Source organism: Giraffa tippelskirchi, chromosome 14, assembly GCF_054371585.1.
Source record: "Giraffa tippelskirchi isolate mGirTip1 chromosome 14, T2T-mGirTip1v1.2.pri, whole genome shotgun sequence".
Classification (NCBI taxonomy): domain Eukaryota; kingdom Metazoa; phylum Chordata; class Mammalia; order Artiodactyla; family Giraffidae; genus Giraffa; species Giraffa tippelskirchi.
This window is the reverse complement of record NC_137288.1, coordinates 28,139,162-28,211,250: the sequence shown is the minus strand read 5'-3', so window position 1 is coordinate 28,211,250 and position 72,089 is coordinate 28,139,162. Positions and strand designations below refer to the sequence as shown.

The 72,089-nt window shown below is 39.7% G+C and overlaps 1 long non-coding RNA gene across 1 annotated transcript; it reads right to left on the bottom strand.

The window, feature by feature from the left end:
• Positions 1 to 21,147: 21,147 nt before the first annotated feature.
• Positions 21,148 to 34,908, bottom strand: LOC145534231 (uncharacterized). The gene is made up of 6 exons (XR_014074365.1): positions 34,667 to 34,908; positions 34,355 to 34,416; positions 30,318 to 30,588; positions 24,229 to 24,356; positions 23,341 to 23,518; positions 21,148 to 21,237 (listed from the first exon to the last, which is right to left on the bottom strand). It is a non-coding gene; the product is annotated as an uncharacterized LOC145534231 (long non-coding RNA).
• Positions 34,909 to 72,089: the final 37,181 nt, after the last annotated feature.

The following is a 72,089-nucleotide window of genomic DNA, read 5'->3' as shown; positions in this document are numbered from 1 at the left end:
ACAAAGAGTCAGACACAACAGAGCGACTAAGCATACACATCCTAAATAATGGTCTTTTAGTCTTGAATTATCCACTCTGTGACTCTGGTTTGATCAGAAAAATTAAATACTCATCAAAAGATTTTGGGTAGTCACAAAACACTATTAATTGGATGGATTTAAATTTAAAGATATTGCAATATATTATAAGAGAACCTCTGATTAGGATGCCTTTTCAAAGCAACCCCAGTAATTATGATGCAGTTCCCTTTTGTAAATAGATCTTTAGGATCTGAGGTAACCATAATGTCCAAGTTCCATGGCTGGCTTCCTATCCATGCTTGGAATAGTTCCTGTTTTCATACTATGTCCATATGAAGTAGGCAAAACCACAACCATCTGTTCAAATCAACTAGCGACGGCTCATAGCAGCGAGTCTTAATGACCTGTCTTGATCAATTCATCACAAGTATTCACTGAGTTCTTGAGATGTTCAAGATAATTTTTATGAGTTGTGTGTAATACAAAAAAGAGTCCTGCCCTCCAAGAGCTTCCTATAGACTAGGAAACCAAGATATGCATACTTGAGAGATAATTAACTATAAGCAATGTAGGAAATAATAAAAGTCAAATGAATATACCCGAATATACCAGATATGGTAAAGTATGTTAAGAGGCCCACGTTGAGAGGAATCGCTCTTCTTTTCCTAAAGTCACCAGCATCTCTTCCACTTTCCCACACAGCAGTCAAAGGCCAGCTATAGATAGAAATCCATTTACTGGTCATCGCTCAAGTCTGCTCTCAGATTGTTTTTCCTTCTTTACTCTGGCTATGAGTATCTATTTCTGGTTCCTCAGTTTGGCAACTTGTTTAGTCTTCTCTCCAGTTTAATGGGGAGAAGGAAATGGCAACCCACTCCAGTGTTCTTGCCTGGAGAATCCCAGGGACAGAGGAGCCTGGTGGGCTGCTGTCCATGGGGTCACACAGCGTCGGACACGACTGAAGCAACTTAGAAGCAGCAGCAGCAGCTGGTTTAATGAACCTGGTTCCTTCTTGACTTTCCACTCTGCATCAACCCCTAAGTTCCACGTCCTTCATAGATACAGTTACAAACTATCATTTCCCAGCCTAATGGAGTCTAAAAGCCAGGTTAGCCCCCAGTCACTCCTGACAAATGAAAGAGTATCAGATAAAAGAGAAAAGGACAATTAATGCATGCGTCATGCATCAAGGCACACACAATCAAATTAAAACCAATGTCAAGCAGTTAAAAGTTCAGAACTAAAGATGGAAGGGTTGATGTTCCTCCCACTTGATCATTTTCTAAAAAATAGCTTGTAAAACATGTTTTGACCAGTGTCTTGAAATCCTCTTTTAAGCAATTTAATGTTGATCAATGAGTATATTCAGGGTTCCCTGGTGGCTCAGACAGTAGAGAATCTGCCTGCAATGCAGTAGACCTGGGTTCAATCCCTGGCTTGGGAAGATCCCCTGGAGGAGGCCGTGGCAACCCACTCCAGTATTCTTGCCTGGAGAATCCCCATGGATGGAGGAGCCTGGTGGGCTAGAGTCCATGGGGTTGCAAAGAGTCAGACACAACTGAGTGACTAAACACAACAGTGCTTAGAGTGGTCACTTGTCCACCCAACTCTCCTTCAATTTGTCCCACGGTCTGAGTTACAGACAGTGTGCCTGTGGTCATTAACCTATTGTATCTTCTTTTATGGTTTTGACTTAGAAGATTTACCGATTCCCATTAAGGACAGAAAGAATTGACTGCTGGAGCACAGATCAAGTTCTGAACCATCACAGATACTCTTCTCTTCTCAACTAGCTTCTAAGGAAAAGTACCATGCCTTTAGTTCAGTCTTGAGAAGGAAGAAAAAGTGAAACAACAATATTTACTCTTGTGCCTTTACAGTTACCATGCTCCTATGACCAAACTCCTTCATTCCACTCCCTCAGAGATTTGGAAGAACTGCTATGAGAAGTTCACAGAAGAAAGGAGTAGGTGGGGAAGGAAAGGAAGATTAGTGGGTTGTTGTAACTTACTTTCAGGAGAATGGAATCAATGCTTCCCCTGACTCTTTACATCTTAAGAAATTTTCGCAGCTCACTTTTGGGTGATGACTGAAGGACTCACTCTATGACTCTTTTATGACCACTCAGGATGTAACTCAGGTGCTCAAAGACCAATAAGACAGATGCTGTAAGCGATTCTGTTGTGTCTGGGGACAGCAGTGGTGGCCAAGCTGTCAGCAAGGTTGATGTGCTGACATGGTGCTTTAGAGTAACATCAACAGCCCCTGTCTCCTAAAAGCAAAACCTCTGCATCAGTCACTGGTTGTTATGCTATAACATACAGATTCTTAAGGGAAAATCAAATATATGAATCATTATCACTGATATCATTACCATTTCTATAGCTCCCAAAGAGTCCTTTGCAGATAGAAAATAAAAACAAAACAAACATGAACTCTAGAGCCAGCATACCTGAACTTGAATCTGTATGTGACCTTTGGAAAAAATGTAATCTCTCTATATTTAGATTTCCTCATATACAAAGTGGAGGTAATAATACTATGTACTTCACAAGATTGCTGTAAGGACTAAATGAGATGGTGCAGGCAAAATACTCAAAGCAGGGCCTGGAATGTAGTAAGTGCTATTTAGTGTTACCTATGAATATCATTGTTATTAAATCCTACTTATAGATAAATCCTATGAAATACTAGACTTAGAAAACTTCAAAAACCTTTCTAATGTCTTCTAGAAAAATTCCCAGTTCCTTAGATGAAAAGATCATCCAAGTCAGCAAACACTTAATGGAGTCTTTTTTGTTCAAGGAAGAGGGATTCAAGGAATTGGATACAAATTGCTCTGAACCTATTGCAGGCTAGGCAAGTTTCTAGAAGATTTCACAAAAGGCAAAATCCTGTCCACACTTGAAACCTATCAGCTTGAATGCCAACCTGTGAGTGACTCTTTTTACAAAAAGGCAAACATAAACACCTGCTCCCTTCATTTGCACACATGGACAGAGTAGATGGGCATCTGCTTGCAGGATTCAAGGCAGTTAGAACAGAGGACTCAGCAGAGAACCACAGAATCTCATGAACAATAAAAAATGCATTCTAATGCAAAGCATTTGAAGACCATGTCATGGAGGAGCCAAACCTCCTTAAGCCTTGCTTTGCCTGAGGCAACTTTGAGAATTCTTTCATATGCTGCAATTGATATTGTCTGCCTATGGGAAGGGCCCCAACATAAAGAAATGACACACAGTATAAACTGTGATGGGACAAAGACACAGAAAAGGATGAGCAGAATTTGAATATTAAAATATTATGACTGTATTTAAACAGAAAAAAATACCCTAATTGTAATAGACTGAAGTTTTTCCTAGAGAACTCCTTGCTAGAGAGGTAACTAGAAGTTAGTATCAGACCAGGATATAGTCCATGTAACACATTATGATATATTCTCTGCTTAACTGAAATGAATAGCATATTCAGAAAGTTCACATATCATGGGGTATGTTCTGTTAGCCTCAGCCTAACTTACATGCTTTTAGGAAGTTCCAAGTTAAAGAACCTTCCAAGAGGTGTTAAAGGAGTTATCTGAAACAGTGATCCTTTCTGACTAGAGCCAGGATCTTGGTGCATAAAACTGGATAAGGAACATTTACTACAAGAGGTTTCCTTAACAGTTTGAGAGGACTAATGGTGGACTCCCACTTGAAAGTGAAAGTCACTCAGTCGTGCTCTTTGCAACCCTGTATAGTCCATAGAATTCTCCAGGGAAGTTTTTCCCTTCTCCAGGGGATCTTCCCAAGCCAGGGATCAAACCCAGGTCTCCCCCATTGCAGGCAATTCTTTACCAGCTGAGCCACACGGGAAGCCCAAGAATACTGGAGTGGGTAGCCTATCCCTTCTCCAGTGGATCTTCCCAAACCAGGAATCGAACTGGGGTCTCCTGCATTGCAGGTAGATTCTTTACCAACTGAGCTATGAGAGAAGCCCACTTAAGCCTCTAGTTTTCTACTGCAGTATTATCTGCCTTCTACTTTCTGTATCATTCCTATAATAATAAGCTGGTTTCAAGATCTTCATCACTTACTGAAATTGTATGTCTCCATTATAATTCAGTTCCTACTTTTGCATAGCACCATCCAGTGATCATCCAGCATAATGGGCACTCCCTCCCCTGTTTTACATCTGTGGGCAAAGAGTAGTCACCCTGTTGGTTTATCTTTCCTCTTTCCCCCACTGAACCTTCCATACATGTGGATGTGGGTTGTGTGTGTGTTAGTCTCTCAGTTGTGTCTGACTCTTTGCAACCCCATGAACTATAGCCGGCTAGGCTCCTCTGTCCATGGAATTCTCCAGGCAAGAATATTGGAGTGGGTAGCCATTTCCTTCTCCAGGGGATATTCCTCACCCAGGGATCACACCCTGGTCTCCTGCATTGCAGGCAGACTCTTCAACACCTGAGCTACCAGGGAAGCTCCAACTTTCCATATAGTGTAGTAGTAGCAGTGAAGTCACTCAGTTGTGTCCCACTCTTTGCAACCCCATGAACTGTAGCCTTCCAGGCTCCTCCATCCATGGGATCTTCCAGGCAAGAGTACTGGAGTGGGTCACCAGGGCCTTCTCCAGGGGATCTTCCCGACCCAGGGATCGAACTCAGGTCTCCTGCATTATAGGCAGATGCTTTTACCATCTGAGCCACCAGGGAGGTCACTAACTTTTCATATAGTATTTGTTAAATGAATTTTAACATATATTAACACTACTACACTATGACTGCTTTATCCCATTTATGTTGCCTCTAGATATATGTACAGAAGACTGACTATGTTACAGCTCAGCTCAGTTGGCGAGAAGGTAGAGAAAATGGAAAAGGCATCAGGACCTTTGTGGAATGTAAAGGAGCTCTCACTCCCTAGCAGTCTTGACTTTGACTCCATGAAGTTCAGCAACAGCATGTGCTTTTATTCTTTTTCTAATTTTTTCTTTAAATGATGTTATTTTAATTAAATAAATGAGTTACAAAGTGGATCTTTCATGAATGGAATAAAAAAAAAAAACCTACTTCATTTTGGGAATGATTTTGTTTCATTTCTTATTTGATGTCTATATTAAGGTGGGCAAATTCTACCACCACACAGTAGAGGTTATGAGACAGGAGAGCTGGCCTTCACCAAGCTGCATTCACTCACCCCACAGAACTTATCTCATGGTTCCAAGGAACAAATGGCTTTTGCTGGGCTCTTCAATAATATGATTTGCATGCTTGAAATGAGATCGCCAAAGTAATTGTAGAATATTGCTTGCCATTACCGTCATTAAAAACAGGCAGATGTAGGAGCACTCCCAGGGAAAATCTTCCTGCTGGGTTTTCATGGAGATAAGTGCACAAAATCCACTTTTGAAAAGATGTTGAATGGAATGAATTCGCCATTCACTGGCTGTCTGATGATGATTTGCTTGTTAATTGGAAGTTTAGGCTTTAGAGAAGCCTTAACAAATTTGATTGCTAAATTCAGGAGGTTTACTCTCTCCTCACAAGCCATATTCAGAGGCATAAATCCTACTTTTTGCATATGTGTCTATGCACTCATTTAGAATCTCTGTGCAAAGAAACCAATCCCTAACGCTCTTGTCAGTGACACTTTCTGGAATGACTTTACTGGCAAACAAGGACGAAGCATTCTGTCCCTTCGTGTCTCTAGGGCCCCAAAATTTGCTAGGATGCGAGAGGACAATGCTATGAGATAAGCTGAGATAAAGAGCAGAAATTTTATCAAGTGATCTCAGTGCATATGTCTGTCAATTGTCTCCCACTGTGTGGCTAATAACTGGGAGGCTGGATCCCACTTGTGGCCACCATTTCATTTCATTCCAGATCAGCTCCGCTGCTGCTGATAAACTCAAGCAAAACTTAGGGAGAGAGAGCAAGCATTTGTTTGGAAATCCTGCTGTTTCTCTTCTCTGTTCACATACAGGCTGAGTGTCCTCTGATCTAAACAATGTCAACTATCTGGCAAGGTTAGCAGCCCCCTGAGAAGGGTCTGCTTTATTTTTAATGACCACAGTTGCACATCTACAAAATGACTTTATTCATTCCTGTCATTACCTACCCAGATTAGTTTCCTCTAAGTGATGATAGGTTTATTGCCAGCCCAGGAGAATGACAAATGCCATGTGGAGCTTACATGAGCACCATGTAAACAATGTAGACAAGAGCTCCTATGCAGTGTCAGGGAGTGATTCCCAGATCTAACAGTTGAAGCAAAGAGTGGTCAGACAGCCTTTTCTTCCTCATCATTCCCAGTGACTTAATAGTATGGATCACTTAATAAACCTGTGCTGGACATTATTTACACAGCGAAATGATATTGGCATCTAATTACAATATATCATTAATATACATTGGGATCAGTTCCAAGCAGAGACCTACATATAATATAAATATTTTATAAATTAAAATCCTCCCCATGATCCTTAGTTCTCTGAGACTGTCAACAACACATCTAGGCACTCCTAAGCTACAAAAGCCAGGAGGAGGAAAACTTGACCCTCCAGGAGGTCAAAATGCCAGCTTCATATCCTTCTGCAGCTTATGAGACAAAGACCATTGTGGTTGCATTTATTCATTAGGTATTGTCTGTATGCCATGTTCTATGTAGATGCTGGGGATATAATGGTAAGGACGGTCTCTGCTTTAAAGGATCATACAGTGCAGTGGGGATGAAATGCAACTGAACATTTGTATCATTAAGTTTATCAAGAATTAATTATAATGGAAGAGCATTCAGTCTGATCCAAGAGTTCTAGGAAAGCCTTCCTGGTGAAAGTATTCATTAATAAGACACCTAAAGACTGACTAGAGTGAGTTGGGAGGAAATGGGGGAAAGGACAGTTTGGGCCAAGACAAACTTAATGTAGGGAGACTCTGATGAAAGAGGGTATGTAACACATGCAAAAGTAGGTGACATGTCGTTTAGTAGAGGATCCTTGGAAAGAAGGATGACAGTGAAAGTGTTAGTCACTCAGTTATGTCTGACTCGGCAACTCCATGGACTGTAGCCCACCAGGCTCCTCTGTCCATGATATTTTCCAGGCAAGAATACTGAAGTATTCCCTTCTCCAGGGATCTTGCTGATCCAGGGATAAAACCCAGGTCTCCTTCATTCCAAGTGGATTCATTCCTGTCTGAGCCACCAGGGAAGCACGGGGAAATAGTGGTGCTGATAAGGAGAGAGAAATTGGGCTTGAGGAGGAGACGGGCAGGTTCAATTAGGGTTTTGCATCACTGGGTCTCAGTACAGTGATTGGTCAATATATATGTACAGTACCCATGCATGCAAGGATGAATGAAATATCAGGAACATATGTGAAATCCTGGCAGTGACGAAGACCAAGAAGAACTGTTTACTTTTCTCAAAGTTTGGAGAGAGAATAAGAGTTCCTACGTGCCAGTCCCATAACTCTAAAAAGGGACCAAACAACAACAGCAAGAGTCCCAACAACAACTGTGAGGATGTACATATATTGACACCAGAGCATTGTTGAGACCATAGAGACACCACCTTAGCAGAAGGGGACCCAGGAGGCTTTGCCTCTATGTTGCCCTTAGCCCCTCTCAGAGCGCAGCTACTCCCGGTGAGGAATAGCCGACTTCCTCAATATGGTCCAAACACATCATTTCTGGCTACCATGTGGGAAACAAAATCAAGTGAGTTTTCCAAAATAGTTTTAAAAGATAGGACCATTCTTCCAGGAGACTGGAGAGGAGAGGGGAGGGCGAAGGGGCTGAAGCAAAAGAGTCGACAAAGACAGGAGAAAAAAAGTAAAAGATTTGCTCCTCTTCAAGCTATCCCTCTTTATAACTTCAGCTGACATTTTCTCACTCCAGCTTCCTGAACAATGCTAGTCCTAAAGCAAGGAATTTAATTGCCTATGAAATCCCAGGCACATCCCAGAGGCACAGGAATGCATCCTATCACAGGTACACGGTGTCTCTCGCCTGCCATGAAACAACAGATCACGATGAGTTTGATATGGAAATAATGTTGAGGAGACCCTTGGCTGACAAAGTAGTGATTTGAGGCGAGCAGAGTTTGGAAGCGGACTGAGTCTCATGCTACTTGAAAGCAAAGCAGGCCTCTGACCCTAAAAGATTGATTTCAGTCTAATATTGAATTTATTTTGAATTTCAAATTGTGTAAAAGGAACACATGAGATTTTTATGCTTTAAAAAGACTGAGAAACGACACACAAACCCTGAGAGACAGCCTGGTATCTTTCTGGAATTTTTTTTCTATTCAAGATTTTTAAATAGATATCAATGGCTTCCCTCCCCACAACCCTGACACACACATATTGCACAACAATACTATTTATTTTGGCAGTGTTTTGCAATATAACTCTAGGACAAATTAGTCCAGCTTTCTTTAATTTTAAAACAGGTAACTGCACTCCTCTATCTTTTTTTTTTTAGGTTATTTTATTTTATTTTTTAATAAACTTATTTATTTTAGTTGGGGGCTAATTACTTTACAATACTGTAGTGGTTTTTGCCATACATTGACATGAATCAGCCCTGGGTTTACATGTGCACTCCTCTATCTTATGAACTTAGAATAAAACAGAATATTTATTCACAAGTATTGGAGGGGGGCATTGAGCAGGGCAGGCAGAACTAGTAAAGAGTTACAAAGTTTTATCCAAGGTCAGCTTTGCCTTTTAGTACTAGAGCTGGAAATAAAAGTCAGAACTCACCCTTCTTTTTCCTGTCCTGTGCCCATTGGACCAAACTGCTCTCAATCAATAGGCAGCCTGTTATGACGGATTCACATTCTACCTAGTATCAATAAAAACAAAAATCAAGTTTTAATCAAAACACATAACCAAGATCTACATTTCTCTTGGCCACAATAAATCTTCCCCAAAGGAAGCAGGCTAAAATTCTTTACATTTAAAAAATGAGCTCCGCTGGGACTCCAAATTCCAGTTCGATTTTTGAGCCAAGGCATTTTTTTTCTTTATCATGCACTAGGTGCTGTAGTGTGATAAGGGCCCCATGCAGACCATAAAACTAATTTATCATCTGTAAGGTGTACAAAGAAAATGGTAGCTGCCTACTTGTCTGCTTGACATATGAGGTCATTTTTGCCGCTAGCTTTCTAATACTGAGCAATTTTATCAGCTATTTATATACATTAATTGTAGGTACCCATATGCTCAATGTTGTATTTAATAATGCATTGCATTGAATATGCATTCCTTAAGTTTTAGCATGCAGCAAGCATCTTGCATTTAACTATTTGGTTTGCCTATTAAAGCCCATTATTCAGCTATGTCATGTTATCTTCTTTTTCAACTGAATTTATGTTTCTTCAAATCTGGCTTACCCTGCTGAAACCCACTGAACTGGACAAGGCTACCTCACATGTCCCAAGGGCTCCAAGCAAAAACAAGCAGAGGAAGTTCCATGGTCCACTTCATAATACTCAAGCAAAAGGATTATTTGATGAATCCCTTTCCCCAAAGAACAGCAGCATATTCACGCTTCACAGTGTAAATATAAATACAGTTCTCAGGCAACAGAGACATGGGATGGTAGATAAAGTGTGAAAAATACCACGGCAAACAGCTATGCCAGAGTGATTTCCTAACTAGCAAGAGGGAGTCAGTTCAAACATCCAGAGCAATCCCATCCCCCTATTTCCCAAGCCCTCCCCAATTTCGTCCCCCAGAAAAGAACACAAAGTCAGATTAGTTGGATCCTTGACCAACTGACTGCTTTAGCCTGTTAGAAAAACCTCTTTCCTAGTAAGGAGAAAAGAAGCCCAGAATATCACCCACCCTCAGAGATATCTTCCCAGAAGCTCACATGTGATAAGTGCTAACACTTGCATCATAAAATTAACTGCTGTCGGACAAGAACTTAAATGACCCTGATCAAAGACAAACAATTTCTATGGGTATAATAATCTATAAAGTATTATCCCTTGAATGCCTTGGTTCAGAATAAATTTTCAGAGGAGCTTTTGTTACCCAGAACAAAGGAAAGGTATAGTTTTGATCCCAGAAAGAAAAAAAAATCAAGGAAGCCAAACCCAAGTGAAATGTAGCAGATGAAGGACCAGTCTAAGCAAAGTCAGCCTAAATGCCCAGGAGCTGAGGTGGACAGGTAACCAAAGAGAAGAGAAAGTGCTGACCTGGCAGTCTGGACGGGGGACAGTCACATTATTTTCCTTGCCCAAGTCTGTGATCTGTATCTATTTCAGTCATATATTTGGCATTTAAGTGTGTTCAGAACTCTTGACACAACTGGATAACTTGAAACAACACAGAAAATAAATAATGTAGTTCTTCCCAAATCTTTCAACTCTGGTTCAAGCATATGTCCTGACTATTTGCTGGATGTAGCTGCTACCTATATGAAGGGAAGAAGCCACATATAAATGCAGACATTTTCTTGTTTTGTCCTGTTTTCCCCTGTAGAACTTTACACCAATACCTTTCATGCAGGATAAATGAGATATAAACAGCAGGCTATGACGAATATTCCTAGGTATCCTTTCAGTTATCAAACCCATTCAGAATCAGCTATTAAATAGAAGAGAAAATATTCCATGATGTGGTCAGAGGAGCACAAGAAAGAGACTGAGAAGAAATAGCAAAAGACACAGGAAGAAATCAGACCATACAGTTTCCAAGGAGCCAAGGGAAGAATATTGTAAGACTTGAGAAGAGGTTAAAGGTCCCAAATGCTGCTAAAGCAGGGAAGGTAAGTGTCCCCTAAATTTTGATGAACTTAACAAGATTATCTGCATTGAGTGGTGGAGGGTAGATACAGCAAATGGGGAGAAAAACTGTTTCAAGATGTTGGTTATAGTGTGTAAAAGAGAAAAACAGAATTGGAAGAAGGTATTTTTTTTTTAATTTTTTAAAGGTAAGGGAGAATATAGAATCTCAAAAAGCCCTGGATAGCCAAAACAATTTCAAAAAAGCACAAATTTGGAGGCCTCTCACTTTCTGATTTCAAAACTTACTACAAGGCTACAGAAATCAAAACAGTATGGTTCCCCATAAAGATAGACACAAACACCAATCAAAAAGAATAGAAAGCCCCAAATTAAACCTATGTGCTATTAGGTGTTCAGTTGCTCAGTCATGTCCAACTCTGTGGCCCCATGGACTGTAACCCACCAGGCTCCTCTGCCCATGGAATTTTCCAGGCAAGAATGCTGTGGTGAGTTGTAATTTCCTGCTCCAGGGGATCTTCCCAATCCAGGGATCATCCTTCTCGAAGGGATCTTCTCAACCCAGGAATCAAACCTGGGTCTCCTGCATTGCAGGCAGAATCCTTCGGACTGAACTAAGAGGGAAGCCAGAAAAAGCCGGTTTAAAACTCAACATTCAAAAATCTAATATCATGGCATCTGGCCCCATCACTTCATGGCAAATAGATGCAGAAACAATGGAAACAGTGACAGACTTTATTTTCTTTGTCTCCAAAATCACTGTGGATGGTGACTGCAGCTACGAAATGAAAAGACATTTGCCCCTGGGAAGAAAAGCTATGACAAACCTAGACAGTGCATTAAAAAGCAGAGACATCACTTTTCCAACAGAGGTCCATATAGTTAAAGCTATGATTTTTCCAGTAGTTATGTACGGATGTGAGAGTTAGACCATAAAGAAGGCTGAGTGCCAAAGAATTGATGCCTTTGAACTGTGGTGTTCAAACTCTTGAGAACTCTTGGAACTCTTGAGAGTTCCTTGGACAGCAAGGAGATCAAAAGCCATTCCTAAAGGAAATCAACCCTGAATATTCATTGGAAGGACTGATGCTGAAGCTGAAGTTCCAATGCTTCAGTCACCTGATGTGAAGAGTCAATTCATTGGAAAAGACCCTGATGCTGGGAAGCACTGAGGGCAGGAGGAGAAGGGGATGACAGAGAATGAGATGGTTGGATGGCATCAGAGATTCCATGGACATGAGTTTTAGCAAACTTTGGGAGATGGTGAAGGACAGGGAATCCTGGCGTGTTGCAGTCCATGGGGTTGCAAAGAGTCAGACATGACTGAGCAACTGAACAACAAAAATCCAGAATACATAAAGACCTTCTACAACTTAACAACAACAAAAGGAAATAACTCAGTTTAAAGATAGGCAAAGGATGTAAAGAGACATTTTCTCAAAAATACACAAACAACCAACAAGTACATGATAAAACGCTCAATATAATGAATTATTGGAGAAACGCAAGTCAAAATCACAATGAAATACCACTTCACACCCATTAGGATCGCTTTTATTATAAAACAAGCAAAAGTAGAAAATAATGTGTGGGTGAGGATATAAAGAAATTGGAACTCTTGTGCACTGCTGGTGAAAAGGTAAGAGGCAACCTCTGTGGAAAACAGCTTGGCAGTTCTTCAAAAAAATTAAGCATAAAATTATCAAATGATTCAGCAATTCCACTTCCAGGTATATACCCAAAAGAATTGAAATCAGAGACATTTGTACACTCAAGTTCATTACAGTGCTATTCACAATAGCCAAAAAGTGGAAGCAACCTTAGAGTCCATCAATAAATGAATAAACAAACAAATTGTGATGTATCCATACCATGGAATGTTATTCGATCTTAAAAAGGAAGGAAAACTGGCACATGCTATAACATGAATGAATCTGAAGAAATTATGCTCGGTGAAAGAAGCCTGACACAAAAGAACAAATGCTACAAGATTCCACTTATTTCAGGTACCTAGACTAATCAAGTTCATAGAAACAGGAAGTAGAATGGTGGATGCTATAAGTTAGAGAGAGGAGAAATGGGGAGTTTGTGTTTAATGAATACAAAGTTTCCACTGGGAAAGATGAAAAATTTCTGGGAATGTATGATGATGACTGGGCTTCCCTGGTGGTGCTAGTGGTAAAGAACCTGCCTGCAAATGCAGGAGATGTAAGATACATGGGTTCGATCCCTAGGTTAGGAAGATCCCCTGGAGCAGGGCATGGAAACCCACTACAGTATTCTTGCCTGGAGAAACCATGGACAGAGGAGCCTGGTGGGCTACAGTCCACGGAGTTGAAACAGTCTGACACAACTGAAGCAACTTAGCATGCAGATGATTGTTGCACAACATTGTGAATTTATTTAATGCCACAGGACTGTATATTTAAAAATGGTTAAAATAGTAAAGTTCTACATGTCACCACACACACACAAAAAATGATAATATAAGGGAGATCATCTAGGAATGAGACTCACAGACCTTAGCTGTGAATCAATTCCAGTGTCTCAGTAGAAAGTGTGAAGTCAAAAACAATAACCATTTAACACATGAATCACTTTAGCAGACACTATGAATTCCATGTTTCAGATAAAAATACTGAATCACAAAAAGGCTAAGTAATCTGTCCAAGGTCTTCTGCAGTTTCTAATCCCTATGCCAGCAACCTCCCCAGGTAATCTATAGAAACATTGACAAGAATACTATGCACACACTCTGGTCCCCTTGTGTGCCTGACCATGAAACCTCCCACAATAGCCTGATGCCTTCCCTACTCCAACTCCCTGTCCCTCCCTTCTTTTCCCACTCTCTACTGAGCAGATCTACTCAGATGTATAACCCTTGTCTAATTGCTTTGCCTTTGCCCCATCTTTCTCTTTAGACTTATTTTGAGCACTGTGCCTTCAGGTCTGTTTTATGTGATTATGACAGCTACAGGTCGAGGAGAATTCTTGCTCAATGAATTCATGATTCCATTGCCTCTGAACCCTGAGGCCCTTCCAACAAGTTCCTAGAAGAGATGGAGAAATAGATGTCCATTTGCTTCAGAAATACACTTCATTCTCCAGCTTATTGTCATTACATTCCACTCAGTGCCATACAGAGCCATAGTGGAGCCTTACGTAAAAGAAAATATCTGTAATACTGTTCTTGCCTTATATTAGAATGTTGATATTTTGTTCACCATGAATTTTTGCACTGATTTTGATTTTTCAAAATATTGCACAAAAGTATGATTATCTTGATTCTTGGGGTTTTTTGTGTGCTAAGTTGCTTCAGTTGTGGCCGACTCTTTGTGACCCTAGGGGCTGTAACCCACCAGGCTCCTCTATCCATGGGATTCTCAAGACAAGAATACTGAGGTGGGTTGCCATATTCTCCTCCAGGGGTTCTTCCCAACTCAGGGATCAAATCCGAGTCTCCTGCAGCTCCTGCATTGCAGGTGGATTCTTTACTGCTGAGCTACCTGGGAAGCCACCTCACCCTAAAGTGAAAGTGAAAGTAGCTGAGTGGTGTCTGACTTTGGGATGCCCTGGACTGTCCAGGGGATCTTCCCAACCCAGGGATCGAAGCCAGGTCTCCCACATTGCAAGCAGATTCTTTATCAACTGAGCCACAAGGGAAGCCCAGGAATATTGGAGTGGGTAACCTATCCCTTCTCCAGGGGATCTTCCCATCCCAGGAATCGAACTGGGGTCTCCCGCACTGGAGGCAGATTCTTTACCAATGGAGCCACCAGGGAAGCCCACCTCTCCCTAAACCTGACCCCAAATCTCTTCATGACCAAAAAAAAAAGAGAAAGAAAGAAAGAAAAGATAAAGGAAAAACAGAAAATCAGAAGCTGCCTTCTCTGAATCAGCTACTAAAGTGAAGTAGGGAAGTCAGGTGCCAGTCAAGTGTTCTGGGGATAAAAGACGTGAGAAGGATCAGCTATAACCCTAAGTATTAATAGAAAAGAGCCCAGAGTAAATGTCTTTCATGTACCTTTTTGACAAGATCGTTTCAACCTAAAATCAAAAGCTTATATTTAAACACCATAAATTGCATATCTAAGAAAAATGAAGTCCCTACAGGCTAACTTTCTGCATTTTTGTTCTCTTTAAAGAAGGTATTAGAGCAATTTGGACTGTCTTCTTAAAAGATTTTTATTGTTTGTGATAGGTAGCAGGAAGCTATCAACTGAATATGTAGCCAACAGGTCAGAAAGAAGCAATGCTGCTTGACTGCTAAATATGTCAGTTCTGTCTTCAACTGACCAGAGGCCCATGTGTGGGTCTCTATCTGTATGTCTGTGTGTGTGTGTGTCTGTGTGTGTGTATTTTGCATTTCTTACTCGAGGCTTTGTTTATCAGCTCACAGCCAAACAACCTGAAATAGCTTTGTTTTCTGAGCCCTATAGAGCTTTTCTCTTTGACTATGGTATCTGTCCGGAGACCTGGCAGAACATCCTCCCGCTTGATGACAATGGGATGAGCAGGTCTGTTCTCCCCTTTCCAGGGGATGCATTTGGAATCAGCTTGAGGATGCTCTGGTCAGATCTCAATGTGCAGGGCTGTTGGGAGAGGAAAACTGTCTCTTCCTTCCTCGGGCAAGGCAAATGCCATCACATTGCAGGCTCAGTGGGAGAGTGGAGATAATGAGGTGTTTTGAAACAGCAGACTTTGTCAGAAAGACAGAAATTGGGAAAAGGAGGAATGGAACACAAAATGGGTCTCGGTTTGGGTTAAGCAAGGGAGATGAGACAAAGAAGTGTGTTATGAATTATTTACCACTGGATATAGTTTAGTTTTGATCCGAGTCTTAATTGTTAGTTGTCTTGGTGTGCATGAGCTGAAATAAAAAAGAGTTGCCAGCTCTTCTGTGTATTCCCCTGGACACACATATACACTGATGTTCCTTAAAGGTTATACAAAGGCCAAGTTTAGATTCACTTATGAAGTGTATAATTCAACAGGTACTGGGATATGATCTACCAATAAATATCTTTCTCATCATGGAATAAAGAGAAAAAAGCAAAGAGTATTCTATCATTAGAGATGAATTAATTGGGATTAATTATTGTCTTCTTACTTGGTCATTTTAATTTAAAAGAAAAAGTATTCAAAGCAAAAGGTAACATTTATTAGGTGCACACTGAAGTATCTCCAAAAGGCTACTATATTAAGTCTTTAATATTTAAGAAGTCCATACATCCTCATTTACCCAAGACAGTCTTGGATTATGCCTATTGTCCTGAAATAATTAATAGTAACCTCTTTCATGCTTAAAATTCATATAAAATAATAAATTATATTCACTCAATAAAAATCATACTTTCATCCATTAGTTTGCTATTCTCAGTAACAGAAGAGACCCTGGAGAAACATGATGACAGTGGGCCTTTGGTTACATAGATGTGCTGGTAAGAGAAAATTAATAAGTGAGCACTAAAGGTAAATGTCACCTATTTTATAATTTTGCTTCAGTCTTGGTCTGATCTGGGACATTTATTCTACCCCTGCCTGCTTTCCAGCCCTTCTCTCATCACACATAGAATGTAATGTAGCACCTCTCCCATCTTGTTAAACCACTCTATTAATTAAAATCAACAAAGAAAAGGCATACAAGAGCTACGCAATACACATGTGCAGAAGACTGTGCATATAATCTGCTAAGCAGAAACCTCTGAAGGGTACAAAAGGCCAAAATGGCCACCACTGCTGCTAGCAGAGGAGGTGTTAGAGAGAAAATTAAAAAAAAAAAAAAAAAAAAAGCTAAAAAACTCAGAGACTCAGTAATAGTCCCACAAGGAATGGAAAGTTGCTGTTGGCATTCGTTCAGCCAGTGTTAATAAAGCAGCTCTCAGAGCAAACTTAACTTCCCCTAGATACTTCCCTTGCCCTTTAGACTAGGTCAGGTACTTCTGCAAGTTTTTCCATAATACTTCAGACTTTCATTCTCATAACCCTTGCCACGTTTTCATGTTGTTATGTTGTTATTTTTAAATTAACCATCCTTCAGCTGAAATATAAACCCCAAGATCATTAAAAATATTTAACATGTCAGACAGTGGTCAAAGTGCACGTGTGCATGCTCAGTCGCTTCAGCTGCGTCCGACTCTTTGCAGCCCTATGTACTGTAGCCCTCCAGACTCCTCTGTCCATGGAATTCTCCAGGAAAGAATACTGGAGTGGGTTGCCGTGCTCTCCTCCAGGGGATCTTCCTGATTCAGGGATTGAACCCGTGTCTCTGTCTCGTATGTCTCCTGTATTGGCAGGTGGGTTCTTTACCACTAGTGACACCTGGGAAGCCCAGTGGTCAAAGTATTTTGTACTAATTCAATGACTCCTCCAGGTCTTCCCACCAATGATTTCTTTCTTCTGATTAAAACAAACAAAAACAGACTCAAGTAGATTTCTCCAGGTCATACATTTTCTAAGAGGTAGAATTACTTTAGTATTTGAATTCAGATCATGTTTGAATCACTATGCTACTATATCACCTGCTTTGGAGAACAGAAATCAAGTTGTCCTATTTTTGGCCACTGTTCCTCAAAAACTGGAAAAAGTGCTCTCGCCATACTTAAGACTCAATAATATTTCTAAAATGTATGAATGAATGATTATGTTTTATATGGAAGATACCATTCCAAAAGAGCCAAATAAGTCTCCTTGGGCACACCTCCTGCCTTGAGAAACTCAAGCCCCAATGAAATAGGCAACGCCTAGTCAGTATAGTGAAGACTTAGGGTGGATGCTTTCCATCTTTCCTTTGTTTCACATCTTTTAAGTTCAATAATCTTGTTAACTGTAAAATAGGTTATTCTGATTGACCTCAAATTTAATGTGGTGTTTTAATGAAAGTATTATTATAGAAAACAATTTAGGAGAATCACAAGAAATGTGCTAGACTCAAAAGTCATGAATTGTTTTCATTGATGTCACAGTATAAATGCTGAAGAAAAATTGTTATGCTGCTTTTCATTCCTCTTAAAGATGCTGCATTTTCCTTCAATATCAGGCCAGTGAGCAGACAGAGCTGTGGACAAGAAAAATTGGGAACAGCTCTGGGGAGAATATGGAACAAGGCTACATAGATCAGAATGAATGATATATTGTGATACTCATTTTATGCTGTGATTTTAAAATTACATGTTATGTTTTACGGTTTTTTAAAATTCTAACTTCTAATGAATAACTAAAAAGGAGTTATAGGAACACATGAGAATGAAAGAAATCACATATAAGAACATGAGAACCATCAGTTTGGGGAACTTGGAGGAGAAAAGGCTGACTGCAGTCAATAGTAAAGAATTGTGGGTGAGAAAATAAAAGGATAGGATAATGCTGGGGTCAAATGAGAGTTTGTGTGTGGGAAAGTGTTTTATATTATGATAAATAGCTATCCTTCCCATTAATAGAGAAACTTTTCTGGTTATAAACATGCCTAGAATTATGTACTATGCCTAAATCCTCTCTTGCTTGCCAATAGTATAAGATGAATTCTCAACAGTTAAAAAGACCTTTCAGTTCCCCCAAATCTCCAGCTGCACGCCAACTCTATCTCCACCACACTGACACCATGATGACTGACATTGGTTTTGATTTGACATTTCAACTGTTGAAATACACAGGCACACTCACTCACACTCAGACACACAGAACCTTCAACTTGAGATTTGATTGGCATCAGTCATTTTATAACTTGTCTCTTGGGGATTGGACCAATGGACCTTTTTAAAGCTTGCCTTATTGAACTGACCCTTCTGATCTAGACGCATAATTCATACTTGCTAATCTTCTTGGGATCCTTCCTTACTTTTAACAAGCCTGTCATATTTTCCTCCACTGAAATATTTTCCTTTAGGTAAAAGACGATTTAAAATGTTATTTTTAATGTCTTTTCTTGATTTTTGTGAGAAAAAAAATCATATAAATGCATCAAAGAAGTAACTATTCCAATCTGATTAGTTAATTTCCCCAAAGGAATATAGACATCACTATGTTTGTGAATTGCATTTTACAGGTACATAAGGCTTCAATTCAACTCAGTAATCAACCTCATAAAATGTTAGATTTGAAAAGTTCCTTAAAGTTTAATACAACCTTCTGTCTAGTAAAAGTATCTCCATGCTGTCTCTCAAATAATTAGTCTTTGTTTGAACATTTTCTGTTAATAAAAGTTATTTTGAAAGCCAATCTCATTTGAAGTAACTCCATCTCTTGAAAGTTCTTCCTTACTTAATATTGAGTCAACCTCCCCCTACTTGCTAGTTTTGTCATCTGGAGCCGTATAAAGTAAGTCCTATCTTACTTCCACAAGATAGCTCAGTGCTGAACTAAGCTGGACGTCTACAATTCCAAATACACATATCTTTCTCATCCTGAACCTCAGGACAATCTCACTCACTGCTATTCTTTACCACCTCTCACATTTCCCATAGTCACCCCACAATGTCTACTGTGGGAGGTTCTGTGATCATGCTTGTAAGTTCTTTCAGAATAAGAACTTTTGCTATCTTCTTGTCTAATTTCCTCTTTTTTTTTGCAATATGATCTTTTTTCAGTTTGAAAATCATTTTTCAAATGAAAACAAAACACTCCCCGAACAGAAAAGAGAACTGCCACTTATTGAAAGCCTGATATGTGTCAGACACTGTACAAAAGGCAAGGATGGGAAAGACATAAGATGGTAGAAACACAATACCCTCAAGAAATTGCAGTCTACTGGGGGAAAGAGACAGTTTATATATATATATATATAATTCAAAATGATATATGCTATTCTTATAAATGACTCAAGCAATTTATAAACATACAGAACTACATGATTTCTGTCCAGTGAAGAAGGAGATATTCTCTGTCAGGTGAAGGTATAAAGGTAACGTATAAAAAGTCACAATACTAGGAACTATAAATCACATTTTGTATAATAGCTAAACTGTACGTACATCTTTGATGTACAGTAATAATGACCTCTTCATATATTGTTCCAAATCTCTACCCATCTCAGGATATAATTTATCCCATAAGCTTCTGACAGGATGTTTCCTGTACACAGTTCTCCCAAACCAAAATCCATCAATGTATCCTCATTATTTAAGAGGTAAAATACAATAATAAGAATTCCCCAACTATCTTTATCCTTAATTGATACTACTCCTCCACTTACATCCTTCACACCAGTACATTTAAGAAGATTACAGTTTCAAAGGTTTCCAATTCTGACTTTAATCTTTTTAATCCTGGTTTGTTAAAATTGCCAGTTACTGCTTCTCTTACCACACCCACTTCTTAAGGAACTCACCATACCCTCAGAGCCTGGAAAGTGCAGCTTGTGGCTCTAGCCTCAGGTTGAGTATCTATCCCATGGCCGGCAATGAGACTACATCTTATTGGAATTTACACAATTGTCAGCTGGAAGAGGTTCTTAAACTGGGAGGTCATGTTGTCAGAGCTAGCCCAGCCAGCAAGACAAACCGAAGGCAAGACAAACAAAAGTTAAAGGCAACAGGCAGGCCATGAGTTAGCAGAACCCAGCTGAGAGAAGGAAGAGAATGGCTCACACACACATGAGCGGAAACCAGAGGCTACATACCTCCGCAAGTGATTGAGAGAGGGGCCTCTGCTCACATCTTGGCTATTCCAGTCCTTTTGTGGTTGTCTGAGCAGTACCTAGTTTAGTGAACTTTCTCAGCTGCCATAGTGCCTGCTATGTCCTTTCAATAACATTACTTTCTACCTGAGCCAGAGTTAGTGGGCTTCTGTTCCTTGCAGTAAAGTAATCCTTGACTAAGACACACTTACAGGCTCTACTCACATTTCTCTTGGAGTCCAGCTTGCCCTTGATCATTCTACACCAGCACAGCTTCCAAAATTTTGTGCAGGAGAAAAGCATGTAAGTATGATTGAACAAATGGTAATGTGCTGATTTTTTAAAATTTTATTCAGTGCTCAAAGTTAAACAAATAAAGAAGAGAGCTGCATGTTAGTTTCTTTGCATAATAAGGATGTGGAAGTGTTTAAAACTAGAGCTTGATAAAGAGGGGAGAAAATGAAGAGAAGGGATTTGTGTACTTTATCCCTGAAAAAAATAAAAAAGCAAGATACTGTCTGAGTGTTATGATATGTGGTAGCATAAAATCTTGAGCTACAGAAAGAAGTTTCAGAGTATACCACATCTAACTGAAGAAATAACCAATGCATATGGATAACAAGTGGAGAAGGCAATGGCACCCCACTCCAGTACTCTTGCCTGGAAAATCCCAGGGACAGGGGAGCCCGGTGGGCTTCCATCTATGGGGTCGCACAGAGTTGGACACTACTGAAGTGACTTAGCAGCAGCAGCAGCATGGATAACAAGAGTCCTAAACCAGTGGATACTCTTTTCTTGTTGACTGTACTGTACTGTACTTTTACTACAAAGTCCCCATTAGATTGCCAAATTGAGAGCCATCATGACCTAGAAGAGAGGACACAGTGGAACAAGTAAGGAAAAGAAATAGAACTATTTTACAAAAAAATAAAAAAAATCAATCTTATAAGGTCCTCTGATTATTTTGTTTAAAAACACTTTTGCCTTTCCAAGCAAAAATCCATATACTCACATACACTTATCAGGGAGAAAATATATTCTAATAAAAAGAATATAGCAGTAAGAGTCAGCGTCCCATTCCCCAACTGTTAGACAAAAACAGCTACATGGCCTCTACCCACAAGGTGAAAAAAGAATAAAATGTGAATATGGGAGAATTTTGCATTTTTTTTTAAAAAGTTGCCTTTAAAAAGGCTCTATGCATGTAATATACTATTAAATGTTAGTTGCAAGTTTCTCTTATTTTGCAAACTGGAAAGAATAAGGAATAAAATAATATGCTTCCTCTATTTCCTTTAGAAGTTTGAAAAGTAGTAATTAAAACTTCAGATGAATCCAAAGTTTGCTCTTCCATAACCTTTTCATTGTGTCCTGCCTCTTTGAATGTCAATGAGTGTACTTCAAAATTACTCCTGTCAATTATAAAGGTTCTTATTTTGGATTGATTTTTACATGCACAAACCAATAGCAGGATATGACCCAATAATTAATATTGGGAAACTGAATTGCTTTTTTTCCCTAGGCATTTAGCGTTAGCTATAGAAATATTTCTCTTTTATCAATACTATGTTTTTATATTTATCCCATTTTGTTTCTGTTTCTGAGACAAATTCTCCCACATAACAACACATTGGTTTTAACTCATCAAATGGAGGCTGAAACCTACTGCAATTTTTTAAACAAGGCTGATGCTTAAGCAGTTATGTCTAAAATATCCTATGCAAATAGATTTTAAATATAAAGTACATTCTTCATCCAGAGATTCTTTCCCACATATTCTCTAACATTGGTGTAATTTCCTTCAAAGGCTTTTTTTGATGAATAATTCTGTGTGCCCAACACTGTGTGAAGCACTGCAGAAACAATAATGAACAAGAAATTGTCTCTTTAGTGACTTCACAATCCATTGAGTGGAGAGAGACAGGCATAAGGAACCCATCATGATCTGTACCATATATGTAACACCAAATGTAGTAGTTAGTTCTCTTTCAGAATGCAGTAGGACTGGCTCACTCTGACTTAGATAATGCTTTTCTTCCCAATCTCATTCAGTGACTAGACATTGGGATCTCAAAATCTACTATGGTGAGAATATTTATACCATGGAAATAGGCAAATGCACAAAACAGAAATCCTCCTTCCTCAAGAACCATGTGTCAAACACTTAACCCACACCACTGTCAATTAAACCTTCCCGGGAGATTCTTTTTAATTTATAGAATTATGGGGCTGAATCAGGGGAGCTAACTTTAAAAATCCTTGCCTATATTGTGTGCCACAACACAGGGCTTCCCTGATGGCTCAGATGGTAAAGAATCTGCCTGCAATACGGGAGAACCAGGATCGATCTCTGGGTTGGGAAGATCCCCTGGAGGAGGGCATGGCAACCCACTCCAGTATTCTTGCCTGAAGAATTCCATGGACAGAGAAGCCTGATGCGCTACTGTCCATGGGGTCACAAAGAGTCAGACACAACTGAAGTGACTTAGCACACCTCACACGCGACCACAACACAACTAAGGAAAGGTTTTTATAAACTGTATTTGTTTGTAGACATAATTATTTAACAATTGCGATACAAGGTCAATTGCTTGGAAGAATGGAACTTTGCTAATTTTAATTATTTGGACAGTGATCAAACTGGCCAAGAAGCAGTAATAGCTGGACATTTAAATGAACAAATCAAGACAATAACTACATATCAACTAGATAATTTTTGTCATTAATTTCTATTACAGTATTTTCAAAAGATAAGAAAAATATCTCCTAGTGCTTTGGGGTTTCATGCTATCATAGAAGTTTGAAATGTGTAGGGAATTATCACAAACTAATCCTCAGGGATAATATTTTTTCTTTGAATAGCCATGGTCACATAGTTAAAAAACTGACTGATTGTTCAAATACAGATGAACTCTTCTCATTAGGACAGAAAATAAAATACAGGCCAACAGATGAAAAAACTGAGCTTACCACAGGTCAAACGTCACAAGAGTTTCACACACAACTTATCAGTGACCCCTGTGAAGAAACTTCTCATGTTGATCTGGTGCTCTCTCCTTAGGGAGCTTCAGCCTGCGATCTTACCCAGGCCACAAAGTTTTTTATTCCTTTTTTTATTGTTATAGAATATAGGGTCAGTAGAAGAATCCTCAAAAAGATAAGGTAAAAGAAGTAAATAAAACAGAAATATAAGCTTTTCATTTAAAATAATCCCTAATAATGTAATGTGTGTATATATATGTATGTATATGCCTATATATTTATATATATAAATATATATATATGTATATAATATAAATATAATGTGGGAGACCTGGGTTCGATCCCTGGGTTGGGAAGATCCCTTGGAGAAGGGAATGGTTACCCACTCTAATATTCTGGCCTGAAAAATTCCATGGACTGTATAGTTCATGAGGTTGCAAAGCGAACGCGACTGAGCAACTTTCACTTTTACTTTATATTTTATAGATAGAGACAATACAGTCAAATTTGAGACTTCTTTTGCAAATTGTATGCATATTTCCAAGTTATTGCACATTATTCTTTATATAGGAAATGTAAGTTATTTCCAATATTTTTCCTATAATAATATAATGATAACCATCCATAAAGTTAATCTTTACACGTGCATACTGAGCATATAATTATTTCTTTAGATCAAATTCTTTAAAATGACAGATGGAGGTCAAAGGGTAAAAAAAAAATCTAAATGTTGACAAACATTGTCAAATTATTCTTTCATAGGATTTGTATCAAATTTTGCCTACATCACAATATATGAGTACCATTTTCCTATGTCCTCACCAAAATCACAACTTATTTTTAATATTGTTTCTTGTAATGATTGAAAAATCTTACCTTTCTTTCATTTAAATTCCTTTTAAGCATAAATTCAGTTAAACAAGTTGTCATAAGTTCACCAGTCACTTTGTGAATTTCCCATCCATGTTTTTTGACCAAAATTTTTTGATGAAGGTAGTGTCTTTCTATATAGCAAGTAAAAGAATTATTCTATCTATATGTTAGAAATATTTTCTCAATGTGACATGAGAACAAATTTTAGAGTCCATATTGTTTTGATGTTACTTTCCTTATGATATTTACTATAAAACAAATTCATTTATTTTTTATTGCCTACAGAATTAATTAATCCCCTCAACTTACAAATGTATGAACAATAATAATAATGATAATAGTGATTATGATTATTATAAATAATAAAGCACAAGCTGGAATCAAGACTGCCAGGGGAAATATCAATAACCTCAGATATGCAGATAACACCACCCTTATAACAGAAAGCGAAGAAGAACTAAAGACCCTTTTGATGAAAGTGAAAGAGAGCGAAAAAGTTGGCTTAAAACTCAACATTCAGAAAACTAAGATCATGGCATCCAGTCCTGTCACTTCATGGCAAATATATGGGAAAACAATGGAAACAGTGACAGACTTTATTTTCTTTGACTCCAAAATCACTGCAGATGGTAACTGCAGCCATGAAATTAAAAGATGCTTGCTCCTTGGAAGAAAAGCTATGACAAACCTAGACAACATATTAAAAAGCAGAGACATTACTTGCCCGACAAAGGTCCGTCTAGGCAAAACTATGGTTTTTCCAGTACTCATGTATGGATGTGAGATTTGTACTATAAAGAAAGCTGATCGCCAAAGAATTAATGCTTTTGAATGTAGTGTTGTAGAAGACTCTTGAGAGTCCCTTGGACTGCAAAGAGATCAAACCAGTCAATCCTAAAGGAAATCAGTCCTGAATATTCATTGGAATTACTGATGCTGAAGCTGAATCTCCAATACTTTGGCCACCTGATGCGATGAACTGACTCATTGGAAAAGACCCTGATGCTGGGAAAGATTGAAGGTGGGAGGAGAAGGGGACAACAGAGGATGAGATAGTTGGATGGCATCACCAACTTGATGCACATGAGCTTGAGCAAGCTCCGGGAATTGGTGATGGACAGGGAAGCTTGGCATGCTGCAGTCCATGGGATCTCAAAGAGTCGGACATGACTGAGCAACTGAACTCAACTGTTATAAAATTTTATACAACACACAGGGCTTATAGGACATTACAAAGTACAGGTATAAATCACTTAGCACTCCATATATAAGTTACTATATATTATAGGAGTCATTACAAATCAAATCTTAATATACTTAAAGGAAAAATTAAATTATTTCACAATAACAACATAATGTAACATAATGTAACAATCAGTTAATGATTGTTGATGTGTCTTAGGTAATAAAAGTTTAAAATTTCTAACTACTATTATCTTACTTCCAAAGATAAGACTTAATGACTTAACTATGTTTAAGACTGTGAAAATTTAGTTATGGGGCTAGCATAAATTTTGTCCACCCCTGCCTTTGCTGTAGCTACCTTATGAAAATTGATTACAATAAGCTATTATTTGCTCACATCTGTTTTTGTGACTCATGAGCAAGAGATTTCCCTTAGCTGATGATAACACATCATAACTGCCCCAGATATGTTGTTCAAAAGAAGTTATATCATTTTAAGTTTCCACAGAGGACACGCTAATCATATAAATAAATTATACATGGGCACAAGAAATTGCATCAAACTGGACAAATTGAGTTTAAGAGAAGAAAACATAATTGTGTAATTTTAGGAAGTAGTAAATATTGACCAAAATGCACATTTTTACAAGCAATTTTATCTCTGATCAGCAACAAACATGTTTCTTGATCAATATTTGTAGTTTGATTCATTTCCTGCCGTATAGAACTTGATGGGCTCGTCAATATACACGAAGGTTTAAAAAATGAAAGAGAGAAGATTGCTTTTAAAATAAGTTTTTTTTCTAAAAAGTTTCTCCTTTTTTTCCCCATACATTTCCTAAATGTGTGCAGGAGCAGTAGTACAAGGGAAGGTGGGGTCTGCTGACAGAGAGGAATTTCTTTGAGACACAGCTGAGGAATAGAGAGGCTTCTAAGCTCTTGAACTTTGGTGAAAGATTTTTTTGGACTAAGAATAACATGGGGATAAGATTTAAAAACACGTGATCTGGTTATACAATGGTGATGGGTCTGATAAATTATTGATGCAGAAGGGTTTAAGGAAATTGAGGTATACTGGGAAATGATACTAAAGGATGGTGTCATGTTTTTGAGAACCTTGATGCAGTACGATGGTCATAAGATCTTAGATTCTAAAAATGGAAAGTCAAAAACAAACAAAAAAAATAGTGAGCAGCGGAACATCAACATTGCAATAGCCCATGAGTATATAGATGTGTTTGCAAGTGTGAAAAGTGCAATATGGACAAGCAAATGGTCAAAGGAGAGCCAAAGAATGAACATTACACAGAAACCTCTAGACATTTTCCAAAGCACAATAATCCTCAGTGACCTTTTCAAAATAAAGAATTTCAGCATTAAGGATGAACTTTATGACAAAAATGCAAATCTAATTAAAAAGTGATGACTTTCAAAAGTTTTCTCCCAGCTCTGTCGTCTCCATCTGTGAGCCAATACCTAAGATTAGAGTTGTTTTGATGGTAGAGATTCCTTGATCAGTACGACTCTTCAAGAATGGGGTTCAGGGCCAACTAATTGGGATTCAAGGAAGAGGCTGACCACTATTGCCATCAACACGCATGTGGTGACCTCTGGATCTCACGAGCACAGACATTTCTGCTCAAAACAAGAGGAAAGGGTAGAAACTCACTTAGACGTCAGACTGTAAAAAAACAGTATCGATTCCTGTAGGAATAAAAAGTCAACATCAGTGGAGACTATACAAAGAAGAATATAGAATTATCTAGCAACATTTTTTTTAAGAGTCCCGACATATGAATTAAAGTGAGGTGATATCTGAGCCTACGTGGTGAACCCCTAGGCAGAGATGTTTCCATAAACGAGAAGGGGATTGAAGACAGAGAATTCTACAACATCTGTCTGCATCCAACTGAGTATGAACTCAAACTTGAGTTTGAACAGCTGGAGAGCCACTTGCTGGATAGGACATTATTTTCTGCAACAACCTGTTCCTTCTACTAAGTGAAACTGAAAGTCTCTCAGTCGTGTCCGACTCTTTGCAACCCCACAGACTATACAGTCCATGGAATTCTCTAGGCCAGAATATTGGAATGGGTAGCCTTTCCCTTCTCCAGAGGATCTTCCTGACCCAGGGATCAAACCCAGGTCTCCCTCATTGCAGGCAGGTTCTTCACCAGCTGAGCCACAACAGAAGCCCAAGAATACTGGAGTGGTTAACCTATCTCTTCTCCCGCGAATCTTCCTGACCCAGGAATCTAACCAGGGTTTCCTGGATTGCAGGCGGATTCTTTACCAACTGAGCTATCAGGGAAGCCCAATAACCCTTCTGCTAAGGTTACTGAAAATAATGGATATGTAGGTGCACACTAGGGCAGCCTCAGAGTCAGATGCAAGAGGAAAGAATGAGAGGAAAAGGAAGAACTGTCAAGCATTTCTTCCTTTTGAATAAGCAAAAAAAGAAGAAAGAGCTCCTTCTTTACTTGGGACTTCGCACACAAATATTTTCAAAATGAACGCTCTTTCTGTTGAGCTGTACTGGCTTTTCAGATTGTAAAAGCAATTATACTCATAAAACATTTGTAAGACATAAAGAAGTGTGGAGATAACTGAGAAAATGGTCTATTACCTAGAAATAATCACTGTAAATATTTTGAGATATTTTCTTCCATTCTTTTAATGATACAAATATCTACAATCTCTAGCAGATTTGGAGATTTGGAAATTTGGAAATCTGGCTGTCGTGTGTTTATTTTTGTTCATTTAATAATACGATGATTATTTTCCTACATTGTTAAATAATCTTCAAAATGTGAAAATAAAAATGTAGCTACATCTAATTTCATCAATTATAGTAAATATAACTTACTATATAATATAACATCATTCTGGTAAAAGATGTTGATATTGGGGAATACTGTGATATGTACATGTGTGGGGGCTGGGTTCATATGGGACATCTCTTCCCTTCCCTCAATTTTGCTGTGAACCTAAAACTGTTCTGACAAATAAAATTTTAATTAAAAAAATAAGAAAGAAAGGAAGGAAAGAAGGAATGAGGTGGATGAAAGAAAGCAAGCTTGCCCTATCAAATATCAAGAAGTGATCTCTATAGCAATTAGGCCATGTGATAGTAATGTATTGATAAATGCATGAAAGTGCTGAAAAGAATAGACCCATGCCTATTTGGAAACATGATTTATGACACAGAGGGCATTACAAATCAGCAGGAAAGGATGAACTGTTTAATATATTGTTCTAAGACAACTGATTATCCACGTGAAATCAAATTCCTACCTGACATCATAAGCAAAACTTTTTCCAGATCTGTTAAAGTCATATGTAAGTGGCAAAACTAAATCTTAGAAGACGCTATGGCAAAGTACCTGTATTTTCTAGGTAGGGTAGTATTTCTTAAACAACATGCCCAAAACAGAGTCATTACAAAAAAAGATTATAAATTTGACTATATTAAATTAAGACTGCTTTCATTGAAAGATAATAATGTTTATATATATGCATTTCATATGCATATACATTTATAGATATATAAAAATGTATGCAGTTATATTAAATGTATACAGACATATACCTATATATTATATAAATATATGTATATACAAATTTTTAAACAAATATATAAATGTCTGAGCCTGCTTTAGCACACCCTAATTGCACTACCTCAGATATCTTTTTCTCCTTAAGTTAGGCTGAAAAATTCTTTTATTACCTCTATACACAGATAATCCTTTAACTCTGAGGACACTTGCCTGACAACTGTCCCCATCTCACTTGACCAGGTAGGTCAATCATTTGTCCTTTGTGCCACATCTATATCTTAAACATTTCTTAATTAGAGCATCTTCTTCATGAGTCAAACACTGTACAAGGGCTTTCTTAACATGTGCCATTTCATTGCTTCCTCATCTCTATACTAGTGTTGCAATGCATTAGTCTCTCTCTTTTACAAGTGCAGACAATGAAATCAGTACAATCAACCTCTTCAAGGGGCAGAGTCATAATATAAACTCCAGTCTGACTGATGCTAAGGCTCTATCATTTATAGCTGTTATTCAGTAGTGTGCATATTAAACTGCATTGCTTACATCAGTTTTTTGTTTGTTTAATAAAAAGGTTACCTGGTTACCTACTGCTGCATAACAGATTACCCTGAAATGTAATGGTTTTTTTTTTAATTCCATTTTATTTTATTTCATAGTTTTCTGGGTCTAGAATTCAGGAAGGGCTTAACTGGAATATTCTCCTATTCCACATTTCATGGATTGACCCTATTTGGTAGTACTTAGCCATGTACTCATCCAAGACAGCTCCACTAAAACATCTAGGGTTAGTGGAAACGACTGGTAGACTGGAATCAGCTGGGACTGTTAACAATGCACCTCTATGTGCCTCCTATGTTGGTTGTTTTCAGAGGAGTCAGATTCCAAAGCTACCAACTTATTAAGTCTTTCACCCAGAAACTGGCACAGCATCACTTCTATATTATTCAACTGGTCAAAAGAGTCCCAGATTCAAAGGGAGAAGACATAGATTATACTTCCCATTAAAGGGAGTGTCAAAGACTGGGAAGCTTTTTTTAATCTGCTACATCATAGAAAATATAGAGGACAGATTTGAAGAAAATATTAACTATGTTTAAAACTAAAAAGGAACTGATATTTCTAGGACAGCACTATCCTAAACAACTTTCTGTGATAATGGAAATATTCTCTGCTTGGTTCCATATGGTAGTTATATGGAGAAGCATGTGGTTATTGAGCATCTGAAATGTAGCTAGTGTGACCAAGGCACTGAATTTTAATTTTTAAAATTAATTTAAATTCTAATAGTCATAAGCAGTTAGTTGCTACCCTATTAGACAACACTGCTCTATAAGATAAAAGATACACCTGTGAATCAAGAAGAAAGTGATAGAAGTTTCTGTCTTCTATCTTCCAGGTTCAGTCACAAATTCAGTCCAGATAGTCTCAGCAACACATTCTTCTCTCAAGGCTACATTCCTGAACCCGGCTCCTAACGTGGCAACAGTGGGCAAAGCGTATATTCCAAAGATGGAGGAGGGGACTAGACGTCTCAGATTGCCCAGGTCCAGCTCTGAGGTCAACTGGCAGTCACATCCTCTTCACGACCTCCAAGACACATTTTTTTTTTTAATATTTCCTAGGGAAAGAAGCATAGCAAGGAAGGGAAGGAGGGAGAGGTGGAAAGAAACTTATGCTAACTAACTGCTGACAAAAGTTAACAATAAGCTAAAGACTATGATTATTGCAGTCCTCTGGATGCCCCGAACTCATTTCTGTATCCCACAGTTTACACAACACCTTGTACACAGTCCATGCTTGATAAATGCCTTCTGGTGGAATAATTAATGAGTTAATTAATACTGTTAGGAAGACCAGATGAAGAGAACTATGAGAAATTAAGTTAAAGCTACTGATAAAAAAGGGCTTGTGAAAAATACTATTGCTTTGTATTTTTCTTTGCCAATACTACCCCAATGCCCAGGAGTTTCCAGCAGCTCCCCAACTGTCCATTCCACTCATTTAGGCTAGGTTGGAGGATGGTTCAGGTGGGCCTCCAAGTCTGGGGAGGCACCTGTTTGAGAAATTGGATATTTCTGAGCTATTACATCAAATTCATTAACCTTATATTGAACAGCAGCAATAGGAACTCACAGACCTCTATGGTAGGCTAAAGAATGCCCGCAAGATAGTAGATCCTATCCTGGAACCTATGAGTGTTATGTGTAAAGTCATCACAAATGTGAGTAGATTAAGGATCTTGCAATAGAGAAAGTATTCTGAATTATCCAGGTGGGACCTAAATGCAATCACATGTTATAAGGAGGCAAATGAAAGTTTGACACACACATCTCTCTTCAGTGACTAAGCAGAGAGAGATTTGAAGATGGTGGCCATAAACCAAGGAATGCTAGCAGCCACTATGAGCTGGAGGTAGCAAGACCTACTGACACATTGATTTTGTTCCAGTAATACTGATTTTGGACTTCTGGCTTCCGGAATTGGGGAAAATAAATTTCTGTTCTAGTCTAAAATATGACCCTTTCCCTCAGGCCTGTAGCACAAGATTTATATCACCTTTTAATGATTCTGCATCCCCTACACACAATCTCTCTTTATCCCTCATAGATGTCCAAAAGTATGACACTAAATACAAAATAATCAAACTATATCACATACAGTTACAAGAGAGTCACTGGTCATATCATAACTAGGAATTACCCCAGTTTCACTAGCACTTGCCTCTTTCCTCTGCACACAACAATGATGCAGAAAGCCTAAAGGACAACTGTTTGATACAGCCGAAGTCATTTACTTAACAGTAAATCCATCTCCCTTTCTCTCTCAAGCCAGTCCCAGTGATAGCACTGTAGGCTGAAACGTCTAAAGGGAAAACAGTTTACTACTCAGTTTGCAGCACTGATGACTTAAGTACATTTACAGGGTTGTGGAGCTTAAAATCTACATTGTCCCTCCCATGTTCTAATTTCCCGCTTCTCCACGCTATTTATGCTCACCTGTTACCCAATTAGCACCCCAGTAAACTGAACCCTTACCCTAGCAATTAATCCTCTCCAGCACCCCCTCTGCAAAGAGCTCCTGATTAAAATAAATTGCTCAGTTATTCACCTAACAATGGGAAGTATGCCACCGTAGATCAGGAGGAGAACAATTTATTTCTTCTTAGATCTCTAAATGTGTCCAGGATTAGCTGAGAAGAAAGATTTTCCTGAAATAATCTAAAGGATTTGGTTAAGGTTTATGGTAAGGGCACAAACATAAAATGTCAGCACCTATCTACAGGTTTTGAGATGGTCAGCATCCCTAGTTTGAAGAAAACGCTAAAATGAAAAGAAAGTGGTCTTCTTTCATTTTTTTATTCTATACACTGCTAACATGAATTTCTCATTAATGACCACAGTGACATATAAGAAAGATATAATGGGGAAAAAAGAGGCGGGGGAAGTAAAAGGGAAGGAAGGGCATTAAGTACTGAGGTACCCAACATCTTTAAGTTGGATGGGATCTTCATATTGTGTTTAAGCAGTATTTCTCCACAACTGACAGTATTCTGCATACTATACATCGCTTTCCTATTATTAAAAATAACACATATTTAACATAAAACTTCAATTAAACCTAACTTTCTGTAATAAAATTTCAAAGAACTTAAGAATTTCAAGTGCCTAAGATATTCACTGGGAGGATTGATGCTGAAGCTGAAGCTCCAATACTTTGGCCACCTGATGCGAAGAGCTGACTTGTTCGAAAAGACCCTGATACTGGGAAAGATGAAAGGCAAAAGAAAAACGGGGTGGCAGAGGATGAAATGGTTAGGTACATGGTTAGGCTACAGACCATTGTATAAAATATCAAAGTGGGTTAAAACTATATTTGTACATTTTATATAGAATCACATATAATTCCCTAAATATCCTACACGTAGATTTTAAGGGGAAAGAAATCACTTCTTAATCTAGACTGAAATTTATTGACTATTTTTTGTTCTATTTTTCCTTACCCACACATTAATCATAAATCAATCATCCTATAACAAAAAAGGAAGAAGGACACACAACTAGAGGAGCATTTGTGTGTTACTGAACATAGAACAATCTAACAATGACCTTAATGTAGTGTAATCTGGAAAGAAAATGCATTAAAAGTTATAATTTAAGGGTACAAGATTGCCTACTAGGCAATGAAGGCAGAGGGTGTTTCCAGGAATCTCACTGTGAAGTTGCAGCCAAATGGCCCTCTGCTCCCATGAGTTTCCTGAAATGTTTCCACTGCAGAAAACCACAAAAGCCAGGCATTTTAGAAAACTGTTTTCATCACCACGGAAGGAAGTCAGTCTTCCTTTTCCAGAACCTTTCATTAATTGAAATTCTAACCCTACCTAAACCTGGATGGTGGAGGAAGGGAGGAAGAAAGACAAAAAAGAAAGAAAGAAAGATCTTCCTGCATACGTAACGTGTAAACCCTGAAAAATTATTCGCAGACAAGAAGTAGACGCCTCACAGCTGTGGCATTCTTGCCCAGAAGGAAAGCAGCCTGCAAACTGCAGTGCCCAGGAGCAGAGAAGAGCACAGTCACTGCTCTCTATGAAATTTTAACAATTCATTAACGGGAAAAGGCGACATAAAGGGATGCGGGATCAGAGGCAGCTCAGCGGCATCAAATTCTGAGAGAATGAAGGATGGGGAAGGGAGATGTGGAAATTCAGACTGAGGAGAAAGGCGGAAAGAGGAGGGAGACTTGATAGGAACAGGGACAAAGAGAGACTGGAAAGTAAAAAGGGTAGGAGAGATGAAAGGATGAGGGAGAGGAAAGGGGAGAAAGGATTTGAATAAAATTCAAATTTCTAATCTGGTTTTAATCTTCTTTCGGGGGAGGGTTTGAATGTACGATGCTGATTTTTCTACATTTTTTTTTTTTTCTGAGCGCCCCTCGCTGACCAATCCATGTGTTAAAAACAGTTTCCCTCCTGGAAGGGATTCTGCCCTTTGACTTTCACAGCCGGTTCTCCCTTCCGGACATCAAGGAGGCGGGATGGCGGCGTGCGCGCTGGTGCGGAGCGCGGCGGGCGTCTGCGGCGCGGCGGCTGTCTCACCCGGCGGCTGCGCGCGGGGACGCCTTGTTTCTCCCACACCTTTATCTCGGCCGGTGTAGGCTTATTTGTTTGTAAGTATACAGGGTATGTATGAGCCCGTGTCAATAAATAAGTTTAAATACAATTTCCAAATGAACAACATGAGAAAAATGGTCGATTTGTGAGCGTGTCAGATAATGAGTTGCAAACACGGCGTCTGCGGCCGCCGCGGCCCAGCCCGTCGCCGAGGCCGCCCTGCCATCTAGCGGGACGCGCCGGAACTCCGCTCGCGGCCTCGCGCGGCCTCACTTACCCTCGCAGCTGGGCCCGGGCGGGAGGATTCTCCTAAACGCGTTCACTCAGCCGTGTTATATCCTAAGAACAAGTAAATATATGATTCCTCTCTGTCTTAAGGTCATTACTGTCGGAGCATAAATTAATAGAGCGACTCCAGTTAATTCATTTTGGCGTTTGCTTCTGCATGTGTGAGCGCAGACGTGAAAACAAAGTTGTTGCGCGGGGGAGAAGAAAGAAGGCGGAAAAGTAGCTCAGCTGGAAGAACAGGCTCCCTGACCTAAAAGCCCGGTGAGAGACGCGCCCTTCAGAGACCCAACACAATACTCACCACAGTCAAGCTAAATATAAGAGGGTGAGTGCAGAGGGTGGGCTTCTTCGGGGGCCACCGTCATCACAAGGCAGCGTTGTGGACATATAGGGTTCAGTTTTCAATGCAGGAGGAGTAAGGGCAATCAGGGCTACTCTTTATGAGCAGGAAGTGGCATACGCTGTTGAAGAGGGTGCACGTCAGGCTATCTGGTCAACCTGACTCCAGAAGTGGCTGCATCCTCATCGCCACTCCCCATAAGTGACGTCACAGAGGCTACACAGAGGTCTGGGAAGTGAAGTGAAGTGAAATCGCTCAGTCATGTCCAACTCTTTGCGACCCGATGGACTGTAGTCCACCAAGCTCCTCTATCCATGGAATTTTCTAGGCAAGAGTACTGGAGTGGGTTGCCATTTCCTTCTCCAGGGGATCTTCCCGACTCAGGGATCGAACCCAGGTCTCCGTCATTGCGGGCAGACGCTTTACCGTCTGAGCCACCAGGGAATCCCACACAGAGGTCTACCGCAGTGCAAAAACCGCTCTGTGAAAAACCCCCAGAAAGGGAAGATGGAAGTGGGGGTAAGCCGGAAGGGTTTCCCTGACCTGCTTTTAATATTTTTCAAGTCACTGAGGGGCACCGGCCCTTGAGGAATGGACTACATTAGCTTCTTTTAGCTTCATTTTGGTCTGTTCAGGATTCAGATGGGATTATGGAGCTCCACAGTTTTCTTGAATAAATTTCATAAGAGTCAGGTTACATGTAGATAAGTCCAAATTTTTATTTTCATCAGGAATTGTTGTTTTTCATATTAATTCTGAATTCTAAAAAAATTGTCTAAAAATGCCAGCAGGCTTTTGTTCCTGGCTAAATAAACAGGGTTCTTGAAGCATGTGTGTTCTGTGAGGGTACCCTGAGGTGGGTGAGGGGATGGGGGGGTAGTTTTTGCATGTTCCTCGTGATCAAACGTGTTTAGTAACTGTGTAACTGTCCTGGAGAAGTGTATCTGGGGTCAGAGCCATGACTTCTTCCAATATCTCTGCAAAGTAAATTAACCAAAGCAATGTACAATGCTATCGACAATGCAAATGCTGTAAGATAAAATACTCCAGTGAAACAGCAGTGCCTTATAATTTAGTTACAAAGATTTACTCACATAAGACAAAAATTCAAAATATTAAGTCAAAATTTCTGAACCATAATTATGCCTCTGAATCACCCATACGACTTTATACAAATGCAGAGGACCAGACTACCCCAAATCATGATTTCTGGGTAAGGTCTCTTTGTTTTTGCAAAGTTGCATAACTAATTCTGAAACAGAGTCAAGTTGAAAGTGAATGATTCAATATTTAAAAGAAAAAGAAAAGAAGTCCTTGCATGAACGATTCTGTTGCACAACCAAAAATGGGAATATGCATGTGAAATGCAATTCCAGATGGTGCAGTGTGAACCTGAGCCACTGTGAGAGGTTAGTATAGACACAGAAAGTGTCCTGGAGTGGACACCTTCAAGAATGGGGAGAAGATAAATGGAGCAAGAACAAAGGAGCAAGCATTCCAGATTACATCAGCTCTTCTGCAGGAAAACAGACTGCCAGTTCTAGGGATCACAGAGAGCTGCCTGGTGAAACAGAATAAGTCCATTTGAAAGGAGTGAATCCAGACTACTTCTGGAGCAGAACATGGCAAAATGCAGTCATCAGAGTAAAAGGAAGAAAATATTAAATATTCCAAAATATTGTCCAATGAGTGCATATATTTTACTTTTGTCCAAGGCCTCCCTGACTGCCCAGTTCACAGTATTTTGAATCCCTGAGAAGTACGTAGTTGGTTTTTCCCTATTGTGCTGCTACCTGAGAGTTAAAGATTTTCACTTCTGGGTAAGATAATGCACTCAGATGCATTAAGCAGACAATTAATTTATCCTCTTGGCTGCCCACTACCTATGCTTAATGTACTTAAGAAAGGAAATAATGCTTACCTAGCTTTTACTTGCACAGTGTCTGAAAGTAAAAAGGAATAAGGGAGATAACACTAAAATCAGTGCACTGAGGAGCACCCTGATCATCACTGGATCATCATGTCAAATGTTAACTTCATAATATTGTTACAGAGACATCAGAGCAGATGGATAAGAAGACTCTTCATGTGATGGAGGGAGTGTTATTATCTTATTTCATCTTTCTATATCACAATTAGAAAATGTACTGAAATTGGGGAGTTATTCAGCCACTAATTCACGTCTGATTCTTTGCAACCCGATGGACTGCAGCACACCAGGTTTCCCTGTCTTTCACTATCTCATAGAGTTTACTCAAACTCATATCCACTGAGTTGATGATGCCATCCAACATCTCATCCTCTGTCTCTCCCTTGTACAACTGCACTCAATCTTTCCCTGCATCAGGGTCTTTTCCAATGAGTCGGCTCTTCCTATCAGCTGGTCAAAGTATCGGAGCGTCATCATCTGTCTTTCCAATTCAGGATTGCTTTCCTTTAGGATTGGCTGGTTTGATCTCCTTGCAGTCCAAGGGACTCTCAAGAGTCTTATTCAGAACCACATTTCAAAAGCATCATTACTTTGGCATTCAGCCCTCTTTATGGTGCAACTCGCACATTTGTACATGACTGCTGGAAAAACCATAGCTTTGACAATACGGACCTGTGTCAACAGGTCTTTTTAATATGCTGTCTAGGTTTGTCATAACTTTTCTTCCAAGGAGAAGTGTCTTAATTTTGTGGCTGCAGTCACCATGTGCAGTGATTTTTGAGCCCAAGAGAATAAAGTCTGTCACTATTTCCATTGTTTTCCCATCTATTTACCATGAAGTGATGGGACCAGATCCCATGATCTTCATTTTTTAAATGTTAAGTTTTAAGCCAGTCTTTTCACTCTCCTCCTTTAACCTCATCAAGAGGCTCTTTATTTCCTCTTCACTTTTGCCATTATAGTGGTATCATCTGCATATCTGAGGTTGTTGATATTTCTCCCAGCAGTGTTGATTCCAGCTCGTGATTCATTCAGCCCAACTTCACGTGATGTACTCTGCATATAAGTTAAATAAGCAGGGTGACAATATGAAGCCTTGTACGTTCCCTTCCCAATTTTGACTAGTCCCTTGTTCCATGACCAGTTCTCACTGTTGCTTTTTGACTTTCATATGGGTTCCTCAGGAGACAGGTAAGGCGGTTTGGTATTTCTGTCTCTTGAAGAACTTTCCACAGTTTGTTGTGATCCACACAGTCAAAGGCTTTAGCGTACTCAGTGTAGCAGAAGTAGATTTTCATTGGACCTCTCTTGCTTTCTCTATGATCCAAGGGTTGTTGACAATTCAATCTCTGGTTCCTCTGCCTTTTCTAAATCCAGTTTGTACATCTGAAAACTCTCAGTTCACACACTGTTGAAGCCTAGTTTGAAGAACATTGAGCATTACTTTGCTAGCATGTGAAATAAGTGCAATTTTATGTTGGCTTGAACATTCTTTGGCATTGATTTTCTTTGGGATTGGAATGAAAACTGACATTTTCCAGCCCTGTGGCCACTGCTGAATTTTCCAAATTTGCTGACATATTGACTATAGCATTTTAACAGGATCATTATTTAGAATTTTAAATAGCAAAACTGGAATTCCATCACTTCCTTTAGCTTTGTTCAGAGTAATGCTTCCTAAAGCCCACTTGACTTCACATTCCAGGATGTCTGGCTGTATGTGAGTTATCATCTGGGTCATCATTTGGTCATCTGGGTCGTTAAGACTTTTTTTGTACAATTCTTCTACATCTTCTTGTTACCTCTTCTTAATCTCTTCTCCTTCTGGTCCTTGCTGTTTCTGTCCTTTATTGTGGCCATCTTTGCATGAAATGTTCACTTAGTATCTCATGTTTTCTTGAAGAGATCTCTAATCTTTCCCATTTTATTGTTTTCCTCTGTGTCATTGCATTTTCACTTAAGAATTTTTTTTTTAATTTCTCCTTGCTATTCTCTGGAACTCTGCATTCAGATGGGTATATCTTTCCCTTTCTCCTTTGCCTTTTTTGTTCTTCTGTCCTCAGCTATTTGTAAGGCCCCTCAGACAATCACTTTGTCTTGTTGCATTTCTCTTTCTTTCGGTTGCTTTTTGTCACTGCCTCGTGTACAATGTTGCAAACCTCTGTCCATAGTTGTTCAGGCACTCTGAGTGCCCAGTATGTTGACTTCTGATAAAGTCAGAAGCCAGGCTTTTGAGTACCTGTGGTAATCAATGGCAACCCACTCCAGTACTCTTGCTTGGAAAATCCCTGGATGGAGGAGCCTAGTAAGGTGCAGTCCATGGGGTCGCAAAGAGTCAGACACAACTGAGTGACTTTACTTTCACTTTTCACTTTCATGCACTAGAGAAGGAAATGGCAACCCACTCCAGTGTTCTTGCCTGGAGAATCCCAGGGACAATGGAGCCTGGTGGGCTGCCATCTATAGGGTCGCACAGAGTCGGACATGACTGAAGCGACTTAGCCGCAGCAGGTAATCAAAGATATCCCATAAAGTTGTCTGAGATGAGCAAGACTAAGGCCCTGATTTCTGTAAATTTGGTTTGTCAAAGTTGAGTTACATAAAGAATGAACATCTTAATTAAAAAAACACAGTGATCTACTTGACTAGAGAGTTAGAATGTTCCAGAAGAAATACTACCTATCCAGCTGGTATAATAAATACTTTGTCATATGACAACATATAACAGGACTGTAAAAGATCAGTTTTCTTTCCAGTCCTATAGAAGAGCAATGCCAAGGAATGTTCAAACTACCATACAACTGCACTCATTTCACATGCTATCAAGGTAATCCTCAAGATCCTTCAAGCTTCAACAGTATGTGAACCAAGAACTTCCAGATACACAATCTGGGTTTAGAAAACACAGAGGAACCTGAGGTCAAATTGCAAACATCGGTTGAATCATAGAAAAAGCAAGGGAATTCCAGAAAAACATCTACTTCTGCTTCACTGAGTATGCTAAAGCCTTTGACTGTGTGGATCACAACAAACTATGGAAAATTCTTAAAAAGATGAGAATACCAGACCAGTTTACCTGCCTCCTGAGAAATCTGTATGCAGGTCAAGAAGCAACAGTTAGAACCCGACATGGAACAACAGTTCAAAATTGGGAAAGGAGTACATCAAGGCTGTATTTGTCACCTTGTTTATTTAACTTAGATGCAGAGTACATCATGCAAAATTGGCTGAATGAATCACAAGTTGGAATCAAAATTGCTGGGAGAAATATCAGGGAGAAATATCAGTAACCTCTGATACACAGATGACAATATCCTTATGGAAGAAAGCGAAGGAAGAGGAACTAAAGTCTCTTGATGAAGGTGGAAGAGGAGCACGAAAAAGCTAGCTTAAAACTTAACATTCAAAAACTAAGATCATGGCATCTGGTCCCATCACTTCATGGCAAATAGATGGAGAAAAAATGGAAACAGTGACAGATTTTATTCTCTTGGGCTCCAGAATCACTGCGGACAGTGACTGCAGCCATAAAATGAAAAGATGCTTGCTCCTTGAGAGAAAAGCTATAACAAACCTAGACAGCATATTAAAAAGCAGGGACATCACTTTGCTGACAAAGGCCCATATAGTCAAAGCTATGGTTTATCCAGTAGTCATATGTTGCTGTGAGAGTTGCACCATAAAGAAAGCTGAGCACCAAAGAATTGATGCTCTTGATCTGCAGTGCTGGAGAAAACTCTTGAGAATCCTTTGGACTGCGAGGAGATCAAACCAGTCAATCCTAAAGGAAATCAACCCTGAATATTCATTGGAAAGACTGATGAGGAAGCTCCAATTCTTTGGCCACCTGATGGGAAGAGCCAAGTCATTGAAAAAGACCCTGATACTGGGAAAGATTGAGTGCAGGAGTAGAAGGGAGGGACAGAGGATGAGATGGTTGGATGGCATCATTGACTCAATGGACATGAGTCTGAACAAACTTCAGGAGGTGGTGAAGGACAGGAAAGCCTGGCATCCTGCAGTTAATGGGGTCACAAAGAGTCAGACATGAAAGAGCAACTGAACAACAATATGAAAACATGGGCTAGAAGTTGATAGCCTTACAAGATTCCTGCCACCTCTTATATATACTTCTGAAGCATTTAATTTTATTTTACTCTAAAAAATCTTTAGTTACTTCTATGGTTAAAGTCCTTAACAGACTATTCAAAGTCCTTTGCCATCTCACCCAAACCAGTCAAACTTTTCTCACATTGTCCTACATAAATTCTGTTCTAATCATGTTGACCTGCATAATACGCTCTGGATGTGCATTATGGGAACTCACCCCTATATACTGCACCCCAGTCCTTGCCATGCACTGCAAATATCTCTCCACCAGTCAAAATCTCCTTCATATTCCAAGTCAGTTCCTTCCTCTCCCAAGGAGTCTTTCTTGAAAGTCTCAACATGAAATACCTTCATGTGAGTATTGGTCGTGCTGGATACCTCCACCTCCATATCACACATTACATTATATGGGTAATTATCTACATATATTTTCTCCTTTTCTAAATGTCAGTTCCTGAAGATAAGACTTATATTTTAAATATTTTATCCTCTTTACAGCACCTGATGCAGTGCCTGCCCTAGTCTTTCTGCACAGTGACATCTAGAAGTAACCACTGTTTACCCCTCTATGACAGAATTTAACATAGCACCTGGGAAGCTGTACTAAGGAAAGCTGTACAAATTTCTTTTGAATTTCTTGAGTACAAAGAAGTCCTGCTCCCATCTACCCTGTGGAAGAACAGACCACATTAGATAAATGACAGAAGAACGAAAGTGTCTACAAGTTATTTTCAGTATATTTAGAAAAGAATCTCATTCAGCCTATAAAGAGAAAACTTATCAACTCTCTGAAAGTGCATTTTTATTTGGTTAATGATTGCCTGTGAAATACAGAGATGAAAATTGAGAACGATAGAAACATAAAATGAAAAATAGTTCAAGTTATGGGATTCACTCACTTGTTTTTGCTCTTTGAGTGATCATTTTAAGAAAAAGAAACAGGAGTTCATGCCCATTAAAATTGCTTCATCAACAAATTTATTTATGGGACCTTCTTTATAATGGATGTGAGAATTGGACTATGAAGAAAGCTGAGCGCTGAAGAATTGATGCTTTTGAACTGTGGTGCTGGAGAAGACTCTTGAGAGTCCCTTGGGCTGCAAGGAGATCCAACCAGTCCATCCTAAAGGAGATCAGTCCTGGGTGTTCATTGGAAGGACTGATGTTGAAAATGAAACTCCAATACTTTGGCCACCTCATGTGAAGAGTTGACTCATTGGAAAAGACCCTGATGCTGGGAAGGATTGGGGGCAGGAGGAGAAGGGGATGACAGAGGATGAGATAGCTGGATGGCATCACCAACTCGATGGACATAGGTTTGGGTAAACTCCGAGAGTTGGTGATGGACAGGGAGGCCTGGCGTGCTGCGGTTCATGGGGTCGCATAGAGTCAGACACGACTGAGCGACTGAACTGAACTGAACTTTATAATGGGGGCTGATTAGAAATTCTTTATTCTGTGTAAGACATACTGAGGACTGCCTCAGCAGAAAAAAACAACTGGGGACAAAGGTTTTCTATGAAAAAGTTGAAGGGAATACTATGAAACTGGAACTCAGTTGCTCAGTCACCAGTCATGATGGATTTCTACATATTTCTTATAAAGTATATCAGGATGGGTTTAGTTACATCATTGGTAACTATGTAAATGGGAAATTTTATGTAACCCACAATAAAATCAAAGTCATGGTGTAGTAATATGCTTTTTATTGAGTTCATCCAGATCACTCTCATTCCTAGATATTAATTTCACTAATATCTGTAAACTAAGACCTTGGTTATGAAGGGCAGCAATGTATTACAGGTGAGAGCAATGCTAATATACAAAATTGAGGAGCTCCTATTACATTTTGTATCTCCAAAACAAACTAATGAGCAAAAAGCACCTGCCTCTCAGCCCCTCTTACCTTCTCCCTTTTTGTCCTTGCTTCTTCACATAGATAAAGAATTTGTAATATTGCCAACCTTTCCACTTAATGATATGGAGACATGTACATAATGTCCTCCTGATATTAGGCATTATGGATGAGATTCATGTTATTTATAAATTAGCTCTCTTGTTCCTGCATATTTCTGAGTTTATCATCATTGAGGAGAAATGTTTCTCAACAAAAGACCCAGGTACTATAGTGATAAACACAATAGCAATGCTTAGATACACAGATAGGCATGTTTCCAGTTTGGTCTTTCATACCCATCTTCACTTGACCCAAATATGCTATTTTCTGATTCTCAGGGTGAGGGATATTTTTGAAATACATTTGCACATTCGTGGATTGTTGAATATATTCACATTTTTATATTCAGCTAATATTTAAATGTATTTAAGAAGCAGGCCTCAATTTAGATTTGTGAAATATCATGAAGAGAAATCACTTTCAAACTGTTAGATCTAGTGCAGCTGGGGAGATCCAGAGGTTCAAAACATCCTTCAGCCCAAATTTTCACAATCCTTTCCACAGTCAACAATACTGAGTGATGTGGTGGCTAACCCAGAAAATAGAAATACCTGTGAAACACTAAGAACAAGGGAATTATCAAATATTTGAGTTAAATTCTTACAAGCTCACAAGCTGAATTCTTTGAGAAAGACTAACATCTTTCAGATATGAGCCTGCATCTGTGTCAGTTTTAAGACTGGTTTAATGTATGGCTGACAAAGGCAAGGAAAGACTTCCCATAAGAATGAAGAATACGAGAGAAGCAGTTGTTTGAGAAGCCATCCAGGGCCTCCATCAGTGCCCTCTAGTAACTCTCAGTTCCTTACTTGCCTTAGACAATTAACCCAGTGAATTCTCTACAGAGCAAATGAGATCTAATCCATATAAAAGTATAGGTCCTAACTTTACACATGTTATATTCTGTGGCCTCAGGCTAAGCTCCATATCCCAGTTAGTCTTCTTGTCAAGTTACCTGAGTTAGTCCCTCAGTTGTGTCTGACTCTTTGTGACCCCATGGACTGTAGCCCACCAGGCCCCTCTGTCCATAAGATTCTCTAGGAAAGAATACCGGAGGGGGTAGCCATTCCTTCCTCCAAGGGATGTTCCTGACTCAGGGATTGGACCCAGGTCTCCTGCCTTGCAGGTGGATTCTTTACCATCTGAGCCACCAGGATGAGCTCAAGTTACCTAAACAGGAGCACAATTGGTTCTACTATGTAACAGAATAGTCTACTGATATGGAGATAATGGTGGCATCCCTGTACCTTATGGTCCAGAAGTCTAAGTGTATCTTTCTTATAGTGGAAAAAACAGCCAAACAGAATCCAACTCAAGGGGAGTGCTTAGCAAAGTTTTGATGATGAAGCTTATGATGCTGTCATGATGATGAGGATGATGGTGGTGATGTTAACAAAGGAAAGATCCTCTCCAAGATTTCCACCAGCAAAGAGCAAGCAATTTCCTTGTGATCCCCTCCTCCCAACAATAAATAAATAAAACAAGCAAAATACAAATCACAAACAAACCACACTCATTTTGTGCTGTCTATAATGTCAATGATCTGCAGGTGCACACATGCACACACACACACATACACACTGTGTGTGTGTGCCTGACAGGGAAATAAGCCAGAATTAATAGCTGAGATTTATATAAGCATCCAAATTCACGTTTTGGCCTGAGATAAAAGGTGCTCTAAGGTGGTGTTCCCTTCCCTCCAGATGTACCTATAGTTCAAAATCAGACAATGAAGAAGTCACTATTGCTGCCTGTCTCTGGAAAAAATTTACATTGATTAGAGAAAAGATCACTCGACAAACATCCCTTGCACACTCACATGATCCTGAAGACACCTGATCTATATTCATAAAGCATTTTAGGATAATTAAATATCAAATTCTAGGACAGTGCAAGACACAATTAATCATTGAGACAAACAAAGAATCTCCATTCAGCTAATGCACTTCACAGTTGAAAAGAGAGGGGGACTTAGCAAGATTTTCTATATAAATCCTCTCAAGGTAGTGAGTTTGCAGCATTCACATTTGCTATGTAATTTCAAGCAGCAATTTAGAGTCAAATAACAGATTACAAACTGAAAATGAAGAGACAAACTTGTAACAAACAGTTTCAACGTGGAAGATTCCAGAATATGCTCAATGGAAACCAAAACAGTGTTGCAAGTGTCACTATTTATCCAGTACTACTGATTTTAAAATAATTCATAATTATTTATCTTTCTTTGGATATGGTGTGTATTTCCTTACCCATAATGTAAAAAGAAAAACTTTAGATCAGGGATTATTTGGTATACTTCTTTTTATTCTCATCAGCATTGATAGTACCTTGCAAATGAGTAGACACCCAACAAATATTTGTTGATTGATAGCTGGAGTCATATTCCTGACATGGAGTTCTGATTATAGCATTTCCATACACAACCAAAAATTGTCACCTTGTTACTGCAGAATAAATGAGACTTTTAGATTTTAAGTCATTCCAAACCTTATAAGTGAGCCTAAACTGACCTTGCCAACTTTAATTTTTCACCATTGGCCTCATAGAACTCACTTTTCAACAGTTTTCCCAGATGACTTTTTTCCCACTTATCAAAGAGATTGTCTTTTCTTCACTGTATATTTTTGCCTCCTTTGTCAAAGATAAGGTGTCCATATGTGTATGGATTTATCTCCTTTTAAATGATGTGATTTAGCTCAGGAAGCATTTACTAAATTTCATGCTTAATAACTGTTTACAGTTACCACAGGATCAGCAGACTCATCCATATCCTAACATAAGCTCTTCTCCCCGCTTCCTAAAATCACTACCTCACCTGCTACTGTATGGTTTTCCCCCTTTATTCCATTCAGCCAAACCCCTTCCTGGCCAACTTTACACTTACCCCCATCACATGTTCATGCCTCACCCTCGTATTGATAATCAGGTAGTTCATAACCTGGTTAGCTTTCTAGCAACAGTTTTGTCTCTCCAGTTTGGCCCAACATATTGGCTGTTTGACTTCCAAAGAGAGTAAGGGAAATCACAAGGTCACTCCCTAGATGCATAAACTAACAGTATGAGACTTCCTAGGAGAGAAAGGAAGACAAAGGCAACAAATACAAAATGTAGTCCCAACAAATGGATTTTTACACATGATAAGGAAAAGTCTATCCTTCCAAAGCAATGCAAGTAGTCTGCTTAAAGGTTGCCTACATAGTCCAGCAAACTTTTGAAATTCTCTTGAGAAATATATGACAAATTTTTTCTAGGCAGACCTCCAAGAAAGTACTAGACTCTGACATCCTCAAGTGAAGTGAAGTGAAAGTCTCTCCATTGTGTCTGACTCTTTGTGACCCCATGGACTAGACAGTCCATGGAATTCTCCAGGCCAGAATACTGGAGTGGGTAGCCTTTCCCTTCTCCAGGGAATCTTCCCAATCCAGGGATTGAACCCAGGTCTCCTGCGTTGCAGGTGGACTCTTTACCAGCTGAGCCACAAGGGAAGCTGCCATCCTCAAGAGGATGACTATATGTTATCCATTGCCATATCTTCAGTGTCTAGTGCAGTGCCTGTGACGTAGAGAGCCTTCTGTAAATGTTTGATGAATGAATAAGTTTTTATACTAATGAATGAATGAATTTCCTCTATAGTGCCTCATTTGAAAGGTGCTGGTCCAAGTGGTCCCATCCTGATGAGCATGCCATGTACAAGAGCTCTGCTATCTACCTGTCAAACGTTCACTCCTCAAATCAGTCAGCTGCAGTTCGTAGATAAAGAGGGAAATGCTGAAAGCAGGAGGGAAGGCATAAGAGGAAAAGGTTGAAAAAAGGGACTAAGAACGAAAGAAGAATTTATAAAATTATAAAAATGCCTTCATTTGCACAGCTGTTTACTTTAATTTCTTCTGTGCTTCAAACATGTTTTCCCTATTGCATCTCATGATGATTGGCAAGGCAGTCAGAGTATTATTCCCTCCACGCTGCTGTAGCTCCACACACATTACACATTACATTACAGATGAAAGACCTGACATCTAGTGGGTTTTATATCTCCTACTTCCAGAATCCAACTCAATGTTTGTAATGACTTTATTTTTCAGCTGTTAATCTGACCTCAATTCATGATGCTAAACACATACTATGTAGATGCTCTCAGTTCGTCTATTTCCTGCTTCCTTTCTTTCCATCTCCATAATCCCTAATCTTCTCTTTGTTTTCAGTTTAGACAGAATGAAGGATCCAAAACAAGGGCCACACATTCTTCCCTGAAAGCTCTTATGTTTCCCTATATTCAATAAATCTTTTATGTTATTTTCTTTCCTGTCAGTTTCAAGCCGATGACTGCCCCTCCCCACCCTGTTTCTACCCCATGTACTTCCACTTACTTGGCTCATTTATTGGGAATGAATAATTGAGTCCAATTACTACACCCATGGCTAAGCAAGTTCTGAGGAATCCCAGCGAAGTGGAGGTGGCAGCACCATTAAGACTAAAAGCCTGTAGCATAGCAGTCAAGTGCTGTCTTTAGCCCACTGTGGCTGAAAAGTGTTTGGTTAAATCAGGCATAGAAAATGCCATTCTCCCCGAGATTGTTAAATTCTTCTCTAAAAGAAATTTCTAAGGTTGTCTCTCCAAACCATTTTGAAAAGAAGAGCTTGCTACTTAGGCTTTTCTGCATTTCATCCTTTTTGTAATTCTAATGTACAGGGGTATGGAGTGAAAAACAGCAGGTGGAAGAAACACCTGAAGTCATCTAAGAATCACAGATCTCGGTTGTTGGTCTCAGGTTGAGTTCTAGCTTATTAGGAGACCCTTACTGTCAAGCCAGTTATTTGAGTTCAAGGTACAATGCCCAGTTAGGTGAACGCATGGGACCTTTCTACCCAGACGAGGTCCCTCCTCCTTCAGGGCCGCAGCCCACCTGGGAGAGCTGAGTGGCTGGGGTTCAGCCTCAGTTAGCCCCTTGCCAAGCACCTTTGTTCAGGGCACACTTTATCTTGCCATAGGACATGGCCTTGCCTGGTTGTCCTTTGCCAATCTGCCTTCTTTCACCTTCAGGCATACCTAAGAGGCTCTTGGAGCCTCCAGCATTGTGATATTAATTTGACAAAATTTCTCTGAACCTCTCCTTTCTACTCCTGCTCCTCACCCCCTTGGGCAGCGTCACTGTCTCTCAACTCAACTGGCCCCATTTGAACCTGGCATCCAGAAGGATGCTATTCCAGACTGCTAATTTTACTGCAGTTTTCAGGCCCTGCTCTCTTCTTTAAACAGCTAAAGATTCTTTCCACAAGTGCTTATGCCACTGACCTCATCTGGAAAATGGGCATTTGCTGCACCGAGAAGTTAGTGTGATGGTAAATGTGAGACTGTGACTATGAAGTTATTTTGTCAAACACACAAAGGTATGTTATACTAATGAAGTGCATGAAATTCCAAGCAGATAGACCCAGTAGAGTGGGAGTCCAGAAAGGACAAGAAAACAGACGCCAAACTGTAGTTACATGCTTCTATGCTGGAGAAACAGGAGTACCCAGATGTCTGCTGATCTCCTCACCTTCATTTGTTCACCTGGATAGTGAAACAAGCAAAGTTTATGTTCTTTCCATTTGTTTCTGTAAAATTCCCAAGAAAAATGTTTGACAGGAAAAAAGAAATCAACACCCCCTCCTTCTTTTTCCTCTCTCAGATCCCTGACATACTCATTGCATGAGATGAGGGCCACTGGAATTAAAACCTCCAAACCCAGAGGAATAAAGACTATAGGATGAGAAGATCAGCCAACCAAAACAGAACAAGTTAGAAAAAGCAATGGATGGAAAGCACAGTCAGAGAGAGGAAAAGTGAAGAAGATTGGGTGGGGAGAGGAAGAGGGAGTGAGCTGAGAGGAGGGAGAGAAGAGCTGAGTGAAAGATCCAGGGGAAGGGGAAGGGATGGGGAGCGAAGGAAAGAGAAGAGGAGAGAAGAAAACAGCAAGAGGGAAGAAGCAGGGAGACAGGGCAGGAACAGGTTGAGTGACTGATGCTTAGTTTTGATATAAAGGTAAATTGTCATTTAAAGTCCCAGATGTCTTCATTTCCCACAGCTAGGATTTAAAGGACAAAAGTTCAATTTAGTTGCTCTTTTCTCTAATAAAAAAATGTTTTATCCCAGTGGAAAACGTGTTTCTTTCTGCCGATAAGTGTCAGCTAATCTGAAGCCTTCAATGAAACAGCACCATTAAATAATTTAACCTGGAGAAGAAACCACTGATGTCAGTGAAATAATGTATAGATTTCAGATGGATCAAACTTTAAAACAGAAAAATAAAATGTAAGAAATGGGCTTTGAGAAACTAAGGGGCTTCTGCCATCAAACAGAAAGGAAATACATTTGATCCAGGAAATTGGAACTAGCTGTGGTAGACAGTGTTGTGTAAAGCACACAACAGGCCTCTCTCACTGTGATAAAATTGTTTGGAACAGAGCTTTTGCAAAATGAAATCTAGAGACCAAATCAGATTACTTATTCTTCCATCCATAATACAAATATTTGCATTCAGTGAGATCTCCCAGATATGTTCATATTTGGGAGATCTCCCCGTTGGAGTGGCCTCTAAGATAAGTGAGAATCTGCACAAAATTTTATCAGATCAAAGTTCTAATCCCAGTGTTGCCACTAACTAAAACTATAGTCTCTTTAATGCATTTATCCCCAAATGGTCTTAGTTGTTACCCCCCACCCCACCCCACTGGTAAATCTGTATAGTGGTACTTAAAAAACTGTACAAGCATCATGGAAACACACAATGAAGTTATTCTCTAACATAACTTCTCTCTCGTCAGTAATTTACTTATCCTCTCACTCATTGGTGTCTCATCAAAAGTGAGGCAATTATCTCTACTGATTCTGAAGAGACCCATTTCTTTCAACACCCCTCATAAAATGGTCCATAGACCAAAAGGTTTGAGGACCACCCGCTCTGGGGCTCTCTCTTGCCTCCCCTCAATTAGTACCTCTATTAATCATTTAGGCCAGTGGTTTTCTACTCAAACTGAGCATTAGAATCACCTGGGGAGCTAAAAAATAAAACAAAACACAGAAAAAATATTGGACTCCACTCCACACCAATTAAATCAGAATCTCTGGAGGTTGACGCAGGCTGTCATTTTTTTCAGGCTTCTGAGGTGATTCTAGTTTTTGTGTTGAGAATCACTGTTCCAGATGCATCATAGAGGTTGACTGATAGAAATGCATTTGACCAGTCCCTTTCAAGCAAGACTTGGATCAAAATATGACATGGTGATTTCCATTAAGAACGAAAATTATAACTTCAAAATGAAGCAACTGGGAACAGAGGACAGGGAGAGATTAAAGTTATTAAAACCTAAACATTATCTTCTGCCTAATGACAGAGGTAAGACATCTATTACTGCTCCAATTTTCACAATCCTTTGTGTTGGCCCTTTATTTTCTGACTCCAGGTGAACATTTCTCAAGGCCATGTTAGAGTAAACAGAATTTTACCTGAATTCATCATCATAGTTTTAATCCAGATGAGATCTGGAAACAGACTCCCTCACATGGTCCAGCAAAGTCAGTACAGCCTTCTGAAAACAAACAAAAAACACAAGAAACAACACAAAACAAAAATCCAGGCTTCAGAATGGACAGAATTAAGCTTGAATTCATTCTGTTGCCTTCCAGCCATATGTCCTTGAGCAAGCCCCTTTACTCTTACTGAGCCTCTGCTTCTTTATTTGTGAAACAAGAATAACTACTTTTAAGTATCATGAAAATGAGAATAAGAAATATAAAGACTTCATGTGTTAAGGGCACAATGAGTATTGACAACTAGGAAGATGATTGTGATCCTGATCAGGTCTTAAAGCAGAAAACTGATAGACAACACTCTGGAAAACTGGTTAGCATTTTGGAAGAAATCTTACATTTAGCAGTGTAATTGTTCACCAGTAAATGGATAGATAGGGAGAAAGGTGAATAATATTTAAAAAGCTATTAGAAATGATGAACCTTGGAAGAAAGTTGAAAAATACAGTTGGTTGCTACATAAAATTACTAACTGGACACTTGAGAGTCATCATAGGGTTTATCTGTATGGGTGTTTTCATATTTAAAAGATGCATCAAAGCTTTTAATCACTAGATAAATTCCCAGATGATCATGGTAGATATTTATGGCAATGAAAAACTGCACTCATCCCTCTTTTCCACTTTTACACTTCACTGAACTGTCTGCAAAGACAAGAACCGCTTTTCCCAGCTTTCTCTTAGACTAAAGGAGGTTATGTGGCCCAGTTCTGGCCTTCTGTTTTCTCTTTTCTTCCTGTCTTGATTGTGGATATAATGGCTAGAGCCATCTTGAAAGAGTAAGAGAAAAGCTAAGAGAATCACTGAGGAATCAGCCATAGTCTCACTAAACCATTGACTCCATGGCTATAACTGCTGCCCTCTGGGTGCTTTGTTGTGTGAGAAAAATGCAACCCATAATAATAAACATCAGATTTCTATTAGTCTGTAATAGTTGCAGCTGAATACAGTCCTCATTGATATAATATAATTGACAAATTCTAAAAAATTTACAATTTGGAGTCCGAGTAGCCATCACCTACAGATCTCAAAATTGATATAATTAAACACAAAACAGTAACCTATGCATCCAAAAATGGACTTTTTTTTACTACCTGTAAGTCAATATTAATTAAAAACTGTTTGTAAAATGCAAAGCAAACAATCCAAAGGAAGAAAGTATGGACTCTAGAGCTTTGATCCAGGGTCAAGTCTCAGGCTGCTTTTATTCTATGTGCTTAGGATGCCACCTTTTATCCTAATATTTCAGCCTTTCCTCATCTGAACCTGTTTACTCTATTTTGATATACGCAGGATTTCTTAGCGATCATCTGTTCATGCCATGACTTTGCCTGCCTTTGGGCACATCCTAATGTTTCTCACCAGGAGGAATGTTCCACCTCATGCCTGCCTCTCTGGTTATTCAAATTATCAATATTCTTCTCATATTCCACCTCTTCCCTGAAGATGTCTCTGATTTCTCAAGTTTATTTCTCTTTGTAGTTTTTAAGCCACTCTATTTAAGGTAGATTTATGGAAGTGTGTGCACACTCACTGCACAGCACACTCCCCCTACTACCTTTGCCACGTGTCTAGGATTGTTTCCCCTGACGATAGCTCTGCAGAGGCCAGGCGCATCACACACTTGACCCTCCCCTCTTATTGTGCCATGCTGATTGTTAACGGGAAAATTTTGTGGGTTCTCAGATAAATAATGTGGATTTTTATAGGCCCTTCAGGAGACACTGCTTATCTATACCCCTGTTCAGAATATAAGGAATTCTGGGAGGTCCTAGGAAGACACCTTTAAAAGATAGAAGTGACCTGGCAACATTCACCCACACAGTTCCCTACAAAATACAGGCACCAGGAGATGTGGTGTTGTGGTCTGTATGTGGCACATAGACCAGGCTGTCACGTTGTGCTGGAGTCCTAGGAAGTTTCAAAAATTCCTCATTAAGAAACTTTGACAGCCCTCTCTGGACTTCTGCCACCCTTCTTCCTTTCTGCCAGCTTGTCCTCTGTCTCCTTTGTCTCAAGGAATTTTCTCTCTTCCGTTTACTTCTCCAAGGCCTTTCCTATTCTGCTTTTCCTTTTGCGTTTCCCTACAAACTCCCACTCACTGTTCTTTGCCTTTAATACAATTGTTTTTGCTCACTCAGAGTCTTCCCAACTATTCTTCATTCTCCAAGTGTGATTTCTCAACTAACCTACTATGTAGCTTATAGACAAAACCAGGGTTTTTCTTAGCATAAAGAATACCAAGACCCTGGCAGAAAAGGTATGCGTCCACGGCCATAGCACATTAGCGCCAGTGGGAAGAGACAACGCTCAGAGCCCATGAAGACCAGTCCACTGACTGGTCTCAGGATCCACCTCAGATGTAAAAATCAACTCTCTGGCAGCAGCTAAACATCACAAATTTCAGAACAGTGGCAGTTGATCTGACTAGATCACGCTACAGACACATGACAGTAAAATGAGAAGAGAGTTAAGAAACTTGGAAAGGATGCAGAAATGAAGAACAAGTCCCTCCTTTCTTAAAAATAGTGTTTGCAGAATATTAGATTTACTAGGGAATTTGTACACCCTTTCCACCTAGTCTTACCATGCCTCTCTTTTAGTTGGGGATTTATTTCAAGGTCTTACCAATCATACGCTAAAGCCAGTACATCACTAAAACATCTTCTGGGAGGACAGGGAGAAATCCAATCTAGGATTGAAAGCTGCAGCTGTCATAGATAAAAAGTACCCTTCTGAGGGTTGCTATTGAGTCAGACAGTTGGAAGAATTACTGCAAAGTTGTCTGAGCTTTACAGAAGTTGCTGGCTAGTATTCCGGACAGTGCTGGGTTCCTCATTCTTGGGGAGCCCCCGGAAGAAAGCAGTCAGGTTCCTTCCATAACTGTTCCCCAATGACTCAAAGTTGCTATTATCAGAGACTCTCAGGGAGGAGTTGGCTAAATGATTTCTACTGGAAAAGGCAGGAGCTATACAGAACTAGGTTTCTCTACTCTAAATTGTGTGTTAACCAAACTCTCAGCACACTTGAGGGAGGATCTATCCAGATAAAAATACACTTTTTGAAAAAGAAAGCTATCCTATTCCCTGCCATGAAAAGGCATACATATTGAACTTATGACACTCCTGCCATCAACAAGCTGTTATAAAATCTCATGGTTTGATCAATACTCATTCATTTGCACATTTGTGTACTGATCACAAGAAACTCCCACTTTTTAGTCAGAAAATCTCAACTTTCCTAATAGATTCCCATACACCAATTGACACTCTGAATGTTACCAGTAGCCCTTGAATCCTCAGCCTTATGATCTCTCTGTCCCTTTCATGTATTCACACATACATGTATGTGCACATGTGCACATACTTACACACAAGCATATAGAGACATATGTGTAGTTATATGCTGCTGCTGCTGCTGCTAAGTCGCTTCAGTCGTGTCTGACTCTGTGCGATCCCATAGACGACAGCCCACCAGGCTCCGCCGTCCCTGGGATTCTCCAGGCAAGAATACTGGAGTGGGTTGCCATTTCCTTCTCCAGTGCATGAAAGTGAAAAGTGAAAGTGAAGCCGCTCAGTGTGTCCGACTCTTCGTGACCCCATGGACTGTAGCCTACCAGGCTCCTCCGTCCATGGGATTCTCCAGGCAAGAGTACTGGAGTGGGGTGCCATTGCCCTGAGTCAAATTATCCATGTCTAGTTATTGCCTACTCTCATAGATAATTCAATATTTGCATTCTTACTTTATGTACTACAGACTTATTTTTGGTCAGTGAAAATCACAATTTTATAAATAAAACAAGAGACTAAAGGCATCTTTGCTTCCTGGGATAGCTGTGTGGTGAGTCAGATTGCTCATTCAGAAGTACAGCTTTTGGATCAAATGGCCCAACACGTATCACAAAACCCTTCTTTGGGAAAATGGACAACCTATTCACTGGGGATGGAGAGTGGTTAAAACACCTTCTCTCATAATCAGGGTTAAAGTTTTTATGATAATTAGGAAAAGCGGAGTGGCCTGCCTCCTCAGGTAAAGGGTAGCTTAATCTATAATTATAAAGAAGGACATATTTTGGTATCTTGAAAACCTAAAGAATTATGCATTGGACTCTATTTAAGTCTTTAATTGACAGCTCCAACTTGAAACTTTAGTATTATTAGCATAATGTCCTGTGCCCCCAAGATGTTAAATACAAAAGGACCTTTATGTACTTTCAACTGCAAGCCCTCTCTCAACGCATCTATATACTTTAAATTTCTTCCCTCTTTCTACTCACCTACAAATGCCACAACCTTTCCCTTTCCTGTACAAAAGGATATCAAACAAATTGCACTTCTTGATATATGTCGGCCCCTTCACTCAGGAAAAATGACATGGCTATTTTATTAGACGGGAGGTCTCCAGAGCTCCTGAACCTCACAGACAGTCTTGTAAATTACCAAGAGCCACACTACCGGAACGACAATAAACTTGAAATGGGTTAAGTGGTTTTGTTTCTGCCTCTCCCAAACATCTCTCTGTGGATCATCCTATAACCACACAGCCTCATGGATATATAATCACTGAAACTGAGGTACCTGGGTCCAAATTCAAGAACACCATTACATCTGACCTGGAGCTACAGTCAGCAAATCAATTACTTCTTTGAATAAGATTCCCTAGAAAGAGTTGCTATTAACTATCAAAGGGTTTATGTATAAATATATTACTTCACTGCCTGAAATTTTTATATTTTTCAACTCTGTAATGATGCAATTATTTCAAAAAACCTCTAACTCCACCATTTTTATGTGTAATAATGTTTCCTTTTATTTGACCTAAACTTGAAACTTTAAGAAATGATTTTAGGTATGACTATTCCATATTGATCCAGTCGGGATTGATCGAGAAGACAGCTGGAATCAGATCATCAATGCTGCATCCCAGGGTGCCTGCTGGGTGCAACCACAACCGCAGCTTAAAAAACACAGAGAAGATTTGAAGAAGAAAAGCTCACTGGTGAATGCCAAGGACCTCTCACTCCTCTCCTTGGCTCAGCCCCGTGTATGAGATGTCTCTGGATTCAGACTTTAGCTGCTCATTACAGCACAAGTCAAAATATTGGTCTATGAAATGGGCTGCAATAATGAAGCCTCTAAATAACAATCTAGTCCTCAAATCTGTGGCTCTTTCCCATGCTTTAGCTGGTCTTCAGGAGGTCTAGGGGTCTGTGACTCCAGTGCAAAGCCATAGGTCAAACATGAAAACGGGGTTCCTTTCCCATCCTTGGTAATTAAATGGCCTTCCCTGTGCTTGCATCAGGCATCACCACACCTGAAGTATGTTCTCTTCCTCAACCTATCCCCCTCTAAGAGACTGGAAGCCATATCCTTTTGAGTTTCTGGATACATATAGTTCTAATCACCTACAACACATACAAGCTTCTCAGCTATTGTTGAAGCATTGTTTCCATGTTTAGATTACAAGTGCCATTCTGACAGCTATTGTTTTTTCAGAAAAGAAAATTGTATAATGGCTAAGATGTCAGGCCTTGGAATGACACTATGGGGTTCCCAGCAAGCTTCCAATAATACGTTCTCTGTGGCATCAGCAAGTATCAACTTCCCAAGGCCTTAGTTTTCATATCTGTAAGCTGGGAATGATATAACCCCGGCTTTAAGAAACTGTCACAAGATTCAACGTATAAAAATTTTAGCATGGTACTGTACGTATACTAACTGCTCAAAGTAACGTAAGAGTTTATTGTTATGTACTGTAGGATTGGTTATCATGTGTCACATGCTAGAAGTAACACAAGGAAGAAAAGACATTTTCTCCCATGAGAAAGTTTACACATACCCTCTATTTTGTATTTGCTACAGTACCTCTCCACCTGTTTGTCTCACAAGGGCTAGGAAACCAAAAACTGGAAATTATACATATGCCCAGTTGTGTTCAAAATCTCAAGCACAATAAATTTGGTGAACTATTTATATAAAACTTTACCGAAATCAATCTCAACCTGAGGATTCACTCAAATAGAAAGGGACCCAGAGTCCCAACCAAATAAATGAAGCCATGACTTCCTTCCTAGTGTTGTCTAGTAAGCCTGATCTTTGGGAAAATGTAAATGCTTATATCAATATTCAAATTGGGAGTTGGAAAAGAACAAGGAGGGAGCTTTGAGGCAGTCAGGAATACAACAAGGAGCAGATTCCAAATATCAGTCACGGAATTCAAAGAAAATTCCTTTCACGGATGCCTCAAAGGAATCTTTGAGTTTGAATTAAAAAAAAAAAAGCAATTATTTGGTGAAGATGAAGTCAAGCAGTTTCAAGAGGAGCATGAGGGGGCCTGCAGGAAAGCACAGATGGCTGAAACCAAACTCAGCACAGACCCAGCCCCACGCAGCCCCTTCTCTGAAAAGGCTGCAGTTGCCTCACAGGGAGGCCAGTCAGACATGTCGGGGCGGAGAGCAGGAGGCAGCTGGAGGAGCCGAGATGAATGAGGAAGCACAGAATGAGAAAGGGCAGCAACTGGAAACCCTTGTGGCGACATCAGGAACAGAGCCAGAGACGACAACCTTGTTATCGCATCTGCTCCGTCATTATAATTAAACGGTAATGCGTGTCGCTTGTTGGTCGCCAGGGGGGAATTCCAAGCGGGGGAGCCCCTTCCCACTCAGCCAGGCCCCCAGCCGCTGCCCTCCTTGTTGAAGTTGAGGAATTGTTCCGGGTGCTAATAGACTGGGTGTCGGGAGCAAGTGTTAATTTTGGATTACAACTGAGTGGAAATAAGATGAAGGTCTGGGGAATGCTTTGCCTTCACTCAGATGTTTCATTTCCATTTACTAGCACTGCAGAATACCCAGGGAGATGGTTTCATTCCAATTTGGAAGATTTCATAAACCTCCAAATTTTTAGGTATTGATCCAAGCTCTTGCACTTTGGAAGCCTGCACACACCGTCTATGGGGAGGATCTGAAAGCTCCTGAGGAGAGAGGGTGGGGAGAGAGGGTAGGTGATGTAAATCTCATCTGGGGAGATTTGCTCACTCTCAGACTGCCTGCCTCTCTGCTCATGCCAAAATTGGCTCTGCCCAACCCGGGGGCCCATTAGAGGCACTCAGAACCATTAGCTCCAACTGGCTCTGTGCTGAGTAAATACTCTCGTGTCCAACTAGAAACTAGGGCAGCTGCCTGTGTGTTTTTCTTTTTGCTTTCTTTCTTTCTTTCAAAATCAGCAAAGCAAAGTTCTCAACCCCAAATGGCTCACATGCGCCTCTTAATAAGTATACCGCTTTATGTATTCTGCTAGTGGAGGTCAGTGGCAATTTGAATTTTGCTAAACTCTCAGTCTTGATTCATTTGGTTTTGAATGTCTCCGATTTTTGTTTGATTTTTGGACAGGGTCATTTGCAGGGAGCGTGCCAATAATCAGATTTCTACCATCAGAAGGTAAGATATCGTATACCGGCAGGAAAAGGCCTCTGTCTATCATCTTTGGAATCTATGAGCTACATAGCAGCTGTTTGTGAAGCCTCCCAAAGGAGGTTTTGAAAAACAAAGCACTTCAGTCAATGAAAGCAGGGAGGCTGTGGGGTGACTTTGAGCTCATGCATTATTCACCTTGGTTTCAATCCCTGGGTATCTGGTTACCATAATGCCCTGGTACCTGGGCATTATGTGGCTGTGTTTTCAGGGCAAGAAGTAGATATAATTGAGCCTAAAAGAATTAATGAAAAAATAATATTTGCCTTTTACATTTTAGGTTTAATAACAGCCTAGTGAATTAAAAAATAGAGAATCTGAGGAGATGTTTCCCTTGTGATTCAGAAAGTATTCTAACAACTTGGTATGAGTTATTTCTACACTCAAAACAACAGAACGCCAAGCAGCACAATCATGGGGTGGCCCTGCATGTTTAGTGTCTAGCTGACATTTAGAGATGCTGTACTGGTAGGAGCTTTCACAATCAAGGCTCCTCAGACGAGGGCTAGGAACGTAGTGAATGTTCAATAAATTCTGGTTGTATTGAATTGTGAGTGGTTCTGATTCTGTTTCTTTTTATCCAGGCTACACTTCTCATTCTACTTCTTTTCTAATGCTGCCCTCTTCAGAAATGACCTAGGGCACAAGTGCTCTTATCATAAGTGAAATATATACATCACTGGCAAAGACCATTCTAGAAGCTCACCAAATACATTTCCTTTTCCTGGATACACAGCTAAACTGCACTGATCAGTTCCCTTATGTCTCAGTGGAGCCAGAAGAATGTAAGGAAAATTGACTGGTTACCTGCAGTCTGAGACAATGGGTCTTCTCTCCTTCAGCGGTGAGCTTGGAGGCCACGTGTTGAATATGACAGTGACAAAGAATGAAAGCATCTTGAGTTCCTGCTTACCCACCTAGAGCAGAGTCCTGTATCTCCCCTCCCCCTGCCTTTCAGGGGTTAGGACCAAACTCTTAATATGCTAAACCACTGAGAATTGGGGAGTTTTGTTACAACAGGCAGCATTTGTTATCTTAGTGTGGAAGTTAATTCCTTGAAATGGAGTGTTATCATAACAAAAACCAAACTGAGGGCATTGACTTAGAAGCCACATGACAAATAACTGGGAGACTGATGTTAGAAGCCAGTAAAATGGTGATTCTTGTTATGTAACTGCAACACATGCAATAACCTGGGAGGAAGATTTCATATCCATCAAGCCTGGAACTCTAGGTGAAGCAGTTGGAAAGACAGTAGGGTATTAGTATATGTTTGCTTAGTTTAAAAATTTAATAAACTGATGAGTTCAAAAGGAAACTGATCAGCTTATACAAAGAAATAAAGAGGAAGAGAGAAAAGTCCAATAATAATGGAACATTGAATTACAAATATTCATTGCTTCTTTGACCCCCAGGAGTAGGAAAAAGAGATCGAAAAGAACTTTGAGCAACATTCCACTAATTCCCACCTTTGTGGAAAAGATCAGATGAAAGATAACCCAGGGGCCTCAGATAGCTGCCCTTAAGTTGAAAGAGGGAAACCAGATTGTGAGGAAGCAAAGAAATAGTCATATTTGGACTCTACCTGGAGAAAGAACCCTGCATGCCTCAGTTACTCACATGAAATCAACCCTAAGCAGATAGGTCAACAGCCTACCAAGTCTTCAAGGGAACTGTGTTGCTAGAGAAACCATAAACCAGGACTAAAACAACCCATTGATTATTTAAGATTTAAAACCTTCCTTGTGATCTCAGCCTCAGAGCCTTTAAATGGGTTCTGAAAACTCCACAGAAGTCACAGGACTGGAAAAGGTCTGTTTTCATTCCAATTCTGAAGAAGGGCAACACCAAAGAATGTTCAAACTATCACATAATTGCACTCATTTCACATGCTAGCAAGGTAATGCTCAAAATACTTCAAGCTAGCCTACAAGAGTAAATGAAGCAAGCACTTCCAGATGTACAAGCTGGATTTGGAAAAGACAGAGGAACCAGAGATTAAATTGCCAACATCCATTGGATTATAACAAAAGCCAAAGAATTCCAGAAAAACATCTACTTCTGCTTCATTGACTACGCTAAAGTCTTTGACTGCTGTTCCACAACAAATTGTGGAAAATTCTTAAAGACATGGGAATGCTAGACCATCTTACCTGTCTCCTGAGAAACCTGTATGTGGGTCAAGAAGCAACAGCTAGAACCAGACATGGGACAATGGACTGGTTCAAAATTGGGAAAGGTGTACATCAAGTCTGTATATGTCACCCTGCTTATTAAATTTATATGCAGAGTACATCATGAGAAATGCCAGACTGGATGATCACAAGCTGGAATCGAAATTTCCAGGAGAAATATCTGTAACTTCAGATATGCAGATGATACCAGCCTAATGGCAGAAAGTGAATGGAACTAAAGAGCCTCTTGATGAAGGCGAAAGAAGAGAGTGAAAAAGCTGGCTTAAAACTCAACATTCAAAAAATGAAGATCATGGCATCCAGTCCCATCACTTCACAGCAAATAGATGCAAAAACAATGGAAACTGTAACAGACTTTATTTTCTTGGCTTCCAAAATCACTGCAGATTGTGACTACAGACATGAAATTGAAAGCTTCCTTCTTGGAAGAAAAGCTATGACAAACTTAGACAGCATATTAAAAAGTGGAGATATCACTTTGCTGACAAAAGTCTACATAGTCTACATAGTAATCATAGTCTATGATTTTTCCAGTAGTCATGTAGGAATGTGAGAGTTGGACCATAAAGAAGGCTGAGCACTGAAGAACTGATGCTTTCAAATTGTGGTGCTTGGACAGGAAGGAGATCAAACCAGTCAATTCTAAAGAAAATAAGTCCTGAATATTCATTGGAAGGACTGATGCTGAAACTGAAGCTCCAATACTTTGGCCACCTGATGCGAAGAACTGACTCATTGGAAAAAAACCCTGATGCTGGGAAAGATTGAAGGCAGGAGGAGAAGAGGGTGACAGAGGAGGAGATGGTTGGATGGCATCAGAGATTCAATGGACACGAGTTTGAACAAACTCCAGATGATAGTGTTGGACAGGGAAGCCTTTCATGTTGCAGTCCATGGGGTCACAAAGAGTGGGACACGACTTGGCCACTAAACAAAAACCTCCACACACCAAGTAGGGCATACATCCCAGTGCCTACAGTGGTAGTTAATTTTTCATGTGTCAGCTTGATTGGATCAGGAAATGCCCCAATACTTGGTTAAATATTATTTCTGGGTGTGTCTATGAGGGTGTTTCTGGAAGAGATTACCATTTGGATTAGTGGGTTCAGTTAAGTTGATTACCCTCAATGAAAGTAGGCATCATCCAATCTGTTGAGGGTCTGAATAGAGAAAAAAAAAAAAAAGAGCTGAGGCAGGGCCCCAGCCCTTTTCTGCTGGCTTGACGTTCACATTTGGGAAAACACTCATCTCTCTCTTTTGGTGATTGTGGTTCTAGATTCTAAGTCTTGAAATTTACCAAGATTGATTGCACTAGGCTACGGAGACTTGCTTGAGGCCAATTCTTTGTCAAGGAAAGCCAATGTTATGGGTTGAATTCATCCCCCCAAACAAAGATATGTTCAAGTCCTAACTACCAGTACCTGTAGAGCTTCTGAAGTGGCACTAATGGTAAAAAACTACCTGCCAGTACAGGAGACATAAGAGATGCTAGTTCAATCCCTCAGTTGGGAAAATTCCTCGAAGGAGGGCATGGCAACCCACTCCAGTATTCTTGACTGGAGAATCCCATGGACAGAGGAGCCTAGAGTTGCTACAGTCCATAGGGCCACAAAGAGTCGGATCTGACTGAAATGACTTAACAGGCACAAGTACCTGTATATGTGAAATTTTTTGCAAACAAGCTCTTGCAGAAGTAACTGAGTTAAAATAAGGTCATGTTGAATTGTTCTTGTTGTTTAGTTATATCTGACTGTTTTTTGACCTCATGGACTACAGCTCATGAGGCTCCTCTGTGGCTCAGTGGTAAAAAATTTGCCTGTCAATACAGGAAATGCAGGAGACATAGGTTCAGTTCCTTGGTTGGGAAGATCCGCTGGAGAAGGAAATGACAACCCACTCCAGTGTTCTTGCCAGGAGAATCCCATGGACAGTGGAGCCTGCTGGGCTACAGTACATGGAATCACTAAAGAGTCAGAGATGACTGAGCATGTACGCACAGGTTTTGTGCGCCAGGTACTACACTAGATGCTTTAAGTGGGTTTGGGTTTCCCTGGTGGCTCAGAGAGCTAAGAATCTGTCTGCATGCAAGAGGCCTGGGTTTGATTCCTGGGTCAGAAAGATCCCCTGGAGAAGGGAATGGCTATCCACTCCAGTGCTCTTACTTGGAGAATTCCATGGATAGAGAAGCCTGGCGGGCTACAGTCTAGGGATCACAAAGAATCAGACACAACGGAGTGACTAACACTTTCACTTTCACTTTGCCAGAGTTATGAGGTTATATGATTGAATTCTAATCAAAGGAAACCATAAGGAAGTATTGTTGCCACTTCCAGGCTTGGTAGCCTCAAGGTGCCATGATCCTCCACGTTTTCTCTCTGTCCTTTGCCTTGCAGGAGGTTGTCAGCACACTACCTGATCCAGGGAGCAACACAGTGAACAGAGCAGAGCCTCTGCCACCAAGGAACCTTGGGTGACTATAAGCAGCAGAGCCTCACTCTGTACCCACTGATCACATTGAACTGACATGAAAGCAAGAAATGAAGTTTTCTGAGTTAAGCTCTATATTATGCTGGAGACAGTTCATACCAGCTCCATCAATAGTTAACATCTCTTCCCAATTCCATATGAAATGACATGACATTGTAAACTTAAATCTGCACATCAGTCATAGCAGGAGTATATAGCCCATGAAAATACCAAATTCTACATATCAAGGCTTTTTTTTTCTTTCTTTTGTTTGAATAGTCAGTTGTTAAATATTTACCATCACATCACTGTTTAAGCCTCTGAGAAATGAAGGGGTTTGTTGCAAAACCTAGCTTTAATGCACTCACTAATAAAAATCTGATAATTTTAGTTCTGGGAGGATGACTTTGATCCTTAAAAAAATCCAAGTGGAATTATAGAATCTAGGAACTGAACCGTCTTAGAAACTACCTGAGCCAATACAGTTAACTGACTCATAAAAAAGTGACACTTATAGCAAAAATTATCCCGCACTAAAAATCATGCCCCTAAGTGTTAGGTAGCTCTAGACTGAGAGCTAGAGAAAAAGAATGAGGTAACTGGATTAAAACTTAAAAGAAGTACTTTAATGACTGCTGGGGAACACACTGGAGAGGCCTGAAGTGTGAGTGGAAGACTGGCAAGGAGGCTAGTTCAGGAGCTAGATGGGAGACATTGGTGACCTGACCTTGGAAGGGATAGTGGAGAAGATAAAGAAAGCAGATCTGAAATAGGTGTTTTTTTTGTTTGTTTGTTTGTTTTGATGGAACAAAGGCCTTTATTTAACATATTGTGGGCATATATATATACTCTCTTACAAGATAGCCCTTTTTAGCAGAGACAGGGATCAAAAATATAACAAGTCATCCAGAAAGCCAGAGGCTAGAACCATTCTCAATAGAGGGGGTTGTAAAAGTTACTTTACATAACAGAAGGGAAGAGAGTTGTAAATGGCTGCTGTTCACCGTATGGAATTTACATACGAATGAGATACATGAATTTCTATTATTCCCGAAAGCTGGCTTGCCAGCTCTCTGGCACCTGTATTCAGGTGCTGTTAAGGAACATAGAATTCATGCAAGACTGAAAACAGCACACAGGAAGCCTCCTGTTAAGTGTATCCTGACAACTCCCCCTGTTTTATTATATTTGTAAAAAAGGTCCTGACCATATGAGTTTGTTTAGTATCAACCAATCTCATAGAAAGGCAACAGTAAACAACAAATAAAGTCACCAAGCCAAACACCAAATTTACAGTTTCAGACTTGATACTGTGAATATTTTGAAATCAACCTCGTGGGTTTAGCCCAGATAATTAAACTGCTAGTTGCTCAGCTAAAGTCTCTAGATTAGTGAAAGAAGGCAGACGTTTTAACAAGGAGTTCTTTTTGTACATATAGCGAGGCATTATTATGTATGTTTCATAAATGAATTTTAACTTGTACCCAGTTGTAGGTACTATAATTAGATTGAACAGGAGTAACACAATATTGAGTAGAATCTCAATCACAATCAAAAGGGAATCATTTTTTAACAACTATATAGTTAGCAATTAATACAGGTTACAAAAAGTAAAGTCTTATTAGCATACAATTGTAAAATGTCCATTCCAAGTTTCAAGTTTTTAGGTGCTCACAACAGGTTTCCAGGTGTCTCGTAGTTTAGGCCCAATCTGTTTATTGATTTGAAGGTGAGGTGGGGAGATTTTTCTGTTAAGTCACTCAAGAAGTCCTTTGTCATGGTAATAAATTCTTTCCCTAAGGTTTTTGTAGTGTAACCATGGTTTACAATTTAAGCAAAGTCCGAAAGTCTTTTTTGGGAGGCAGGGAGAAAGCCCAAGTTTGTTGGAATTCTGTTGGTCCCATGCACAAAGGAAGGATTTCATAACCTAAGGAAATGTTAATTAGTTTCTTCTTCTACTTCAGGGTGTGTGGACCCTTTAATGCTCTAGGAAGAAGGCATATATATGTATAGAGTCATTAGTAGAAACAATTGATCTTCTCTCCTTCCATTATATCACCTGTAGTAAAAAGGGGGTTAAGTATGAATGATTAATTTGCCTCGGGCAAGGGGGTGGCACAAGCGACCAAGCTAAGCATGGCTAGGAAAATGTTTTCTGGATTCTGCGGCATTCCCTGTTGAGAGACCAAATTTTCAGCTCGATTAGTAAGGGTTTTTATTTGTCCCCACGTGGGGAGGTTATAAGGTTGATGTCGCAGAGGGTGGCGCTTCCTGGAGAGCTTTAGAGCCGCCATGGCCCGTATTGGAATTTCTTCCTCCTGGGGTTTTTGTTGTTTCGTCTCTGTTTTGAAGGCTGCGGGCCCCCTAGAGTTGAATTTTCCAAAGATGAAGCTATGTGAGTTTGTTGGATGTATCAGCTTCAATAAGCTTTCAGGGGTCACTCTGCCCGACCTGCCATATCCCAAGTCCCTGTTCTGGCGCGCCAATTGTTGTGGTCCTTTAATAGACCGGAACTTGGGGGTACAGAGTCGACCGATAAGAAAGTGAAAGAAGGAAGAAAAGAGGCTGAGCCTCATGAAAGGGACAGAGAGAGAGAAAGACACGGGGACCAGTACTCTGATGGAACTGAAATAGGTTTTGAAATCAGAATTAACACTGACAAACTTGGTTCTCTTACTTGCTTATAAGTTTGTATTCACTGCTAGGAAGCTTTAGGGCATATAAGGACCACATCAGTAGGAATCAACAGGAATCCTTAAGTGTCTGAAGTGAGTGCTACCATAGTAAGCAATCAAAATCAAATCTATCAAGTGGCTATTTTTTAGTGCCTCCCTATATTCCAGGCACTTTATATATATTTTAGTTCTAACTATCACAAGCACTCAATGGTAGATATTAATATTTCCATATTGCTGCTAAGTCGCTTCAGTCGTGTCCGACTCTGTGCGACCCCATAGATGGCAGCCCACCAGGCTCCGCCGTCCCTGGGATTCTCCAGGCAAGAACACTGGAGTGGGTTGCCATTTCCTTCTCCGATGCATGAAAGTGAAAAGTGAAAGTGAATTCACTCAGTCGTGTCCGACTCTTCACGACCCCATGGACTGCAGCCTACCAGGCTCCTCCGTCCATGCGATTTTCCAGGCAAGAGTACTGGAATGGGTTGATATTAGAGACAAGAAAACTGAGACTCAGAGAAGCTAATTTGTTCAAGGTCACACACATCGGTTTTAGCACTGCATAAACTGAGAACTTCTAGATGTACAAGTTGGGTTTCAAAGAGGCAGAGGAACCAGAGATCCAGTTCACTGGAGAAAGCAAGGGAGTTTCAGAAAAACATCTACTCTTGCTTCATTGACTATGCTAAAGCCTTTGGCTGTGTAGATCACAACAAACTGTGGAAAATTCTTAAAGAGATGGAAATACCAGATCATTTTATCTGCCTCCTGAGAAACCTGTATGTGGGTCAAGAAGCAACAGTTAGAACTGGACATGGAACAAGTGACTGGTTCAAAACTGGGAAAGGAGTACAACAAGGCTATATGTTGTCACTCTGCTTATCTTCCTTACATGCAGAGCATATGATGTCAAACACCAGGCTGGATGAATCACAAACTAGAATTAACATTGCCAGGAGAAATATCAACATCCTCAGATATGCAGATGATATCACTCTAATGGCAGAAAGTGAAGAGGAATTAAAGAGAATCTTGATGAGAGTGAAAGAGGAGAGTGAAAAAGTTGAAAGTGGAGCAGTGACAGATTTTCTTTTCTTGGGCTCCAAAATCACTGAGCATGGTGACTGTAACCATGACAATAACACATTAGCTCTTTTGAAGAAAAGCTATGACAAATATGAAAAAACTAGACAGTGTATTAAAAAGCAGAGACATCACTTTGCTGACAAAGGTCCACATGGACTAAACTATGGTTTCTCCAGTATTCATGAATGGATGTGTGAATTGGACCATAAAAAAGGCTGAGCACTGAAGAATTGATGCTTTCGAACTGTGGTGTTGGAGAAGACTCTTTCCCACTGCAAGGAGTTCAAGCCAGTCAATCCTAAAGGAAATCAACCCTGAATGTTCACTGGAGGGACTGGTGCTGAAGCTGAAGCTCCAATACTTTGGCCAGTTGATTCAAAGAGCTGACTCACTGAAAAAGACCATGATACTGGGAAAGACTGAAGGCCAAAGGAGAAGAGGGCGGCAGAGAATGAGATGGTTAGATAGCATCACCCAACTCAATGGACATAAATTTGTGCAAACTCTGGGAGATAGTGGGGCTTCCCTGGCAGCTAAGCTAATAAAGAATCCACCTGCAGTGTGAGAAACCTGAGTTCAATACCTGGGTTGGGAAGATTCCCTGGAGAAGGGAACAGCTACCCACTCCAGTATTCTGACCTGGAGAATTCCATAGACTGGAAGATAGTGGATGCCAGAGGAACCTGTTATGCTACAGTCCATCAGGTTACAAAGAGTCAGATAGGACTTAGTGACTGAAAACAGCAACAATAACAACAACAAAAAATAATGTATGAAGCAAAATTCAAATCCAGATCGACTTAACCCTCAAATTTTTTAAACCATAGTACTTCCCTCTTTACAGTGGGTACTCATTTGGCTCAAGACAAGAAGGGCACAAACCAATTTTGATAAGAAAACCTTATCAAGAAACTTACCATATCAAACAGTGACAAAATAGTACATTATTAACATGAGCTTAACTAATAAAAAGTCATTCCCGATTTCTTTTATAACAAATGTGTAATACATATAAAACATTTTATAAATGCTAGATATTATAACAGTTTTATCAAATAGAAAATTGGAGAATACTGGTTGGAAACATGACTATTCAGGATGTTTAGCAATTAACAAAATATCTCCCTTTCTTCATTCCTCACTTCACTCAAAGCACACCACATCATCCCCATCCCCCCAAACAAAATGTAACTGTCTAGGCAGTCAGCTGGGACAGGTCCAGAGTCATTAGCAGATGCACATGAAAGATGCCTTTTACCCTGAAGTAATGAGCCATGTACCATGTAGATGTGAATGTAGACACCTCTCTGACTACTTCACCTGCAAACTGTTCAGGACAGTTCTCACTCCATTTCTTAGCTATGATTTTTTTTTTTTTCTCCTAGTAGAGCAAGGATATAGCAGACAGACTAACTTGGCACTGGATTTAAAATCCAAGATTCCTCAAACTTTGCAGAATTGTCCTTCTTTCTGAAGGTTCTGCAAGTTACTTACCTCTGTCTGAGTGTTTACACATAACAAGTTTGAAATGTATGTATGCCTTGGAGAAGTAGAATTAGCCCGGGCTTTGGAGAACTGATGCAAGAACTGATGCCAGATAATTTTTCTGAGTATTTGCAACAGGCTAGGTACTCTTTTCAGTGTAGTGTTTGACTTATTGATTTAATTATCACAACAACTGGACCCACTGGGTAGTATCGTTATCTTTATTTTACAAAGGAAGAAACCGAAGGTTAAATCAGTTCAGTTCAGTCACTCAGTCAGGTCCAACTCTGTGACCCCATGGACTGCAGCACGCCAGGCTTCCCTGTCCATCACCAACTCTTGCAGTTTACTCAAACTCATGTCCTTTGAGTCGGTGATGCCATCTAACCATCTCATCCTCTGTCGTCCCCTTCTCCTCCTGCCTTCAATTTTTCCCAACATCAGGGTCTTTTCAAATGAGTCAGTTCTTCACATCAGGTGGCCAAAGTATAGGAGTTTCAGCTTCAACATCAGTCCTTCCAATGAATATTCAGGACTGATTTCCTTTAGGATGGACTGGTTGGATCTCCTTGCTGTCCAAGGGACTCTCAAGAGTCTTCTCAAACACCATAGTTCAAAAACGTCAATTTTTCAGCGCTCGGCTTTCTTTATAGTACAACTTTCACATCCATACATGACTACTGAGTTAGATAGGTTGGTCAGTTTTCCAAGATTCCACAGATGGTTTCAGATACAGGCAGGACTAAAGTCCAGGCATTCAGACTCCGGGGCTTGAACTTTCATCTCTTGCTCTTCATGGCTCTATGGCCTCCTGTGTGTGTTGGTAGGGGCTGGGGGAGGTGGGAGAGAGAGGTGAATGGAGAGAGGGAATGGGAGCCAGCACTTCCCTCAGCTTAAATCTAGCCTGGATTCCATTCCTCCTCTGCCATATGCCCTCTTCCACAGCCTGTTTGTCAAGATGCTCACCAAGATGGTTTGTGGATGTGTCACTTACCCCTAGTCCTCCTCCTCATGTTGGCCTTAAAGAAGCTCCAAGCACTCCATCTTCTGCTTTATCCTCCTACCCTCAGTACCACATGCTTCTCTCTCCACTGCCTAGAACCTGCTGTAATTCTTGAAGGCTAGAATTAGGTCTATGAAGTATTATCTGTAGATTGCTACATGGAAATAATCTTCATCAGCCCTCTAGTTGCTAAATTACTGTCCATTTTTAGCTATAAGTCTTTCTTAGAAGGCCAACAATAGTATGTGCTGTCCACCATGTTAATAATAAATGCATAACATTAGCATCAATCAAGCATGTTTACTATAACCTGTGGCAAACACTACTCATAGAAATAAGCAAAATCTACAAGGAAAATGAAATGCACCTAAAATCACAAAGTAAATAGCAATGGAAAAACAATACATAATCAGGCTTATTTTTAGCAATGTTTGAGATACATATTAGCATTCTATGTAAATTTTTTGAAAAATTTATGATAAGTCAGCATAGTATTAATAATGAATTTAACAGGATTGGGCTTAAGGTTGGAGGAGAGGTGGAAAGAATATTTCGTCAATCAGAGGCACTTTTCAGACCTTTTTCTAGTCACACTATAAATGCAGGATGTCTTTCCAAATATACAGCAATCCTCTCTTGCTGCTATGTTGGAGGAGATAATTGGATACAGTTTCAAGCTACCCTAAAATTTATTATTTATTTTAATCCCAGGTGCCTTTGAAGAACATACAGGTAAAGAAGAAGGATTTTATGTTTAGTTACTCATAAAATACCTTTGATGATTCCTTCCAAATGCAAGATACTTTTCTGAAACATCTTTCAAACCCAAACATGTCCCAGTTTCCCAAATTACCCAGGAATTATTCTTTTGTTGGCTCTTTCTTGATCATGTATATTAAAGGCAAGAAGATAAAACATGCTCTCAAGCATTGCATAGTGGATAATTATATTTTTAAGGGGCTTCAGTTACATTATTTTAGCATCTGTGTAATTAAACCAAAGTGTGATTCTCAATTAGCAGGTTTTCTTTTCATCTCTTGGATATAATATCTTCATGGATAGAAGAGTGTTTCCCCTCTTTGAGTAGCTATATTTATGCCCATTAAACCAGGAGAAGTGTGGTGCAGTTTTAATGAAGAAGTCCATCCACCAGGCAGCAAAGCTGAGGGGAAATATTGAAGATGCCCATCAACACCCATTGAGCACTGCAAAGTAATAATGCTTTCTGGGGAGAGATTGACAGAAAATAGCAAAGGTGTGAAATGAAAGATGAGATTTTCTTTGGAGCTTATCCAGATTTTGATACTCTTCTAACCTGCCTCTTGCCCACAAGTTTTTCCCAATCTGTAAATGCCAAGATGCCAGCTTGGCCAGCTGTCAATACTATTCCCCAAGAGCATCCCTGATGATTAAACACCTGTGGTGGGCAGAGTCTCTTGAGTTTCTGCCACATTTGGCTGAAATTTTCTTTTGGCTGTGGTAGAAAATTCAAGTCCAAATTTCAATACAAACTGAAGGATCCACCATGATAATGGGAAATATAACATTACATTTTGATCAGCTTATGTTCATTTGGTCTGATACCTATGGTTTTTATTGGGAAAATAAAGCATTTGGATATAATTCTTCACTAATTAATGGTTTTGAAACAGCTGAAAAACTTGGAGATGCAGCTTATGAGAAATGTTACAGCATAGAGTTCAGAGAGATATTTTCCCAAATCTTGTTATCGTTGTTCAGCTGCTCAGTTGTGTCCAGCTCTTTGTGATCCCATGGACTGCAGCACACCAGGCCTCCCTGTCCTTCACCATCTCCCGGAGCCTCCTCAGACTCATGCCCATTAAGTTGGTGATGCCATCCAACCATCCAACCATCTCATCCTGTCATGTCCTTCTTCTCCTACCTTCAATCTTTCCCAGCATCAGGGTCTTTTCTAATGAGTCAGCTCTTCGCATCAGGTGGCCAAAGTATTGGAGCATCAGCTTCAGCATCAGTCCTTCCAATGAATATTCAGGACTGATTTACTTTAGGATTGACTGGTTTGATCACCTTGCACTCCAAGGGACTCTCAAGAGACTTCTCCAACACCACATTTCAAAAGCATTGATTTTTCAGTGCTCAGCCTTCTTTATTTGCTGAAAACTACTGCACATTTGTCCCAAATCTTATCCATAACTAAACCAGTCATGATGCAGGGCAGGTGATTTTATTGCAGTTTCTTGCACATACCTATAATATACTCCTTCTTGTTTTGGTGAAGGGAAAGTAGTACTCAACATTCTTGCAGCTTGAAATAAATAATACTGTGTGAATTTTGAAATGGAAAGAAAATGAATCAGAAGAATTTTCCATTCCAGCCTGTTTCCAAGATTGAGACTTACAGCCTTCATTCTATGAATATGTTCATTACAAATTTTCCAAAGAACTTTGGAGTTCTAATTCTCTCATGATACTTTATTAAAAAAAATATTCCATGGGAAAACGATTTGAGAAATGTGAAGTTTCATATACGATTTTGTATACCAGAGATGGAAGACTGAAAACTCCAGTATTTAAGCTACCTTTTTCAAACACATTTGGACCTCAGAAAAAAATGTATGTATTTTTTAAGTTACCGATCAAGTAGTAGCTTTGGTAAATCTTATCTTGAATTCTACTGAGCATGAGATCCTTGGTATCAAAATTTGTTTCTTGATGAAGTCAAATATTTCAGAAAAAATAAAACAATCTGCATTCAATTATTAACCCTAATGTGGGCAATTTTTTTCTTCAAATTCTCTCCAACATGACTACCAAGTTGAAAAGAAGTGAGAAGGTGGGTGTGAAATGAGTATGCAATCACTCTTCTAAAGTCCAGACATAAGGAATTTGAGCCAGAACCTAGCAAGATGTAGAGAAAAAAAAAAAATGGCAAGAGTAAAAAATGTATTCCCGTCTCAATTAATATTGTGAAAATGACTATTCGATGCAATCTCTATCAACTTACCAATGATATTTTTCATAAAAATAGAACAAAAAATTTCACAATTTGTATGGAAACAAAATCCCTGAATAGCTAAAATCTTAAGAAAGAAGAATGGAGCTGGAGAAATCAATTTTTCTGACTTCAGACTATACTACAAAGCTACAGTCATCAAGACAATATAGTACTGGCACAAAAACAGAAATACATACCAACGAAACAAGACAGAAACCTCAGTTAAACCCACACACCTATGGGCCCCTTACCTTTGACAAAGGAGGCAAAAATATACCATGAAGCAGAGATAGTCTCTTCAGTAAGTGGTATTGGGAAAACTGGAAAGCTACATGTAAAAGAATGAAATTAGAACACTTCTTAACACTATACACAAAAATAAACTCAAAATAGATTAAAGACCTAAATGTAAGACCAGAAACTATAAAACTCTTAGGGGAAAACATAGGCAGAACACTCTG